The 52,756-nt window shown below is 37.0% G+C and overlaps 1 protein-coding gene and 1 non-coding gene across 2 annotated transcripts; one reads left to right on the plus strand and one right to left on the minus strand.

The window, feature by feature from the left end:
• Positions 1-13,940: 13,940 nt before the first annotated feature.
• On the plus strand, positions 13,941-49,333 carry Csn2 (casein beta). Its single transcript, XM_087909479.1, has 5 exons — positions 13,941-14,042; positions 33,733-33,795; positions 35,480-35,521; positions 36,830-37,345; positions 48,947-49,333. Exons 1-5 carry the CDS (start codon positions 13,941-13,943, stop codon positions 49,331-49,333), a joined length of 1,110 nt encoding a protein of 369 aa, XP_087765605.1.
• Positions 26,716-26,822, minus strand: LOC125406245 (U6 spliceosomal RNA). Its single transcript, XR_007233856.1, has one exon. It is a non-coding gene; the product is annotated as a U6 spliceosomal RNA (small nuclear RNA).
• Positions 49,334-52,756: the final 3,423 nt, after the last annotated feature.

The following is a 52,756-nucleotide window of genomic DNA, read 5'->3' on the forward strand; positions in this document are numbered from 1 at the left end:
ATCAGTGGCACTCCTATACACAAAGGATAAAGAAACGGAGAGGGAAATCAGAGAAACATCACCTTTCACGATAGCCACAAACACCATAAAATATCTTGGGGTTACTCTAACCAAGGATGTGAAAGACCTATTTGACAAGAACTTTAAGCCTTTGAAAAGAGAAATTGAGGAGGATACCAGAAAATGGAAAGACCTCCCCTGCTCTTGGATTGGGAGAATCAACATAGTAAAAATGGCAATTCTACCAAAAGCAATCTACAGATTCAATGCAATCCCCATCAAAATCCCATCAAACTTCTTCACAGACCTTGAGAGAACAATAATTAAGTTTATATGGAAAAACAAAAAACCCAGGATAGCCAAAACAATCTTATACCATAAAGGAACTTCTGGAGGCATTACTATCCCTGACTTCAAACTCTATTACAGAGCTACAGTATTGAAAACAGCTTGATATTGGCATAAGAACAGAGAAGTCGACCTATGGAATCGAATAGAAGACCCAGATACTAACCCTCAAACCTACGAACACCTAATTTTTGACAAGGGAGCTAAAGGTATACAATGGAAGAAGGAAAGCGTCTTTAACAAATGGTGCTGGCATAACTGGATGTCAACCTGTAGAAGAATGAAAATAGATCCATATCTATCACCATGCACAAAACTCAAGTCCAAATGGATTAAAGACATCAACATCAATCTGTCCACTTTGAACCTGATAGAAGAGAAAGTGGGAAGTAGTCTACAAGATATAGGCACAGGAGGCCACTTCCTAAGTAGGACCCCAGCAGCACAGACAATAAGAGAAACAATGAATAAATGGGACCTGCTGAAACTGAGAAGCTTCTGTAAAGCAAAGGACACTGTCAGTAAGACAAAAAGGCTGCCTTCTGACTGGGAGAAGATCTTCACCAACCCCTCATCAGACAAAGGTCTGATCTCCAGAATATACAAAGAACTCAAGAAACTAGACACTAAAACTCTAATTAACCCAATTAAAAAATGGGGTACTGATCTGAACAGAGAATTCACAACAGATGAACTTCGAATGGCCAGAAGACACTTAAGGTCATGCTCAACCTCCTTAGCGATCAGGGAAATGCAAATCAAAACCACTTTGAGATACCATCTTACACCTGTCAGAATAGCTAAAGTTAAAAACACCAATGATAACCTATGCTGGAGGGGATGTGGAATGAGGGGAACACTCATCCATTTTTGGTGGGAATGCAAACTTGTGCAGCCACTTTGGAAATCAGTGTGGAGGTTTCTCAGGAAACTGGGAGTCAACCTCCCTCAGGACCCAGCAATTCCTCTCTTGGGAATATACCCTAGAGATGCCCAAACATACTACAAAAGCGTTTGTTCAACTATGTTCATAGCAGCACTATTTGTAATAGCCAGAACCTGGAAACAGCCTAGGTGCCCCTCAATAGAAGAATGGTTAAAAAAGGTGTGGAACATATACACATTAGAGTTTTACTCAGCGGTAAAAAATAATGACATCTTGAATTTTACATGCAAATGGATGGACATAGAAAACGCTTTACTGAGTGAGGTAAGCCAGACCCAAAAAGAGGAACACGGTATGTATTCACTCATAAGTGAATTCTAACCATAATTAAAGGTCTTTGAGCCTATTATTCGTGATTCTAGAGAAGCTAAATAAGAAGACGAACCTGATGAAGATTATTTACCTATCCGCCAGGAGGTAGGAAATAGTCAAGAGTCCCAGGTAACCTTGGGTGCATGGGGGGGGGTGGGAGGGTTGATGGAAGGGGAGAGGGTTAGAGAGAAGGGAGTAGGGGAGGAATGGAGAAAGCTCGGTTGACCGGGATGGGGGGAAGGGAGGAAGGATGAATGTGGGATCAGGGAAGAATATATTTCAACTAAGGGAGTCATATTAGAGTTTACAGGAAACTTGATTATATATGGGATCCCAGGTCCAAGGAGAGATCCCCAGATTGTTCTCTGGACAGAGGAGGGGGTGCCTGAACCGGCCTTGGCCCGTGACCATACTGATGAATATTTTGCTTATCACCATAGATCCCTCATCTGGCGTTGGATGACGATACAGATGGAGGCCCGCGTTGGAGCACCGAACTGAGCCCCCCAAGATCCAAACGAGGAGCAAAAGGAGGAAGAAAATGACGAAGGACTGCGAGGGATACTATCACCCACTGATACAAGGGGTCGGATCTAATGAGAGTTTACCAAGGCCAGATGGACCGTGACTGAACGAGCATGTGATCCAACCAGATTCTCTGAATGTGGCCGGATTTTCTGAATGTGGCTGGCCTGCAGTCCTTCCGAGAAGCCATTGACAATGACACTGGGACTGGTTTCCTCTGCATATACTGGATTTTTGGGATCCAGTCTGTTTGGATGCTCACCTTCCTGGACCTGGAGTGAGGGGGGAGGAACTTGGACTTCCCACAGGGCAGGAGACCCTGACTTCCCTAGGGGACAAAGAGGGAGGAGGAGTGGGAGGGGGGGAGTGGGAGGGCGTTGGGAGGAGGGGCGTAAATGGAAACTTTTTATAATTTAATAAAATTACAAAAAAAAAAGATAGGATAGAAAGCGGACAAACAAACTGGGCGGTGGTAGTGTACCCCTTTAATTCCAGCACTCAGGAGGCAGAGGCAGGCTAATCTTTGTGAGTTCGCGGCCAGCCTGGTCTACAAGAGCTGGTTCCAGGACAGGCTCCAAAGCTACAGAGAAACCCTGTATCAAAACACCATAAAGAAAAAAAAAAGAAAAAGAAAAAACAGACAGATAAGCAGTCACAAAGAAAGACACATAAACACAAAAAAGTTGATAGCAACACGTACATTAATTGATATATTGCTTGTTAAAATACTTATCAAATAGAAACATAATGTTTTAAATACCAAAATATTTTCTTTTATGAAAAGAAATTAGGCAAATTATGAAAAGTTATTAGGCAAATGGAAATCAGTTAAAGAGAATGAAGAGATGATATAGAAAATTCTGTGCATCATTAATAATGTAAGTCCTGAAGAATGAAAGATGTGTTGTCCATGATTAAAAAGTATTATGGAAAGTTGGTAAAATAACAACAACAAAAAGAAAGTTGATTGTTGAAATAGAATAACTTAGGAAAATTGCTGTTTGTGTAACAATTTCATCCAGATTGAAAACATCTCTCCTGATGGATGGTGAAGCCTGCTTTGCAGATCTTTGAAGCTAATACACCTTAAAACTCTGGAATATCAGAAAGATACAAGGCTCAGAAACTTCCTGAGTGTTCAGAAGCAGCAAGCAAGTTCCAGAGAATATGATGCTCCTAGGAGAGTTCATTGAAATTGGTCAGAGGGCTACAGAAATGCAGATGTGCTGAGTGCTCAGTTATGCAGAGATGATATTTACAGCAGCACAGTTGCCTTTGACCCCTCCATGCTCCTGTGAGAATCCCCACAAAAGTTCCTGTATGCAATTCTAATGGGTTCATTTCAATACCAAAGAGGCAAATGAGGATTCTCTCCTTTTCTCTGTGATCTGTGATTAGTGAACTATCTTGAATGAACAGACATTTGTTTTTGTGTCTTTCAGAAACATTACTCAATGTCTTCTGTGTTGAACGTATACAAACATAAACCTATTCACAGTGAAATTTGTGCAGTTTACCTATGATATTTAGGTTAACATTTAAGATTAGTCTAAAAATCATTATTGAGAAAGTGAATATTGGCTACTGTAGAGTGAAAATTTGATCAGTTTTAACAAACAACCAATTCAGCCAAGATAGGAGAGGAGACGGCATTCAAACATGTTACCTTTACTCAGGATGAGCCTAAAGTGTCTGAACAGCAGAGGTACAGCCTCCAGATAATGAACTTGCCCAGAAGGCTGGGCATTTAAACATACTGAGATACCAAGCCTACTATTTAAATAGTGTCAATTATAAGATCATGTTAAGGAACTTGAAAAGAATGCCCAAAATCTGTCTCTATGAAATACCAGTAATCAACTGGAAAAGGTGATTTTACAATAGGATTTGTGAAGAGCAGATGACCAGGAAATAGCAGAAAAGGGGCCTCCACTTTTAACCCTTCCAGGCAGTTGTGAATAATCAGGAAACTTCACCCTGAAGTAAAGAGTGCAGAAATAATGGAAACGTTAAAGCTGTGTTTCTGTACAATCACTGCTATTTTCTCTGTGTCAGGAAACAACAGTTGCAAATCAGGGAGATCTTTCTGGAACTTGCTGAGTGATCTAGCAATTTTTATTCCTACTCAGTAAAAATAATGATGTATATGACAGTACTGGAGCCCAGTGCTTATTTCAAATGTGTTTTCTATAAAAAACCATTCAAATTACATTTTTCACAATATTTTAGAGTACATTTCTGCATATGTTGTATACAAAAATTTGCCCAAGTTTGCTGTGGGAGCTCCTTCTGCTCCTTTAGCCAATAGCCTTTAAGATACCAGCCCACTGGAGCGTGGTCTCTTATACTTTAAAAAGCAGCGGAATTGGTGTTCTTTCTCTTGCTTCCAGCAACTAGATTGTCTGTTTCCTGTTTGCAATGAGAGGACTGTTATTTGGGATGGTGATCTGTATGTTTTCCCCCTCAAATAAATAGCCCTTTTTTTTATCCACAATTCTTAACTGGTGTGGGACTGTTTAGTAGCTTCACAAGTTCATCAGTCTTTTGTTGAGTTTAAATAATAAATTTTTCTTTTTCTTTAAAATAAAATGGCTATAGGAGCTTGGTACTATGTATCTCAAAAATAATGTTACCTTAAAGTTGGGGATTTAATGCACATCCTTTGAGTTTTTATACACTCATGCATCTGAATCAAAGCCATATATTTACACAGTAGAGAAAAAGAAAAAAACACTATGTATTATAGTCTTAGTAAGCTTTGAAATCCACTTGCTGGCAACTGATCATATTTCTGTGTATGATAGATACTTTTGCTGTTTCACAGACAGTGCATCTCTACAACTTTCTCAAGATTGGAACTTTCCACAGGATGTAGCAATTATTTAAATATGACTGATTTTTAATAGAAATAATTTTTACGTAATATATTCTGATTCTGGTTCCCACTACACAAACTCCTTCCAGGGCCTCTACATTTTCCCCATACATCCAAATCCACATCCTTTATTATCTTTCTCATTAGAAAGAAAGCAGTCATCAAAAAAAAAGGAAAGAAAGGAAAGAAAAAGAAAGTAATGATGTAATGGTAAAATAAAGATAACCATACACAAAAAGAATAAAACAAATGATTGAACAGAAAATAAAGAGCCAAAGCAAAGCACAATCCATTAGAGAAATGCAAATCAAAACAACTTTGAGATTTCATCCTAAACTTGTAAGAATGTCCAAGATCAAAAACACTGATGATAACTTATGCTGGAGAGGTTGTGGGCTAAAGGGAACATTCCTGCATTGCTGGTGGGAGTGCAAGCTGGTATAACCCCTTTGGATGTCAGTATGGCGATTTTTCAGAAATTAGGAAACAACTGTTTTCAAGACTCAGCTATAACACTTTTGGATATGTATTTAAAGAATGCTCAATTCTACCATAAGGATATGAGCTCAACTATATTCAAGCAGTATTGTTTGTCATAGTCAGGATTTGGAAGCAACCTAAATGCCCTTTGACCAAAGAATGGTTAAGGAAAATATGGGACATTTACAAAATGGAGTACTAAACAGTGAAAAAAAATAATGACATCATGAAATTTACAGGCAAATGGATGGAAGTAGAAAACATTATATTGAGTGATGTAACCAAGACCCAGAAAGACAAATATCATATGTACTCATTCACAAGTGGATTTTAGACATAAAGCAAAGAAAAACCAGGCTACAATTCACAATCCCAGAGAACCTAGACAACAAAGAGGACCCAAAAGAGACAGGAATGGATCTAATGGGAAGTAGAAAAAGGTAAGATCTCCTGAGTTAACTGGGAGCATGAACATCAAATAGAGGGTAGAAGAGAGAGTTACAGAGAAAAATATATAGCCCAATAAAAGCAATAAAAAAGAAATAGGGATGTGAACACACACATTCACAAAGAGAGATACTGATTAACAATGAAAATCAGAAAGCATTAGTATAAGCAAAGCCTTATAAGAGGGAAAATGAGCAGACCTCATTGTAAGACAGAAACAAAATAAAACAAAACAATTTTTAAAATCTTTCAAAAATGCCAGTGAGTTTATTTTGTCTTGACGATCTGAAACAGGGCACTGGGCCTGCTCTTAAGACAGCTTTGTATATTCATTTAGACCCCATGGGAGAAAAATAAGTTTGTGTGTGTGTGTGTGTGTGTGTGTGTGTGTGTGTGAGAGAGAGAGAGAGAGAGAGAGAGAGAGAGAGAGAGAGAGAGAGAGAGAGAGCGTTTATTGATTGTAGATAGATTCTGAGTTAGGGACGGGGTCTTCTGTCTACTTCTCCTCTCAGCAATGAGACCCCCATCTGGCTTAGACCTGGGCTGGCAATATGCAGGTTATCAGCAGTCTCATTTTAAAAACGGAACTCTAGATATTTTGCTTTGTTACATGAAATTTTTCCCTTTTCCCTTTTGCTCTCTACTTATAGTCTTCCTTGTTATTCCTTTCTTTTTCCTGTTTAATTTGTTTTCTTTTTTCTTTGATAGAAATTTTTTTAATACACGCTTTTCTCATTTTACATAGCTATCCCTGATCCCCATATGTCTCCTCCCTCTCTTTGTCCTACCCTCTGTCCCACCCCACCGCCCATCCTCTCCTCAGAAAGGGTAAGGCTTCCCATGTGGAGTCAACAAAGTTTGACACATCACTTCAAACTTTGTGTCCCCCAATATCTACACTGAGAAAAATATCCCTCCAAAGATAATTTGCTCCAAGAAACCAGTTTAAGTACTAGGGACAAATTCTGCCCACTGCCATTTGCCCCATAAACTGCCCAAGTCCCACAACTGTTCCCCACATTTAGTGAGCCTAGTTTGGTCCCATACAGGTTCCTCCACTATCAGTCTTAAGTCGGTGAGCTCTCACTAGCTCAGGTCAGCTGTTCTGTGGGTATCACCAACAGGGTCTTGACCCTTTTGCTCATACTGTCACTCATCCCTCTCTTTGACTGTTCTCCAGAAGCACAGCCTAGTGCTTCTCTGTGGATCTCTGTATCTGCTACCATTAATTGCTGGATGAAGGTTTTATGATGACAATTAAGGTAATAATCAATCTAATTACAGGGGAAGGCCATATTAGACATCTTTTCCACTGTTGCTTACAGTCTTATCTGGTGTCATCCTTTTGGATTCCTGGGAAATACCCAAGTGTTTTATTTCTTTCTAGCTCCTTAAAGGTTTGGTCTATCAAGATATCTCTTTCTTCTCTATCCCTCTCTGTCCTTCCTTTTCTTTCTTTTTTTTTTCCGTTAGACTTGTTTATTCAAGTATCCGAAAACACTCTTTCCACTTCCTCCCCTCCTCCCAATACCCTCCCGCCCCCCCCACTCCCCCCACTCCCTTTCCTCCTCCCTCACCATTCCCAAGAGCAGTCAGGGTTTCCTGCCCTGTGGGAAATCCAAGTTCCTTCCCCCTCCCTCCAGGTCCAGGAAGGTGAACATCCAAACAGGCCAGGATCCCAAAAAGCCAGTCCATGCAGATGAAACAAGACCCAGTGCCATTGTCAATGGCTTCTCAGTCTTCATTTGGACCTTGGGGGCTCAGTCAACCCCCATGTCAACCACATTCAGAGAGTCCGGTTTGATCTCATGCTCGTTCAGTCCCAGTCCAGCTGGGCTATTGGGATTATATTTAGGAAGTGGTCTCCTGTGCCAATGCGTTCAAGTGTACTTCCAACTTTCTCTTCTAAGAGGGTCAGTGTGGCTAGATTTATGTTGAGGTCTTTGATCCATTTGGACCTGAGTTTTGTGCATGGTGATAGATATGGATCTATTTTCATTCTTCTACATGTTGATATCCAGTTATGCCAGCACCATTTGTTAAACATACTGTCTTTTTTCCATTTATTTATTTTTTCTTCTTTGTTAAAAATCAGGTGATCATATGTATGTGGATTGATATCCAGGTCTTCTATTTGGTTCCATTGTTTCTCCCGTCTGCTTTTATGCCAGTACCAGGCTGTTATAGTACTGTAGCTCTGTAGTAGAATTTGAAGTCAGGTATTGTGATGCCTCTAGAAGTTTCTTTATTATAAATGATTGATTTTTTTATCCTGGGCGTTTTGCTTTTCCATATGAAGTTGAGTATCATTCTTTTGAGGTCTGTGAAGAATTTTGCTGGGATTTTGCTGGGCACTGCATTGAATCTGTAGATTTGTTTTGATAAGATTGCCATTTTTACAATGTTAATTCTACCTACTCAAGAGCATGAGAGATCTTTTCACTTTCTGGCGTCCTCTTCAATTTCTTTCTTCAAAGATTCATGTCATACTGGTTTCCACTTGTTTGGTTAGAGTTACCCCAAGATATTTTATGCTATTTGTGGCTATTGTGAAGGGTGATATTTCTTTGATTTCTTTCTCAGCCCATTTATCATCTGTGTAAAGAAGGGCTACTGATTTTTTTGAGTTATCCTTGCATCTTTGCTACATTACTGAAAGTGTTTTTGAGTTGTAGAAGATCCTTGATAGAATTTTGGGGGTTGCTTATGTAAACAGTCATATCATGAGCAAATAGTGAGAGTTTTACTTCTTTTTTTCTGTTTTTTATCCCCTTGATCTCCTTTTTTTTGTCTTTTTGCTCTAGCTAGACCCTCAAGAACTATATTGAATAGATATAGAGAGAGTGAAAAACCTTGCCTTGTTTCTGATTTCAGTGGAATTGCTGTTAGTTTCTCTCCATTTAGTTTGATGCTGGCTGCTGACTTTATGTATATTGCTCTTATTATGTTTAGGTGTGTTCCTTGTATCCCTACTGTCTCCAAAATCTTTATCATGAATTGATGTTGTATTTTATTGAAAGAATTTTCAGTATCTAATGAGATGATCGTGTTGTTTTATTTTTCAGTTTGTTTATATGGTGGATTATGCTGACAGATATGTTTGAACCATCCCTGCATCTCTGGGATGTGTCCGACTTGATCATGTTGCATGATGGTTCTGATGTGTTCTTGGATTCGATTTGCCAGTATTTTATTTAGTATTTTTGCATCAATATTCATGGATGACATTGGTCTATAATTCTCTTTCTTAGTAATGTCTTTATGTGGTTTGTGTATCAGGGTGATTGTTTCCTCATAGGAACAGGTTGGCAATGTTCCTTATGTGTCTATAGTGTGGAACAATTTGATGAGTATTGGTATTAGTTCTTCTTTGAAAATCTTGTAGAATTCTGAGCTTAAACCATCTGGGCCTGGGCTTTTCTTGGTTGGGAGACTTTTGATGACTGTTTTTGCTTTTTTAGCAGTTGTAGGTCTATTTAATTTGCTTACCTGATCTTGATTTAATTTTGGTAAGTGATATTTATCTATAAAGTTGTCTATTTTCTTTAAGTTTTCCAATTTTGTGGAGTACAGGTTTTTAAAATATGACCTGGTGATTCTCTGGATTTCCTTCATGTCTGTTGCTATGTTCCACTTTTCATTTCTGATTTTGTTACTTTGAATATTCTCTCTCTACCTTTTTGTTAGTTTGGATAAAGGTTTGTCTATGTTGTTGATTTTCTCAAAGAACCAACTCTTTATCTCATTGATTATTTGTATTATTTTCTTTGTTTCTATTTTGTTGATTTCAGCTCTCAATTTGATTATTTTCTGCTGTCTAGTTCTCTTGGGTGAGTTTGTTTCTTTTTGCTTTAAAGTTTTCAAGAGTTCTGTTAATTCACTAGTGTGGGGTTTTTCAAACTTTCTTATGTAGGCATTTAGAACTATGAAATTTCCTCTTAACACTGCTTTCATTGTGCCCCATAAATTTGTGTATGTTGTATGGTCATTTTTATTGGATTTTAGGAAGTCTTTAATTTCTCCCTTAATTTCTTCTTTGACCCTTTGATGAGACAGGTGGGCATTGTTTAATTTCCATGTGTTTGTGGGCTTATTGGAATTAGTATTGCTGTTGAATTCTAGTTTTAAGCCATGATGATCCTATAAGAAACATGGGGTTATTTCGATTATTTTTGTATCTGTGGAGGTTTGCTTTGTTACAAGATGAACTCAAAAAAGTCAGTAGCCTTCCTATATACAAATGATAAGGGGCTGAGAAAGAAATCTGAGAACATCACAATTTATAATAGCCACAAATAACATAACATCTTGGGGTAAAACTAACCAATGCCATTATGTCCTTTTTATGCCTTTGAAAAAAGAAATTGAGGAAGATATCAGATCTCCCATGCTTTTGAAAAGGTTGAATCAACACAGTAAAAATGGTAATCCTACCAAAAATAATCTACAGATTCAATTCAATGCCCATTAAATTCCAGCAAAATTCTTCACAGACCTGGAAAGAAAAATATTCAATTTCATATGGAAAAACAAAAATCCCAAAATAGTCTAAACAGTTCTGTACAATAAAGAAACTTCTGGAGGCATAACCATTTCTTACTTAAAACTCTGCAATAGAAATATAGTAATAAAAACAGCTTAGTATTGGCATAAAAATAGACAGTTGGAACAATGGAATCGAATCAAAGACCCTGATATCAATCCACATACTTTTGAACACTTGATTTTTGACAAAGAAGCTAAAATTATGCAATGAAAAAAAGAAAGCATTTTTAACAAATGGTGCCAGCATAACTGGATGTCAACCTGTAAAAGAACACAAATAGATCCATATCTATCCCATGCACAAAATATAAATACAAATGGATCAAAGACCTCAACATAAATCCAGTCACAGTGAATCTCATTGAAGAGAAAGTGGGAAGTCTTGAATGCGTGGACAAGGGGTCTACTTCCTAAATATAACACCAGTAGTTCAGACACTGAAAGAAACAATTAATAAAAGGGACCTAATGAAACTGAGAAGCTTCTGTAAGCCAAAGGACACAGTTACTTCCTTAGTTTTGCATCACCAGTTCTCTTATGTAAAATTTGGAGTCATGGTGTTAACAGACCTGTCCTTACAAAACAATACTCTGAATGATCTATATCAGTATTTCTCAACCTATCTAAATGCTGAAACACTTTAATCCAGTTCTTCATTTTCTGGTGACCACCAGCCATAACATTATTTCACTTTTACTTCACAACTTATTTTGCTACTGTTATGAATCATAAGGGAAATATCTGTGTTTTCTGATGGTCCTAGGTGACCCCTGTGAAAGCATCATTCAACTACCAAAGGGGGTACCAACAAACAGGTTGAGCACCACAATCGTATACTACAAACTAGCTTAGGAAGCACAGAGGAATTGAAATACTTGAAAATTACAATTTGATTTACACTTTATTCACTTAGGTCGGAGCAGTATAATGAAAGCATTGTTTCACTTATTATTGTGCTCGGTCATTGCCAGGTGTGCAAGGATGGGATTCAGTGGCGGAATTGCATGCTACGAACGCAGCAATATCCTCCTGTCATAGTTATAGCCTCACGATCAGGAAGAGTAGCAGATTGCTCTAAAGATTCATGTAACAGAACGTGGCTGATATTTATTTATTTTCTAGAGCCAACACTGTGCCCTTTGGTAAAAGTGTGGTACAGAGGAAGTACCGGTAACTGATTATAAGTATCTGTCAAGGGTGTCATTGTATTGGCACTGAAAGTTGCAATACCAAAATGGATCTTTACAGAAAATATCATGTTGGTATTCGTCCTCCTCTTCTTCCTACTTTCTCACGTTCCTCTCTACCAGTTCTACCTCTGCCCTTCATCACCCATCCCAGCTATTTAGATGGGCACTGAAGATCTTACACAAGTACTCTCACGCTTGTGTGCAAACACTTTACCATCACACCACCTCATGACCTTCCACTAGATTATACCTTAAAATGTCTTCTTAAGTGGGTAAAGAGAGTTTTAGATTAAATCAAATGTAGATTATTTCTCGGGATATTGAAATTGGCAAGTTTAACACTTATACTAACTGATCTAAATGAACTCATTGGTTTGTTTTTACTTATTATTTTAAAATTAATTATTTCCTGACTGATCAGTTTTCCTTTCCTCTTTTCTTCACACCGTTTCCTTTTCCCTTTCCACTTCACTCCCATTCCACCCCTCATCCTTTTGTTTCAGAAAAGAGCAGGCCTCCCATTCATGTAAACAACCAGCCTTTTCTTCAGTAAAACTAGGCACAGTAGGCATATCAAGTTGCAGTGAGACTAGGCACAGTCTCTGCTATGGAGACTGGATGAGATGGAAAAGGCCCCAAAATCAGGTTACAAAGCCAGGGACAACCCCTGACCCAGGCTGGATATCCCAGAGACATGGGATAGAACTAGGCATGACAGGTTAAAAAAAAAAGAGTCAAAAAAGATTTTTTAATGATATTCTGCTATATTCATAGATTGTTGCCTGGCCCAGTTGTCATCACCGGTGTTTCACACAGAAACTGACAAAAACAAACGCAAACCCACAGCCAAACCTTAGGCATACCTTGGAGAATCCTGTAGAAGATGGGAAGGAAGGGTCATGAAAGGCAGCAGGGCCAAGGGCACCACAAGAAAATCACAGAAATGACTAACCTGGGCTCATAGAGGCTCACAGAGACAGAAAAGACAGAGCTTGCTTGGACTGACCTGGGTCCTCTGCATGTATGTTGCAGCTGTGTTGTTATGGCGGTTGGACGCTTAAAAGAAATCCCACACTAGCTCAGAATCGAGAAATAGATAGTCATTTATAGAGGGGTAAACTAACAAATCAGAATTCTCCGCTTGACCGATTGAATCACGTGATCCAAAGGAGCAGCCGGCAGTAATGGAGCAAGGGGAAAGAGAGAGAAGGGCCGCCCACATGTTTGCTTCCCCATAAACAGTGTAAGAGGCCATGCCCCATTAGGCGGGTAAATACAAGCTGTAATACTTCCTACAGCACTGTGTAAATTGAACTCATTAGTTATGTTTAAAATGTATCGTTTGTTTTCTGCAACTGACTGCTGGGCAAGTTGAGTTAACACTGCATATATGTAATTGTGGACGAGACTTGTATACTAGCATTTAATGAGAGTGATATAAGATCAAGTCAAATGAAAAGATTTAGTACTCACTAGTTTAGTTCTGCAATAAAATAAAACCATAAGATTTGCTGAGTGCATTTGGATGTGCATTTAATCTCTGCAAGTGGCAGGCAGAGGTGGGCAGAGCTCTGTGAGTTAGGGACCAGTGTAGTTTATAGAAAGACTTGATTTCCAGGACTGCCAGGACTACTTATGAGACCATGCTTCAAAAAATCCAAATATAGTATAATAAAATTAATTATTCTTGTAGATTAAAATAATGTCTTTGTAGAGGCAACAGAATATGTATGAAACTCTAGTTACTTAACTGAGGTATATATGTAACTATTGATATGAATCATGGATTCAAAGAGAGTTAGATAAATTCTCTAAATCACTGGGCACAAACAAAAGTTTGCAGAGATCTTATGATCATAATGCTGCTATGTGCAATATTCTTCATCTCAACCATTTTCTTTTCTATAGAACACATAGAATCATAATCACGCATGACTTTTTTCAGTTTTTCAAAATATAAAGATGAAATTATTTTCTTGATATGAGTACCTGGCTCAGTATGCCATTCTTAGACACTGAATGCAAAGATAGTGTCCATTTTTTTGGGGGGGGTAAGGTAGATGCGAATGGCTTCGTTTTGTTCTGACGGGTCATAACAAACACGATGGAGACCAGAGATACTGTGAAAAGGAAGAAGGGGACATTTAAAGTACATTGATTAGTAATTTTATTGTCACCTATGGGACCAAATACATGCTGAGGTCTAACTGAATGAAGGAATTATGTTGACTCACACTTTGAGAGCACAGTCTGTCATGTCAACAAAGGCATGATGGCTGCTGACTTCATGCATGGGAGTGCAGTGTTACCTACTCTGCAGATCAGGTATCTGGGAAATGAGAAATCTCGAGCAAAGGTACATGCTCTTATTCAAGTAAGCTCCCAAATATATTGAATGTACCACCTACATTAGTGTAAGTTTTCCTCTCCCATTTAAAACTTTTCAGAAATGCTCTCACAAACACACCCAAAGTTGTACATCATTACTGTCATAGGTGTCTCATAACATAGCCATATCAACATTCAAATTAACCATTACATTGCCAATCCTGGCCTACTTTTTGTCCTTGACTCCTAAAAACTAATGCTCATTTCATAATTAAAATGGATATATTCATACTCTAAGTATCCAAAAATCTTTCTGTAATTGCTCGATTATTCACAGATATAAGTACAGAGTCTCTGCTGAGGTAACTGTTTAAACTGAGCACTTGTAAAATGAAAAAAATTACTAGGTTAATATACAATTACATAGAATAACTATGTCCATTCCAAAATCAGGGAACAGTATGATAGGAAAGATTAAATTCTCAGCTTATTTAGCACATTAAGACAATTATGGTTAAAACAGTGAATGTTAAGTTTCAAAATAATGTTAGGATTAAATTTGAATAATCTCAACACAAAAGAGTAATGTGTGACTAAATTGTTTTTATTTTTAAAGAACTGCCATTTAAACTTATTGTAGTGTTGTTCATATTGAGAGTGTGGTTAAATCAACCAATATGAAAAATATATTAAACTATTATAAACAGAAACAAACAATACAAGAGAGTATATGTTTAAAATGTATTAATTTATTGGGAAAATATGAATTAATAAAACATTAGTTAGGCAGCAACATAAAGTCTAGTGAGAATATACTAGGGTACTTCTTTTCAAACAGATTGTGTTTGGTTTCTCTGTCAAGCATAGTTGTAGATGATGTGGATGAAGAATGAGGCAAACATATAATTTGATTTCTGTTCAAGCCTATACATCAAAGGAAAATGACAAATAATTTCTAGAATTTGTAGACTGGCAACTACACAGATCAAAATGAGTAAAACTGGCTTTCTAAAGTATAAGTTGATTCATGTACTTTTATGTAGAAATTATTTTATTAGTCTAAAAATTACTTTGTCTGTTCAACAAGCCCAGGTTTCTTAAATATATCATTTATAAATCATATATGTTCAAATATAAATTCTTACATCATACATCTGAAAAGATTTTTCAGCTATTAATTTCTCATAAACCTCTCTCCAAAATAATTTCTTCTTCTTCTCCTCCTCCTCCTTCTTTTCCTCCTCTTCTTCTACTTCTCCTTTTCCTCCTCCTCCTCCTTCTACATCTTTTTCTCCTCCTCCTTCTCCTTCTTCTTTTTAAAGACTTGGTATCTCTGTGTAACAGCTCTGCATGTCTAGAACTCTGTAGACCAGGCTGGTCTCAAACTCAGAGATCTGAATGCTGCTGACCCCCAGGTACTGGGATTAAAGAATGCACCACCTCTGTCTAATCAAAAATGATTTCTTAAGATAAAGAGTTTTAAACATTATCAAATGCTGCTAATGTGATTTCAATCTGCAGATATGCTAATGTACAATTCTAATTCAAAATTATTATATGATACCACTTTTAAAAAGATATCAACACATACATACATACATACATACACACACAGAAAGAGAGAGAGTGTGTGTGTGAGAGATAGAGAGGCGGGTTGGGAGACAAAGAGAGTGAGAGAGAATGGAGGGGAGGGAAGAGATGCGCATGCATACACACACACACACACACACACACACACACAGAGAGAGAGAGAGAGAGAGAGAGAGAGAGAGAGAGAGAGAGAGATCCAGAGAGAGAAAGATAGGCAGACAGAGAGACAGCAGGCAGACAGACAGATAGGCTGACAGGCAGGTTGACATACAGAGACAGAGATAGTGCTTCCAAAAGAGTAGCTAAGTTTTCCATAACATTTTAGAGAAGTCTTTAGCGCTATTTCTTCCTCTTTGTAGTCCTTCCTCTACCCTGCCTGCTGTCCCTCGTTTCAGTTTAATGTGTCTGTTTCATTAATACCCTCTGAACCTTTATGTGAATGCTTTCTATCTTTCTTCACATGAGAGCACCCCCACCATGGCCTTTTACCAATTGTCTGACCTTCTTGGGAATTTCAAATGAAACACGTGTATCTGGAGATTTAAAGACAAATAATATCCACTAATGAAATGAAATATTCAGCATTATCTTACTGAGTCTGTGTTACCTCATCAAAATGATTGCTTCCGGTTGCATCCATTTGTCTACGAATTTCATAATTTTATTTTTCTTAATATCTGAACAATATTCACTTAATGGTAAATATGCCAAATTTTACCCAGTAATGAATATAGACAGTTACAATAACAGCCTGTCAACACTCCCACTTCTCCAATTGTCCCATCAACATTATGCGAGTAAATGATCACAATTTACTTGGACTTAAGTCTTGTTATATAGATAAAATCCATCCCTGTTTCCATTATCTGGTCAGGAATCTGGCAGGACAGGTCACAGGCCCAAAGGAAGAAGTTACTACTATTATTCTATCAACTGGTGCTGTAGGAAGGTTTGCAGATTGTGGTTACCGGCTTTCTGGGGCGTGACCTCTTATATTATCTATGCGAATGCAGAGCCTGTGTCTGCCCCCTTTCCCTTCTTTTCGCCTGCTTCTCATTCGGATTGTTAAATTGCTGGATTTGATCTATGTCCACCGTTCAAGCAGAGAATTCTGATTTGTTAGTTTACCCCTAAATAAATATCTGTTTCTCAATTCTGAGCTAGTGTGGGTTTTCTTTGAAGCTTCCGTTCATCACTAGGCGCCCAATGGATTTAAACTCCACACCTACCGGGTGGACGGCCTGGTCATTCATTCCACGGCCCAGACAGGCTTGCTTTTGCCTAAGCAGGGTTTTTTGTTTGTTTGTTTGTTTGTTTGTTTGTTTTTTAGAATCCCCATCACAACGGAGTTTGCTGCATGTGGCAACTTGGAAATTTCCCAAGCTCATGTATACACAACCACTGCATTCCCTGAGGCGATTCCTTGCTGTGTGGCGACATGTGCAGTTTCTGGTTTCTGCTCCCTGCCCCTGGATTCTGGGTTTCTTGCTCCGTGCATGAAATTGATTTAATTGCCTTTAATTTGTCAAGCAACACATATTTCTCAGTATTTAACCAGTACCAAAGTGGACACTAAATCAGCCCAGGACCGTCCCTGTAACCGGTTGCACTGCTTCCATTCACAATTCTGCAACCACACCATCTGCTGGACAATAAAGTTTTCTGTTTTCTGGATCACATAACAGGTAATATGGCAGACTTCGGTACCAATGCAACTTTTAGTACCTGTTTTGTTAATACTATGGACTGTAATATGTGAGGCTTACTCACCTTCAAAAATTCAAGAGACCCTGGATGTTAGAATACTGACAGATGGAAAAATAACAACCAATAAGCATCATCAAGAAAATCAAATATGATTTGTAAGCACAAATCTTAAAAGTTTACATATATATGTATATATATATTTATGAATATATAGAACTGGTTTTGGAGTTGGACAATAGCTCTGTCCTTCTTTAAATCCAAGCATGTTGTTAAAAGAAAAACTCAGAGTTTCTGTCTCATGTCAGGAGCCATGATGTGAGACAGAATGAAAAAAAAATATTTAGAAAAAATTACTTTTCTTCATATCTATTTTTGTCTTTATCATACCTTTCATTGAACATATATGTCTGTATATGTCTATATAAATAATGCTTAAGTTTTCCACAATGAATAATGAGTTTTCCTGCAGTAATCTTTGAAGTTTCCAGGAAAAAGATGGGACCCCATAACAACAACTCCACCTGGAGGATAAGATGTCATTCATGATCCTGATAGTGCTACTACAAGACCTGTTTTAGGTATCAGCTGCTCAAGATGGTTCCAACTTGTCTAGCTGAAATGGTGCACATTTTTTTTTACAACGTTCTAGCCAGACCTCCACCAAATACTCAGAGACTGTTTGTAATTATACCAGGCATTAATCTTGGAACTTAACTATCATTTTACTTTCACAGGATCCTGTAGAATGATCATTGCCCCCATGACAGCTGGAAGTAATTCTAAAAGATGACACACCCTTTCCCAACAAAGTTTGTCCTCAGGGTTAGGGACATCATTTAGGGGTTGATTATAATTGATATACAGTTAGGGGTTGGAGGGGAATTTTATAGACTCGGGGATCTTTTTAAAAAGCAAATAAGGGTGTGAAATTGAATACGATAATAGATTGGTATGAGCTTACACTAATAATAATAGAAATAATGTGAATACTTGTGAGTTATTATTTATAGGCAATTACATTGGTATAGATTCTTGTGTATTGATACAAAGTTAAATTATATTAAATATGATATGCATGCATGCTTCTACCTCTACTTAAAACACTTTTATATATTGATATAAATTTATTATATTGCAATGTACATTTCTACCTCTGATCAAGATATATATTTGGAGGTCATTGTTCTCCTTTATTGCACAGTGGTTTATTGTCTTAGTCTTTAAGTTAGATAGGTATTAAGAATTATAGATCAGTAGTCATCTATGTTTGTCATACTTATAGTTAGACTAATCAGGTTCTTTAGATACACCGAGATTATATTCTGCCTAGATAGATAATCTTCAACCACTTCCAAGTGCTGTAAAAAATGACATTTAAATAACTTAGGGTTCTGTTGAAGTGAGACACAATTGCTCCTGGCAGCACCGATCTATTCCTGAGAGAATGTTGAGCACCGAAGTCACTCCACTTGGAGCTTGTTTTCTTCTTGGCAAAACTGGCCTTTGAGCAAAGAAATGCCGGTACCTCAACCACTCACAAGATACTTAGTATCTGGAAATGGATAAGCAGGACTGTCAAATCTTGCCAAGAGAGGGCAAGATGGTTTTGAAAAATTTCTTGCCTTTGAAAATGGTCTGTCAGTTATTCTAGGCCTTAGCCAAAGTTGGCTGCTTCAACGTTGCAAATGAGACTTTGGGTGATTGCCACTTGTCTCAGTTATTTGTTACACGTTTTGGAAGTTGCTTGATTGCACTTCCTATTTACTCAAGTAATAGTATCTCCCTTCTCAGATCTTCGATGGGGTTGAAAACTAGATAACTGTAGTTACTTTCCCCTCTTGACCTGGCCAAGTTATTTATTATACAAGACTTAAGCTAGTTAGGATAGGATATTTGTTCTTATTGTATATAAATTTATATTAGACTTAGAACCCTTCTATTTAAACAAAAGGGCAAAGTGCTGTAAGAAGGTTTGCAGCTTGTGGTTACCCACCAACTGGACTGTGGCCTCTTATACTATACATGCGGATACAGAACCTGCATCCACCCCTTTTCCCTCCTTTTTGTCGGCTGCTCATTTGGATTGATTTGATCTATGTCCAGCGTTCAAGAAGCAGAGAATTCTGCTTCTGAGTTTGCCCCTAAGAAAATACCTATCTATTTTTCAATTCTGAGCTAGTGTGGGATTTCTTTTAAGCATCCAAACTGGATATAACATTATGCATACACTTTATGAATTATATCCATAAATTAATGCATCTCTCAACTCTAATCAGAGAATCTACTATTGAAGTAGAAGGTAATTAACACAAAAAACCACAACTGGCCAAACTACAGTGAATTAGAGACTGTGGAATTCTAGGACTGCTGCGGGACCACCTTTCACTCCTTCAGCCAATAGCCCCTGAAATACCAGCCCACTGGGACGTGGTCTATTTCTCTTTAAAAAAAGAGCAGCAAGCCTCGGCTAGCTCTCCTGGTTCCGGTTCTGGCTCCTGCTCCAGCGACTAGGCTCCTTTCCTGATGGTTGGTGTTTTGTAATTTTTAGCCCCCCAAATAAATACCCCTTTAAACCCTAACTGGTGTGGTATTGTTTCGCGCATTATAGGACATCTGTATATTAAACATCTTTCTCCCAACGATCAGAGATCATTGTGGAAAAGGACACCTATTAATAGTCTGGTCACGTGTCCCCTATCAGAGGAGTACCTCTTATGTGAAGACTTGGCCACCAGAAGGAAGATTCCTTGGTCCCCTTCTCATTTCCTCAAACATTCATGGTCTCTTTTTCTTTATTATTATGTATCCATCCTTGCATCAACACATACATAGAACTAACTGAGTTCATGTAGTATTCCTTGCTTCTGTGTTTTCCTTGCTGACCATTTGGTGTTGAATTATTCAATTCTTTGACAGGTTTTTGTGGTTGTTTAATTTCCCTAGTTCTCTACATCCTGTATATTCAGAGATCCAGTTGGTTAAGAATTTCTCCTGGTTGGGTGGTGGTGTCACACACCTTTAATTCCAGCACTCAGGAGGCAGAAACAGGTGGATCTCGGTTAGTTTGAGGACAGCTTTACCTGCATAGCAAGTGCCAGGACAGGCTCCAAATCTACAGAGAATTACTGTCTCAAAAAACAAAAACAAAAACAAAAGCATAATTTCTCAAATTACATGCTCTGTGTTTTTCTTTCTGATATTTTTTCTTACATAAAATATTTAGATTCAATATAGTCTCATTTATTGATGTTTAGAACTGTTTCACATTTGATTAGAGTCTTGTCCAGAAACCTCTTGCCTTACAGTGCATTTCATTTATTCCTCCAGAAGTTTCATCATTCCAGATTTTGGGTATTTTATTTGTTTGTTTGTTTTTGAGACAGGATTTATCTGTGTAGCCCTAACTGTGCTGAAACTCACTCAGTAGACCAGGCTAACCCCAAATTTAGAGATCGAACTCCCATTGTGTCTCATATTAAAGGCTAGCACCAACATGATCAGCTGAACATTTCAATTGTTAAAAGAAGACATTTCATCTATTTTAAATCTGTTTCTGAGCAGACCGGAAGATCGAGATCTTATTTTACTCTTTAGGAAGCCAATATTCAGCTTTGTCAACACAATGTATTGACTACGTTTGCTTTCTCCTGGGTATAATTTTGATGACTTTATCAAAAATTAGGTGGCCATAATATGTTGATTCATTTTGAGCTCCTTGTTCCTTATCTCTATGCCTGCTTTTGTGCCACTGTAATTATGTCTTTATCACTACAGCTCTGACTGATAATTTGAGGTAAAGTTTTCTAATTCCAGCAAAGTTCTTTATTAAAATTACTTTGCCTATACCTGTTCTTGGAAGTTTCCAAATGAATTTTGCATTTTTTTTATTTTTAGCTGTGTAAAGAATATAATTGAAAGTTTTAATTAATTGCTTTGTGTGTATTTATGATATCTGTTATATTAATTTAACCCATTTCTATTAATCTGTATATCACCACAAGGTCGTGGCCTACCAGCAAAGTTTTAGCACATCTATCACCAGTGGCGGCTCCTTCCTTCTTCCCAGCATTCTTCCTAGTTTTCCCTGCCTACCTAAGTTCTACCTTTCTATTGGTCCAAATCAGCTTCTTTATCATTAATGGTAATCACAGCACACAGAGGGAACTCCCACATCACCTCCCCTTTTCTGTTTAAATAAAAAGGAAGGTCTCTGTCAAATCTAGATTTTTGGAAGTTGCTTACAATTAATTTATTGTTTACTTAGGTAATATATCCTTCTGTGGTCTTTGATGGACAGTAGAAGAATTTAGAGTTATAATTATACTTTTCCTTAGTTATGATGAAAGATAAAGTAAATATAAATATTGTAGCCAAAATTCTTGCTTGATAACTGATTTGTTATATGTAATTTTACTATGTTAAAGATAAAGCTTCCTCTTTGTTTAAACAGAAAAGGGGAAATTGTTTGGGAAGTCCTTCTATCTATGTGTGGTTGTTATTGGTTAATGAATAAAGAAACTGCCTTGGCCTCTTGATAGGGCAGAATTTAGGTAGGTGCAATAAATTGGACTGCGTGTTGGGAGAAGAAAAGCAGAGTCAGAGAGATGCCATGGATCTGCTCTCAGAGATAGAGGTACTGAAACTTTGCTGGTAGGTCATGACCTCGTGGTGATACACATATATTAATGGAGATGGGTTAAATTACTATGTAAGATTTAGTCAATAAGAAGTTAGAGCTAATGAGCCAAGTAATGTTTTAATTAATACAGTTTCTGTGTAATTATTTTAGGTCTAAGCTAGCAGGGTAGGTGGGAAGAACAAATGGCCCTCTCCTCTAACAGAAAAGAAGACCACTTTAAGATAATATACTTTGAATTTATTCCCTTGAGAAATTAAATGCATTTCTACTAGAATCATTAGTGATATTTGGTTTAAAAGTATGAGATAGAAGATCTAAAATCATACAAAATTTTAATGAAAGGTCTTTTTTTCATTTGCTGTAGTTTTTCTTATCATTATAAGAAAGTATTGAAGAAGCATGAATAATCATGAATGATGGGAAAGCCAAAGAAGTAACTGGAAAGAATCCTGAAAAAGAAAAGAGTTATCTCAAAAACTTAAAATACTGTAGATATATTTTTGGTAAAGAAAAGCTTCATGCAGATAATATTAATGAATGTGACTAAGTAAAAATCTACAACATAGAATTCTTTCAAATTTATCTATGATTAGTTTGCTGAGTCTAACCTGTCTTTTCGTTCTCATGTGTTACTTTCAAATAATATTTCAATATATTTTGTATTAAAAGGGATCTTTCTTGTACTTCAATGCTTAAAATAGATTGCTTGAGACTTTTACTTCCCTATGATAACCTGATAATTAATTTTAATGAAATGCCCAAATGTGTTTTAAAAAGTAAATTAGTAGTACTTAGTAGTAAATTAGTTCATAGTTCTTATTGATACAAGGGCAACTCCTCTCTTACCTTCACGATAAACTAGTGTTTCATAGTATATATAGTATATAGTATTATATAGTTTATAAATATTTCATATTTTATAAAATGTACAATATTTAATGTTGTGCCTTAAGACTTGACTCTCTAAAATTTAATTTGTTAATATTTATGTATCCATATGCTGCAATTATATTACTCATTTGAATTCATATTGTCCATGTAATTTGTTGTGATCAGATATCTCAACTTCATTGTCTTACAAATCACATTGAAATGTTACTAAAATGCATTTCCAGAAACCATGGTTTGCATATAACGACATTCTCTCATCTTCTCCCTCTTCTTCAGAAGGGGTGTGCTCAACCTCTAGAAGATTGTGTCTGGCAAAAGAACTTTCAACTGGACTCTAGGCAGGTCCTGTGTCTGTGGAGTCTTCAGTAATAAACTTTCACACTTTGAGCCCTCTGACACCCTGAAAAATGCTTAAGGAATATAATATAAGCTTAGAACATAGTATTGTTCGTGTAATGAATGATACTACAGAGTTGAGATTAGCTGAATATCAGGAATAATGGTTGTCAGGCCAGGAGAGAAATCTTCTAAATAATGTGTAAAGTTACATAGATTGATTCAAGAAAACTGAACACATAAAAACATTCAAAGTAGTAACATTACTCAGAGTGTTTGGAACCAGAGCAAGTTGTTGGCAAAAATTGCTAAAAACCCATTCCTTACACTTTCTGGATTTACTTACAAGCATGGAGACCATGAGAGCCATGATCAAGGCAAAGACAAGGAACCTTAAGCTTACTGAACCCTGTAAAAGCACACAGAATTTGATAAGCATCTTCTTTTCAGCTTCCACACAAAGTCATTGATGACCATGCTGTGCTCTTAGTCAATTGGTCTAAGGTAATGCCTTATTGTTCATAATAACTCAATGGGAAATAGAGCAATTAAAAGTGAACTGAGAAGAGAACACTCAGTTAAGTGTAGACAACTGGGTGATAACATAATGAATTATTTTGGAATGTTTAAAAATTAAAATAAGAATATTGGATGTAGTTTTATAATTAATGAAAATGATTCAAGGGTCTTTACTTAGAATTTTGATATTGATAATTTATAATAAAAGCTTGGAAATAAGTGAGAAGAAAATACATTCATAGTTATACAGAGACATTACTGTGTGTAATATCTTTTAATAATTTATTTACATAAATTATGTGAGTCTCATTTCATAATTTATTTACATAAATTTATTTACATTACATTACATAATTTATTTACATAAATTATGAAATGAGACTACCATTGAAGTAAGATAAAATAACAGTTTAGTAAAGACAGCAGCGTAGAAGGCATACAGGCAAGTTACCTTTACCCAGGTTGAGTCTAAAGTGTCTGAGCAACAGAGGTGCAGCCTCCAGATGATGAGCTTGCCCAGAAAGTTGAGCATTTAAATATAACGAGTTATCAAGCCTACTATTCAAATACTGACAATTATAAGGTCATGTTAAGGAACCTGAAAATAATGCCCAAGATTTGTCTCTATAAAACACCTGTAACCAACCTGAAAAGGTGATTTTACAATAGGAGTTTGTGAAGAGCAGGTGACCAGGAAATAGCAGATAAGGGGCTATCACTGTTAACCCTTCCAGACTCTGGAAATAACCAGGAAACTTAACACTGAAGTAAACAGTCACAGAAATAATGGAAATATTAATGCTGTGTTTCTGTACAATCACTGCTACTTTCCCTGTGTCGGGAAACACAGTTCCAAATCAGGGAGATCGTTCCAGAAGTTTAGTTGAATAATTTAGTAGTTTTTATTACTCCTCAGTAATAATAATGATGCATACGACAATACTGGAGCCTATGCTTATTTCAAATGTGTTTCCTGCAGAAAATCATTCAAACACTACTTTTACAATATTTTAGAGTATTTTTTGGCATAGGTGAGTCACAAAAATTTGCCAAAATTGATTATTCTTTTGTTGAATTTAAAAAACAGGGAGGCACACACCTTTAATCCTAACACTTAGAAGGCAAAGGTGGGTTTATCTTGTGAGTTTGAGGCCAGTCTGGTCTATAGTGTGATTTGGATCCAGGAAAGGCTCTACACAGAGAACCCTGATTCTGAAAAAACAAACAAACAAAATGCAAAACAAAACAAAACATAACACATTAAAATTATCTTCTTCTTTAAAATAAAATGGCTCTAGGAGCTTGATACTATGTATGTCAAAAATAATAGTACCTTATAATTGTGGATTTAATGCATTGCCTTTGAGTTTTTACGCACTCATGTGTCTAAACTGAAACCATATATTTACATAGTAGAGAAAAAGAAGGAAAACCCTGTGTACTGTACTCTTCAGAAATTTTCAAAATTACTTGCTGAGTATCAAAATTACATGTCTGAGTATCATAGACACTTTTGCTTTTCCACAGGCAACACATCTCTAGAACTTTCTCTAGACATTATTTAAATGTGTCTGATTTTTTAATGCGAATAATTTTTATAAAATATATTCTGATTATTGTTCTCCTCCCAGACTCCTTCCAGAGCCTCTCCATTTTTCCCACACATTAAAAGCCACACCATTTTTTATCTTTTTCATTAAAAAAAATAAACATCAAAAAAAGGAAATAAAGAAAAGAAAAAGAAAAAAGTAATGGTAAAATAGAAACAACCATACGTGAAAAGAACAAAAAAAAATGAACAGAAAAGAAGAGCACAAGAAATACATATAGATGCTAAGACACACAGATTTACTAACAGATATATTGATTAATGACACAAAAATCAGAAAGCATAACATATAAGCAAGGGCATGTAAGTGAAACAGGCCCCGAAACATTATAAGAAAACAAACAAACAAACAATTTATCAAACATGCCCCTGAGATCATTTTGTGTTGGCCATTTAAAACTTGCCATTGGGCCTGTTCTTAAGACTGCTTTGTATATTCAGTGAGACTCCATGGGAGATAAATAGGCTTTCCTTTGTGAGGAGAGAGCTTCTGGGTTAGGGGCAGGGTCTTCTGTCTGCTTCTCCTCTTAGTACCAAGACCCCCATCTGGCTTAGACCTGTGATGGCAATGTGCATGCTACCAGCAGTCTGATTTTAGAAAAAGAACTCCAGTTATTTTGAATTGTTACATGGTATTTTTCCCTTTCACTTTTGCTCCCTGTGTACTTTCTTCCCTAGTTCTTCCACCACCAATTCACTTACCTAAAATTTGGAGTCATGGTGCTTAAAGATCTGACCCTGTGAAACAATACTCCAAATGCTCTATACCAACATTATTAACCTTCATAATGCTGAAACACTTTAATACAATTTCCTGTTTTCAGGTGGCCACCAATCATAAAATTATTTCACTTCTACTTCATAACTTACTTTGCTACTGTTATGAATCATAAGGGAAATATCTGTGTTTTTTGATAGTCCTAGGTGACCCCCGTGAAAGCATCATTCAACCCCCAAAGGGGTCCCAACACACCAGTTAAGAACTACTACTGTATACTCCAACCTAGCTAAGGAAGCACAGAGGGACTGAAATATTTGACAATTACAATTAAATTTGCACTTTATTCACTTAGGTCGGAGCAGTATAATGAAAGCATTGTTTCACCTATTATTGTGCTCGGTCACTGCCAGGTGTGCAAGGATGAGATTCAGGGGCGGAATAGCATGCTATGAACACAGCAATATCCTCCTGTCATAGTTATAGCCTCATGATCAGGAAGAGTAGCAGAATGCTCTAAAGATTCATGTAACAGAACATGGCTGATATTTCCTTATTATCTAGAAGCCAACACTGTGCCCTTTGGTAAAAGTGTGGCATTGACTTAAAGAGGAAACACCAGTAACTGATTATAGGTATCTGCCAAGGGTGTCTTTTTTTTTTGTACTGAAAAACCATTTACAGTGTAGGTCTTTTATTTCTTTTTGTACAAAAATATGGAATGCTTCACAAATTTGCTTGTCATTCCTGCACAGGGGCCATGCTAATCTTCTCTGTATCGTTCCAATTTTAGTATATGTGCTGCCGAAGCGAGCACATTATTGACACTTAAAGTTGCAACGTCAAAATGGAAATCTACAGAAAACATCATATTTACATACCTCCCCTTCTTCTTCCTGTTTTTCTCTTTATTCTTTGCCAACTCTGCCTCTATACTTCATCACTCTTAACTAGCTATTTAATGGGTGCTGAGGATCTTACATAAGTTCTCACAGTTGTGTGCAAACACTTTACCATCAAACTATCTCATCAACTTTTGCTTGATTATACCTTAAAATTTCTGCTTAAGTAAAAATATGCAAATTTACTTCTCTACCATTGAACCCTGTCCTGTTTATAGTTGTAATAATCTTCACTGACAAAGCAAACATTAATAACAGTCACAGGTGTAACACCAGTGATTTACTAAATTAGTGGCTTAAGTTACCCCACAAAATGATACTAATGAACACTAATGTTAACCAAGTCTTGCTCCCTCCTTTCTCCTCTTGTTCTCTGTTATTCAAACCATGTGTTAAACCAAAATAAAAATACCAGCTTACCTAACTCAAACACATGATTCTCCCACTAGACTATATGAAAGACTAAGATGAGCACATAGTATTTTATGACTTCTTTATATTACAGAACCTCTTTGACTAAGAAGGTAAAGGATAACCATTTACAAAGAAATTATGGGGTTCAGAGAATAAAGTTCAGACTGGAGGTGAAATTTTAGGCTTTTGAGATTATTGATTATACTAACTTGCAAATAGTGATTATATTTGGATCCTAGGTAGAGTCAGGAGACAGACCCCACACATAACTCAAGTGCCAGAGAAAATTGAACAACCCGTATAATATTGTACAAATCAAGTGGAATAAATCTCGAGAAAGAAAGCTTAATTATCTTAAGTAATTACTTCAGTGAACTAGATGATTGCTGAAGGCCATGAACATGCTTTCTCAATGGGAAGTGAAATACTGTTATTATCATATTTCCATCTGGCTTAAAGTAGAATAAGTACAAATAACATTTCAAATAGAAATGTCTCAAATATAATGATTTGATATCATACTTTGTATTGTGCAAACTTTATTATAATACACATATTTAAAAATATTCTCTATGAATGATGTAAGAAATCAGAAACAAAGCAGTGTGAGAAAATACCTTCTGTCAATATGCTAGGTTATTTCTGCCGTTGAGTCTGGAGGGTGTAAATGGAGACTGCTCGTTCATTTTCTGGATGCTCAGACCCCAGTAAGCACACAGAAACTATATTAATTACAACAATGCTTGCCCAATGACTCAGGCATAACTTTTTAGCCTATCTCTTACATCTTAAATTAACCCATTTCTATCAATCTGTGTATCACCACGAGGCTGTGGTGTACTGGTAATTTCCTGTATCTATGTCCTTCAACAGCTACACGGTGTCTCCCTGACTAGGCCTACTCTCTTTCTATATTTCTATTTAGATTTTCTGCCTGGCATTATTCTGTCTTGCCATAGGCTAAAGAAGCTTCTTTATTAACCAATGATAATAAAATACATTCGCAGCATACAGAGGGGAATTCCACACCACATTGTCTCACATTCTTTAGGCAAGTTCAGCATTCAATTTTTTTGAGTCCTGAATGTTCACTTTATATAGCCTACAGTCAAGCAAGACTAATTTCTTGCCAAAATGTGTAGCATTGTCACATTGAAGGCAAATTCCATAATGAGTTTCTTCAATGCCCATCAGCCTCACTGAAGTAATAGGTGCTGCCAGAAGCACACATGTCTCACTGTTAAGAAAAGCCTAAGTTCTTAAAACATTTTAAATTCCATCTTATGTAGGTATTTGAGGTGCTGAAGATTGTCTATCTAATTAAAATATATCTCTGTATGTCTAGAAAACATAACTAAGGTGACTACAAGTTTGACTATTATAAGAGACTATTAATCCATAATTTTTAACTATACATTGCATTTTAAACTGAGCTGCACAAGCACAAAACCTTAAACAAGAGCAGAAATGCCTATACACAGTGTTACTTGAGGAAGTGTCATATTGCACACGATGTAAAGCACTTTGCTGAGAAAAGTAGAAGGAAATGTTGCGAGACTAGAGCATGCTCACTTTTGTATTAGTTTTCTTGGAAATCATACGTTGTCGCCTGTGGTATTAGCAGTCCAGGAAGCTGGCACAAGGACACACAGGGCAGCCAAGGTGTTTCCTAAAGTGGCTTAAGACATTGGAATAATTTCAACTTTTTATTTCCTAGATTCTCCTTGGCTTAGAATACTCAAAGACTTAGAGTCAATATCGACATGAAAACTACAAGCGAACAAACAAGAAACAACAAAATAGTAATCATTGTCTTTGCTTTCTCAATTATTATAAAACAGGTTTGACTAAAAGGAGTGTTACTCTCTATCATAAATTTAGTGTGATGTCAATGTAATATCTGCTCAGGAAAAATGATGGCTTAGACACACGGTAAACTTTTTACTTAAAAAAAGAAATATCTTTTACAGATAGAGAATAATAGAAATATTATCTTTTACAGAAAGAGAAATAATAGAAAAAACTAAATACTAAAAATGACTAGAATCAAATACAAGCAGCTAAATATCAGATATTAAGTTGATAATAAAATTTGGGAGCTGCCATTTGTATGTCTTGGCAAAACAAATGCCACGAGGCATCCTCTGTCTTCTGACCATGCATCTTTGTAGTTTTGGTTCACTTTTCTCCTTGTTTCTGCCTCCTTGAAAACCTTTCTATTACTGCAAAGTAGAAAAAGAGAGATAAAGAGAAAAGAAAAAGAAAAACATGGTTCTGCTTTACTTAATCAATGCTAAGATAAACAATTATGATCCAAACGCCCCTCTCCTAAGAACCTCCCATGCACCCCCACTGTCTGTAGAACACAAGGCGTGTTCTAAGATTACAACATTCTTTGCTCTTCACTGTCTATCCAGGTCTAATTTTCGGGTCTAGATGAACTGCTTGACCTAGTTTGTTCCTTACACCTGACTTGTTCCTTACACCCAAAACTCTGCTCTTTCCATATTTACCCTTGAATTCTCATACATGAAGGTCAGCCCAGTTCTGCCTAGAACTCATGACTTTGTGCAGTCCTTTTCCTCTTTCTTAACCATCTTCTGGAATTAACCACCTGTCTCATATCTGTTTCCTGCACTGTATCACATATTTGTTAAAATACTCATTACTCTTCCTCCCTACTTTCCTATGGAGAGTATGTCTGACCTTCAGTATTTATTACTGCATAAGTGCTACTATGTAAAGACTTCGAAAAACATATTTCATCCAGAATGTCCCTCGTTCCCTTGACAACTGTTATGCTCCATGCAGTGTTAATGCACGATTATCTTTAGGGTCTAATCATTATCCCGTTATTGTCTTCTTTATAATGTTGAAATTCTTAAGCTTTTGTTGATTCAAGCTTGTTCAAAGAGTAATGAAAAATCACCACATAACCTTATGTTCTAAACCTTATATCCTTATATTCTTATTGTATTCTTTGATAGTCTCTTCCCTTCCTCTCTTAAGAAATCTGATATGTTTTATATAGATTTTAGCCTTATGATTGTGACTTTGAGCCAATGAAAATTCAGAATTTATCCTCTGGAGTGTCTCTACAGCTGGTCCTCCACTGGCCTCTTTCTTTTGACCAACAGTTCTTTCCTTTGTCCAACACTTTGGTATGATTCTCATTGTCCTAAGTACACTAAACTCATTAAAAATAGTATCTGCATGCATTTTTTAGAGAAAATGATGGGGTTTAAATGACATTAGCATTCAGTTACATCATGTATTATGATCATATTGACTTTCTATATCTCTTTCCATTTTTCCTTTCCAATTTCACAATTCACTCACCATTCCCTATCTGATTTCTGCTTTTTACATATCTTGATTTGTAACATAGCTGACATTTCAATTACTATATAGGTATAGCCTATTCACTTATTTCTGTAATTTCTTCTACTTGCCATTTTAATGACACCTTCTTTTTCATCATCCAATTTCCTTAGCACCATCTCCCTACTCAGAGTGATTTAATAATCTGTCTTAGACTATGATTATAACTTTGTATAATTATATCCTTTAACTTGTCACTGGGTTTATGTTTTCATAAGGTTTTGAAATCAATTAAACTTCTTTACTTAAATCTTTAATATCATCTCATATTTCTAGTGAATCATGTCAATAAAATATCTGAAATTCATAAGCATTCATGACCTGGTTCTATCAAATATCTGCCACATTTCCTTATACAGTCTGCACTTTATGGATCCTCAGAGTAGTCATAGAGTACCACTTATTGATATTTAACAATTCTGCTTATTCTTTATGATCTAGCTAAAGTAACAAACTCATCTTTTTACCATCATCAAATGTGTACTATTTCTCTATTTGACAAATTAAATTCTATACATTGAAACAAAAATGCTACATTTAAAACTGAGGTTTTTTTCCCCACAACGAAATCTTAGAAGAGTTAAAATATGGTCTGTGGGACTTCCATGTGACCAAATAAAATCACTTGTGAGACAGATGAGGAATATGATAACTCTGCTATTAAATATAGCCAGACTGACCAAGTTACTTGAGCATTTGCTATCTCAATTTCATAAATGTCAAATGAGAGAAAAGAGCAACTTAAAATTGCTTTGTTAAAGAAGATAATAATTATAACGTATTTAGTGGCTGATATATGCACAACAAGTAAAAACAATCTGTAATCTCTTTTATGGTTATTATAACTGAAGTAGAAAAAGTAACAGTTTATTAATTAAATAAATAAATCTCTATGATCTCTATGTCTATATTCAAGAAAAGGCAGAGTGGAAGGAAGGAAAAGAGAAAGAGAGAGAGAGAGAGAGAAGTGAAAGAGAGCGAGGAGGAGAAGGAGGAGGAGAAAGCAGAGTAGGTAACACTGGCGTTGGTTGTAGAAACCTGAGACTGTTTTAGCCAAGAATTAGGCTGTTTGTTGTACCTTTTTGCAAACTTTTTGCTACAGTTTCATAGTTTTATTTCCATACAAATTTTACAGATCCCTTCTCTGATTTATTTTATTACTATATGAAATGCATCCCTTTGTGTGGTAAATACTGGTTTAAGTATTTATTTTACCCAAGCCAGGCAAATGTGAGTGACAAAGAGTTTGTTGCACATGACTAGCCTCTCGTGTTATTGCTGAGTTCTCAGTGCTCATGTGAAGATGAAGTCCTGACCTATGTAAAGCTCTGGCTGTCTCCGATTCCAATGTTGACGTATGACTGCCCCACAACTGAGGTTAAAGCCCCCACTAAGATGCAAAGAGAACTGAGTCTACAGCAACTGGTACCAGATTGGCGGGTCAGCCAGGTTTTTTTTTTTGTTTGTTTGTTTTGTTTTTTGTTTTTTTTTTTTAAGTATTTGGACAATTGCATTTCCTGGATGCATTTGCTCCACCAGCTTCTGAATTGCTGCCTTGTTTAATGTACCCCAGACTTTCTTAGGACAGACAATAGAAAGAAACCGTTTTCCAATCATGTGAATTTCTTGGAATTGAAGGGACTTCTTGAACGTCTTACGAGCCACAAAATTAGCATATCATTAAATACAGTATATATACAGTTGCAGAAGCAGATAGACCATCATCTTCCCAGCTTCACCTTGACTCTTGTCCTCCACTAAAGGTAAGAATTTCAGAGGTGACATTTACATACTATTTTCATGATTTATTTGAAACTAGACTAGGTTATGGAAGTAATATAATTACTTAAAATAAAGTTTTTGGAAATTAGATTTTAAAAGAAGTGGTGAGATTATTTTAAAAATTAGGCTTAAAAATGTAGAAATGCCTAGAAAGATTTTATACAAATTACAATGACTATTGGCTTCATGAAAATGAGAATATGTAATAATAAATAAATATAAGGACAGTAAATATATTAAGAGGAGATTAGAAATTGATTTCTTAAATACATATCTCATTTGATTTGATGCATTTTAATTTAAAAAGGCACCCAAATTATATCACGGAAAGATATTTACTAGGCAACAATTATAAGCTGCAAATTCCAAGTTCTTAAACAAGAAGATTGTAGCCATAAAACTTGTCCATGGTCTTAGATCCTTGATCTAGTTTATAATATTTCAGAAAACATTATGTCATGTGGAAAATAGAAACAAAGTCTTCTTCTTGTGAAAGAATTTTAGAAAGGTCAGATATTACTTAGAAGCAATGATCATGAAAATATGATTGGGTGAAAGAAAAGGAACTTATAGCATACCAGATAACAATGAAATTCCAGTATAAAAATGGGCATATAAAATGATAAGAATAAAATATAAGAAATGCAGTGGAATTCTCCCCACATGCATAATCTACAACGGTACAACTTTCTTTTAAACTAGGACAATTAAATTAGATGGAACAGGTTTTAGACAAAGAAAGGTTAGTAATAAATTATGAAATACCCATCAGAAGAAACAAAAACATATTTTCACAGAGAGAATAATTTTCAACCATCAAGTATTGAAAAGAATACTTTTTAAATATCTTTAAAATTTTATATTTCTTGCTGAGACTACCCACAAGCAACAAAACTGTTTAAACACATTGTCTACCAATTCAGTCTAGAAGGGAGGTTCCCTCGTGCTGAGATATTCTCATTTTGTTCACGGACTGGCCACCTGTAAGTGATAAATAGTTTTAAATAAATGATTATTAAATGCTTCCAAAGTTATGACTTCTTTGTAGAGTTTGTAAAGCATCCATATGCTTATCAACAAAGATATCTAATAAAAATGAAGGGAAGAGAACTGTGAACTGAGAATCCTCGTGGTGCTGCTGAAGTTCAAGTTTAATGTTTAGCAATAGGAGTGCTTAGGAGCCAGAGAAGAATTTGACTTTAATTGACTGACTTATCTCTTACAACTTCTTCATCTTTTCATTCCCAGGACTTGACAACCATGAAGGTCTTCATCCTCGCCTGCCTAGTGACACTTGCTTTCGCAAGTGAGGTATGTAAAGAAACTTCCTAACTTATTAAGACGTAGGGAATGGTTTGCTCACTAATAGACAATAACAGTGGTGGCCACTTAGTACAGAATTAATGGAGAGTTTCAGATGTTTATTTGATCACTGCTTCTTTGAGGGTCATGTAGTATCTCAAGATTCCTGTAAGGTCTCAAAGCTGGAACAAATGCTTACTGCATTATTGTATCACCAATTCCCTAACAAACAGGAAAAAAGACCAAAAAAAAAACCAAACAACAAAACAAGGCAATAGGACTTCTTTTTGTCACTCATCAAAAACAATGCACAAGTTTATCTAATGTAAGAATGAACCAATAAAAGTTTACTAAATTATCAGAGAAATAGTAAATGTAATTTTTCAAGATTCTAAAAGGCATATAACAACTTTTTTGCTTTTTAAGTTTCTGAAAGATGTACATGACATAAAAGTCAAATAGGAAGCATGTTTAGTAGCAGGGTATATATAGTCATTAATAATGTTTTTTTTTGTTTATTTTTTTCAAAAGGAAACATTCAGCGTTTCCTCTGAGGTAAGAGGTTTCCCCTAAACAAACTACATTTTTAATGATCTGGAAGTTCTAATTAGTTCTATAAATTAAAATATATGTATTATTATTGTTTTATATTCTGAGAGCATTTCTAGCAGTGAGGTAAGATGATTGTCACTCAGAGCCAGTTTCTGAACTTAGAACAGTGAAGTGCTATCCTTCTGCTGAGTTAGATTGTCCTAGGTCACTATAACATATGCCTCAGGTAAATATGCTTTACATCATATTAGGGCAGAAAAATATCTAGATTTCTGCATATTCTATAATGTACTAAGTTAGTTTATTATTTGAAATTTTTTCATTGCACTTTTTTATTTGAGAAGCAAAACATCAAATTCTCTGCCAAGAGCTCAGTTTGATCAATGTTTTAATATTTACTGTGTGCCTTTTGTGGATCACTCAATGCCTAGGAACTACACCCCGAACTAAAGACAAATGCCAATAGAAATAAGATACTTGCTCTATAGTGTGTAGGCCTGCTTACAGAAGGATCCATTTGGTTATTAAGCAGTCATTTAGGTAAATAAAAATAAGTGAGATGTAATATAGTCCTCAATCTACCTGAGAGCAGCACATAGATGTCTTTACCTTGAACTACTTATTCACATGTGGTGCCATTTGTTTTTTTAGAAAAAAGTATATACTTTTCAGAGTTCTACAAATGCCTCAGAGGAAGTATTTAGCTTTCATAGTTTATTTGGAGGCTAATATATTAGCAAGTGAACTAACAGTAGCTACTACAATATATAGGCATTAGGCTGTGTTTTCAAACATTGTTCATATGTGTCTTTATATACTATACTCACAAATTCACTTTTCTCTCTTGACTGCACTCATCATTCTTGTATAGAATAAGTTCATACAGAATGTCAAAATAGTTTAAATACAAGTTTCCTCAATTTTCCCATCAGTAATGCATTAAAACAGCCTACCAAGTACCTCAATTTTAAATATACATTGAAAATACTATTTACTCAGTAAAAGCTAATGATTCTTTTTTCAATTATTTGAAGGAATCTACTGAAAATATCAATGAGGTAAACCCATCATATTTAATATCCATGCTTTATTTGGGGAGATTAAAATTTGGGATTTTTAATGTACTCTTTGTTTCTAACAGAAACTTCAGATGGTAGAGCAAATGGAACAACTGCAAGCCAAGGTAAATTGCTCATGGGAAATGTATGTCTTGGTTTTGTGACGTGTAATACCAGAAAATAATTATACCATGTCTGTTTATAGTAAACAAAGGTCATACACCAGTTCTATGAAAGCATACCACTTAGGTGTCAACACATTTTCTAAATCATGATTGCAGTTAATAGTGGTATTATCTGTTCTTAATAATTAGCATAAGCATTTCTCCTGCAGAAACCATTTTCCTTTTGTTATCTAAATGAATATGTTGATGAAAGGACACGTTGACATTGGTTTTAGTTCACAATTTGATTTATGATAATATTTGTACTTTGTGTTTGCCTAGTCTTAAGGGCATTTCTAGTCCAAAGATAAAAGGAGTGAGATGCAGAACAGCTGAATGAACCACTGGTTAAGCTCTCATAAAAAGTAGAAGAGGTTGCCTTCAAATCAGTGGTTTTCTGAATAGCATCTAGTTGCACTATTGAATCATACTTATGACCATACATTCAATTCAGCTAACAGTTTAACTTTGATAGTTCATTTTCTTCAGTAAATTACTTGATGTTCACATCATATTTTCTAAATAAAATTAAAATTTTAGAGATCGACTCCTCTTGAAAAGATTAAAAAAAATTGTATTTTGCCAAAAGAAGTCTTTCTACTAGTTGACCAATATTAAGTGACTCACAAAATTTAGTCACAAATTGAGGCTGATTTTCCCCCTTAAAACCAAATAAAATAAACTTTAGCATTGTCCCATTAATCCTTTTAAAATTAATTTGCCTTCAACTATAAAAATATTTTTTTCTATTATCAGTCTACAAAGGTTGAGGAATCAATGCTCTTGCATACTTATGAATATATAACTACACATGTAGACATGACTTGGGAAAAAGAAAAGATTCTAAAAAATCGTGAACATCAATTTCATTTTGCGCTATAATTCCTTTACAACTAGAATAGGCTAGGGCAAAATCCTTTAAGAACACTGTACTTATTTTCTTAATATGACCCAACAGAATGTCTTCCTATTTTGTTCATCTTTCAAAAAAAAAAAAAACAAAACTGCCGAGATTGCTTATTACTCTGTACCCAGACTTGCCTAGAATGCACCATTTACCTCAGGTGGTCTCAAAGTTATAACAATCCTCCTGCTTCAAGCTCCCAGCTGGAAGATCTAGAGGCATTAGACACCATACCCAGCGAGGGCCAAGATAGTTTCTTAAGCAAAAACATTTGCTCAATTATCATTGGTTAAAAGATTATTTATTAATTAATTAAGAAGGATGATGTTGCTGAATTGTGTACTGAAAGGTTCTTTTCTTTCTAGGAAGTGCTCCAGGATAAAGTCCACCCCTTCATTCAGTCACAACCTCAGGCCTTTCCCTACAACCAGCCCATCTCCTGCACTCCCTTTGCACAAAACATCCAGCCTATTGCTCAACCCTCTGTAGTGCCTTCTCTTGGGCCTGTCCTTTCTCCTGAACTGGAAGCTTTCCTTAAAGCTAAAGCCACCATCCTTCCCAAGCACAAATCCGCATCCTCTCTTAACTCTGAAACTCTGCTCCACCTCATTAACCCTCAAGTCCTCAGTCTTGCTAATCTTGCAAACCAGCACATTTCTCAGGCTCAGGTCCAGGCCCTGGCACAGGCCCTGCAAGCTTTTCTTCAGACTCCCCTGGTTTCTTCTCAGACCCAGCTGACTATTCCTCAATCCAAAATTCTGTACCTCCTCCAGCAAGTAGCACCCTTCCTTCAAACAGATATGCCTGCTCAAGCCCTTCTTCAGTACCTAGATGTTCTGCTTAGCCCCACCTTTCAGTTTCAGCCACCTCAACCCACCACTGTAAGTCTAAATTTACTTCCTTTTAAATTCCCCTCAAAATGTGCATGTGATAACACTAATAGAAGAAATGGAGGCTGTAGAATGGAAGAATAGATGTATAATGCATCCATCCATAAAAAATCCTTGATGTGGGCTATAAAATAGAGCCACCTGGAGATATTCACTTCCACCTAATTCCCAGTGCCTAGCATCTTAAAGACTCTGATATAACTGTTATGATTGTCAAAACAAAAGTCATAGTCTGTTGGAAGTAGACAATTTGTCAGGTTGACTGAAAATTCTGATTTCAAGAGAATTAAGGCTGACTAAACCACAGGTAAACAAGGCGATTTATTAGATTTGAGTAGCGAAGTTTCTTCAATAGAGTTCTCAAATTTCCTTGTGCATATTTATTATCCACATATTGCAGTTTATTTGCCATTGGAGTATATGTGCATGGGGTCAAAAGATTGAGCTGTTTCATTTGTTATATAGATACACTTTAGGCAGGTGTTACATTAAAAGGGAAAATTTATACTTATTTATTTGTGTTTGTTTGAATTTAGGTCTAAGAGGATTTCCAAGTTAATATCTCCTCCTCATTTTTGGTAAGTTTCTGGAAATTGAAGACCAAAGTGAATATTTTTGTAATTGACATCTTTTTATATTTCATTATTTTATATACACACATCAGAGTAGCAAATTTAATCACAGTATTATTTATCAATGGTTGACAGCTTCTTACCAATGTGACGCGAGGCACAGCTTAAATTTCAAGAAACTTTTAATTTTATTTTTTGTCACTAATATAGATCTGGCTCATTCAAAGATCTTTTATCTTTACATCTTATATAATTAAGTTAATAGAAACTCAGAAATGAACTTTTCTTGTATTTTATGTGAATACATTATAGCTTTCATTACAGGACAGTTTTCATTTCAGTGAATACATTATGTTTCATAAATTTTATGTTTATTGAATTTAAAATAGTTTTTAAATTCATAATTCAAAAGCAAATTACTCAGTCCAAATATTAAAAAGGTACAATAGGGCAGATAATATTGATTTGAAGATCTAAACTACAAAGCTATTTAGGACTGAAGAAAGACTAGGCATTTTGCAACAATTTCTTGTGATCCTAATCATTGAATACGAGTTTTATGCCTCTAAGGAGAGAAACATATACATTTACAAAGCAATTACTTTTTGTGTACTGCAACTGGTGAAAAGTGAATGAATATAAAACCATGATTCTCAACCTGTGGTTAAAGATCCCATTGGGAATGACAGGTCCTTTCATAAGAGTCACATATTGGATAGCCTGCATATCAGATATTTACATTATGATTTAAAACAGTAGCAAAATTACAGTTATGAAATAGCAATGAATTAAATTTATGTTTGGGGTCACCAACGCATGATGAACTGTACTAAAGATTCAATACTAAAGGTTGAGAACTACATTCTTGAAAAACAGAACTGATTCTATTGTTTTTCACAGAATTGACTGAGACTGGAAATGCAACAACTTTTTCATCTTCGGATCGTGCTACAAAAATGTTATACTTTTGAATGAATCTACATGGAAAAAAATTCTGTTATTTATTCTATGTATTATACGGCATTCATTTCATCTGAATTTGACTCATTAATTTTTTATGCTTTTGAATTGTACTTCATATAATATCATAAAAGTTACATACTGAAGTAAAAATGCATGTCAATAATGTATGCAAAATAGTTTGTGAAATTGAGAACCCATTTCCTTTCCAGTCATTTCAATAAACAATCCTTTAGGCATATTTAAATAGTCTTGTCTTTATTGCAGTTTTCAAACTTTCTAAGTATTGTTCAGTTTTAATGCCAACTGTTCATGGATGTTAAAAATTATCATATAACTAACTGCCTTGGGAATGCACACCAGTATTGCTTGAATTTGAAGGTTGAGGCTTGATAGCCAAGAGTCCAAGGCCAGGCTGCCCAACAGATGAGATTGAAGTTTGCTAGGCTACCAGGTGATACCTTGTCTAAAAGAAAACAAAATAAAGTAGAAATAAATTTAAAATTCTAAAGGAGGAATGTAGATATACCAATGATAAATATGTAAGAACATTAAGAAATCAAAAGCAATATTTAAAATGATGACTAAACAAAAATCAAGGTACAGAGAAAATTTTAGATTGATGTGTACCCTTTTTTCTTCCTCAAATCTTGGTTCGTACTTATCTTCCTGTGCAATTATTGCATCTGTGACTTCCACTCAAATAGATCCTATACTAGGTAGTAAGTTTTGTAGTCATTCTAGAAAGATTATTGCAAATTTGAAATCTGTGGCACACCTCTGTCTTATGGCAGCTAAGTGGTACTCAGGGAGATGTTTATTCTCTCATTACTTCAAATTCCACATCTATAAAGTATTAGACAAAATCTCACTAAAGTCTTGCTAGTGCATTAGCAATATTCGTAGGAACCACAGAGAACATGTTAGAATCTCACGGAGGCTCTGCTCTTCCACCTTTTCACCAACATATCAGTAGTCTACCACAAGATGAACTTTATTAGCCACAATTGCCCATCACCAGCAAATCAGTAATCTATCACAAGCCGAACTGTATCAACCACTATTGTCCACCAGTAACATATCAGTAGGCTACCACAACAGAACTGTATCAACCACAATTGCCCATCACTAACATATCAGTAATCTACCACAAGCGTAACTGTATCAGCCACAATAGCCCAGTAAAGAAAGTTGTATGTGATGTTCTGATCACTATAATCTATGGTTATGCAGTGATTGTTACACTGTGATGGGTGCTCTCTCTTTATAGCAACTTTTTTCATTTATACATTTTTTCATTTATACTTTTTATTATATATTCAATCTCCTGAATTTATGCAATGGCTGGTATTTAACAATTAATACTTCTCATATCTTCAATGTTTTCCTTTCCTTATTATACTGTAATTGTAATGAAAAAATTTATGTGCTGAAGTGTGCATCTTAAAAGAAAAATCTCTTTAATGTAGTAATTTTAAATTGTTCTCACTTCTTTGGTCCACTCCAGATAGTGCTTTTAACTTTAAACTCACTCCAGGCACATTTTTGCTCATCACACACACACACACACACACACACACACACACACACACACACTGTTGTTTTTGAAGGCATTCAATAGCTGTCATCTCATTCACCATCTGTCATTTGTCCAGTGTCCCTGTAATATTTGATAAATTTGTCTATCCTTATTATTTAAAAATACTTCTCTTCATTTGAAATCCCCAACCATTTCAACTTTGATTTACTGTAACTCTCCTGCCATTCTCATTCATTCTTGTGTAAGTTCTGTTGCTGCACAGTACTCTAAGTATGGGTCTGACCCTGAGTGACCACTATCAGTTTGGCAAGTCCCAGTATAACCTGTGTCAAGTTTCAGGTTATGTAAGTATGCTTGCCAGGTTTACTTAAGCATAGCCTTTCTGAATTACTTTATCTTTCTGTCTCTGTTGCCTAATCTTTGAAATACAATTAACATTTTATTTTTAAAGTTTTGTGGTATTCATTAAATATCAGTACATGAAAAACTATTAAAATGCTTATTGAGAGACATGTGATGTACAGTTGTCAACTATTACTCACAAAATACTGAAACTCTGATGAAAAATATCTATTATATTACTCATTAAATACTACAGCCATTGTAAAGAAATTGATTTTTTAATTAAAATTTCCCCAAAGACATTTCATCTCACATTTCATCTAACACCATAGGAACATTTTTCTGATTTTATTTTGTATTAGTTTTTTTAGAATTTACTATGAAGTATTTTGGTCGTTTTCACCCCTGTTCGCCCTACACAGATCTGCCTCTATTTCCCAGCCCACTCAATGGTATTCTGCTATTTTATTTTAACCTATCAAATCCAGTTTGTGCTGCTCATATAGTCTTGGATCTTGGACCACCACTGGAGGGTAGTCAAACCACCCGTGACTGCACACTTAATTAAAGTAATTCTCCTCCCAGCGACTATTAGTTGCCAAGATCTGCTTAGCTAGAGATAAGGATTCCAGCAGCAACCCCACTTGTTCCTAGGAGTTTTGTCTGATTGTCTGGCTTGAGATTTCATAGGTCTTTCATGCTGTCTCAAACACTGAGAATTAAGAGGTGCAACTGCCTTGAATTTAGTATAATCTTTGGGGCTTCCTTGTCTAATAATGTTGCGTCAGGGCTCTTCTTTGATGTTTTTAATATCTGATTGTCTGAATGTGTATATATATATATATACATATACTTACCCTACAGGTTCTTCCTTTATATATATTATGTCTTCCAGTTTAGTATTTTAATGAGATTTCTGATGTGTGAATGAGTGTGTCTCTGTTTATTGTGCCTTTTCTTGGGCCCTGTTCCTTCTGTTTGCTAAATTTTTTTCAATTGTGAAATGTTAGCTTTGGTTTTTTTATTATTTTCTTTTTTATTATAGAAGCCTGATTTTTTATATAAATTGAGAGATACAAAGGAGATGAGAGTTCAGGAAATAAGAAACTATGAGGAGTGGAGGAAGGAAATTATAATCAGGATAGAGTATGTGAGAAAAAAATATTTTCAATAAAAAGTATACATTAAAAGCTTCATATATCATACAGGCAAAAGTTGAAAGCTTGGAGGAGGGGGGTAGAGGAAATTGGAGAGGGGGAGAGAGAGGTGAGAAGGGGAGGGTTGGGGAGAGCTTGGGGAGTGGGATCTTTGAGATGAAGAAGGATGGATTTGGGAACAAAGAAGGAGATACTTTAATTGAGGTAGCCATTTTGGGGTTGGCAAGAGGCTTGACACTGGAGGGGTTCCAGGAGTCCAGCTGTCTGATCTTGTCCAGTAGTCAGAATGATGACTATCTTGAATATCACCATAGAACCTTCATCCAGAGGCAAATGGAGACAGAGAAAGAGATCCACATGGGAGCACTGGACTGAGCTCCCAAGGTCCAGTTGAAGAGCAGAAGGAGGGAGAATATGAGCAAGGAAGTCAGGACCACGAGGGGTTGGTTCATCCACTAGGACAGTGTGCTCCTAACGGGAGCTCACCAACTCCAACAGGACTGGGAATGAATGAGCATGGGATCAAACTGGACCCTCTGAATGTGGTTGACAATTGGGGCAGTCTGAGGAGCCAATGATAATGGCACTGGGATTTGTCTCTACTGCATGTACTGGCTTTTTGGGATCCTATTCTCTTTGGATGCATACCTTCCTAAACCTGGATGTAGGGGGAGGGCCTTGGAATTACCACAGGGCAGGGTGCCTTTGCCTCTCTTAGGACTGGAATGGGGAGGGTGAGAAGTAAAGCAGGAGGGAAGTGTGTGGGGGGGAAGCAGGAATTTTGATTGGTATTATTTATAAAGTAATAAAAAAGAGAAAAAACAAGATAATCATCAGCGTGATAGTGGGCAAGGCCAGTTCAGGCACACTCTCCTCTGCTGTCCAAGGATCCTGTGGACACCTGGGATCCCCTCTAGAGCCAAGTCTCTTGCCAACCCTAAAATGGATCCCTTAATGTTGGTATCTTCTTCTCTGCTCCTATATCTGCCCTTCCTCCATCTCCACCCTCCCACTACCCCAAGCTCTTGCCAGTTCTTCCCTTCTCCCTTCCCTCCCCTCTCTCCTTCCCCCAACCTCACCTCCACCCCTGCCCCCAACCCCATGCTCACAACTTTTGCCCTGCAATCTTGTTTGCTTCTAATTTCCAGGAGGCAATATATGTTTTTCTTTTGGTTCACCTTGTTATTTGGCTTCTCTGGGCTTGTGAACTATAGGCTTAATGACATTGGTTTATGGCTAGAGTCCACAAATGAGTGAGTATATAACATATTCATCTTTTTGGGTCTGGGTTACCTCACTCAGGATAGTGTTTTCTATTTCCATCCATTTTCATGCAAAATTCAAGATGCCATTGTTTTTTTTTCCTGCTGAGTAGTACTCTAATGTGTATATATTCCACACTTTCTTTATGTGTTCTTCCATTGAGGGACATCTAGGTTGTTTCCAGGTTCTGGCTATTACAAATAATGCTGCTATGAACTTAGTTGAACAAATGCTTTTGTAGTATGATTAGGCATCTCTTGGGTATATTCCCAAGAGTGTTATTGCTGGATCCTGAGGTAGGTTGATGAGGCAGTGTGCCTATTCTAATGGGAGCTCACCAAATCCAGCTGACAGGGTCTGAATGAGCATGTGATCAAACCGGACTCTCTGATTGTGGCTGACAATGGGGGCTGACTGAAAAGTCATTGATAAATGCGCTGGGACTTATTTTTACAGCATGTTCTGGCTTTTTGGGACCCTAGTCTATATGGATGCGCAGCTCCCTAGGCCTGAAAGTAGAGGGGAGGGCCTTGGACTTCCCACAGGGCAAGGTTCCCTACCCTCTCTCAAGCAGAGTGGGAGAGGGAGGAGAGGATGTGAGGGAGCAGGAGGGGATTGGGAGGAGGGAAGGAAGTGTAAATAATTGAGTGGAAAAATAAAAATTTAAAAAAAGAGAGAAAAAAATTTAAAAAATGAGGCAGGAGTAACATTTATTATCATACTTCTAGTACAAGAGCACTAATTTAATTATGAGAAAAATCAACGAATAGAAATAGAAGGTACATAGATTGTGCATTTTCAGACTATGTGACTATTCAAGTATAATAACTCAGAGAATCTAAACAACGCTCTTGAAGTAAGAAGTGAGATTTGTAAGTTTTCTAGAAAAAAATCAACAAAGAATATAATAGCAAAAATATAACAATCTATAGAATAACAAAGGTAAAATAGAAGATACAAGATAAGATACATGTAATAAATGTAAATGCTAATAGAGTAAATCATAGATCTTTAAATAACTAGTCAGCAAAGATGAGTCTAAGAGAGACACATATGGATCTAATCTACATGTGAACAGTGAAAAATTTTCAAGGGTTTTATTGAGCATTAAAGAAATTTACTGTAAGAATAAATTTCATGTGAACATAGATCATCTTCATTAAAGGCAACATTGGATTATAATTGTTCATTTTTGCTTCTTATCATATTTTTATTATTTAAAACTTTTAAAAAAGTTTTTATTGAAAATAGATTCTTCTCTAACACAACATATCCTGACCACAGTTTTCCTTCTAACCATTCCTCCCTGCACCCTACTTGCCCTCTTCCTCAGAATCACTCCTCCCCTGTTTCTTCTTCAGAGAATAACAGATCTCCAAAAGACTGCCAAAAATGACAAAATAAGATACAATAAGACAAAGTAAAAGATTTCAAATTGAGTCTAGGCAAAGGCCACCCAACAAAAGAAAAGAGTCCCAAGAGTAGACGAAAGAGTCGGAGATACACCTCACATACTCTTTTAGGAGTTCCGCACAAAACAGCAAGCTAACAGCTATAACATATGAAGAACCTGGTATAGATCCTGTAAGTTTCCATGGTAGATTCTTCAGTCTTTGAGACCATGAGAACCATGTTTAGCTGATTTAGTGGGCCGTGTTCATCTGGTGTTATTCATCCCCTCTGACTCCTACAATCTTTATTTCCCCTATTCTGTTAGATTCCCCAACCTCTGACTGAAAGGACCCAAGAGAGACCTCCAATTTAGACTCTTTTTTCTACATGCAATTGCCCACTGCTGATGGGATTGAAAACTTGTACAGTCACTATGGAAAACAGTATGGTGGTTCCTCAGAAAATTGGGAATCAATATACCTCAAGACCTAGATATGTCACTCTAAGGCTTAGACCCGAAGAACACTCTATTCTAACACAAAGACACTTGCTCAGTTATGTTCACTGTGGCTTTATTTGTAATATCCAGAAACTTGAAACAACCTAGCTGCTCCTTAACTGAAGAATCTATAAAGAAAATGTGGTTTGTTTGGATAGCACATTCAAGCTGGTCCTGAAGAAGTAGGTGTGGGAGATCCAACCCTGAGGACATGAATGTAGGGGTACTTGCTCATGCCTTGCTCTTTGCTGCAAAGCCTGAACTCTCCAAGGCATTGTAGGAGAGCTCACCATGGTGGTGAGGGCAGAGGAGGGCTGGTGGACAGACCAACCCTGCAACTTATCAGGCACACAACCAGGGTTAGGGATCAGCCCACCCCAATATCCGCCTAATCTGTGATCTTCTGGAGCACATGAAGGGACCAGTCCTGCAGATCCAAAGTTTCAAAATTTTCACAACACAGAGCAAAAGCAGGATAACCAAGGGGAGCTTCAGTGAGGGCCCAGCATTGATAGTGTAGCAGTAACCAGAGGCCTTGAACCAAAGTAATGACTTTTTGCCAGGAACATTTGCAAGTATAGATATATGAACAAAATAATTTACTGTGTAACTCACTATGTCATATGACAGCTTCTATGACAAGATTTTTTATGCTTTCTTTTTATTTATTTATTAAAAATTTCCACCTCCTCCCCACCTCCCTTTTCCCTCCCCCTCCCCACCTCCCCTCCCTCTCTAGTCCTAAGAGCAGTCAGGGTTCCCTGCCCCCTGTGAAGTCCAAGGTCCTCCCCCCTCCATCCAGGTCTATAAAGGTGAGCATCCAAACAAACCAGGCTCCCACAAAGTCAGTCCATGCAGCAGAATCAAAACCCAGTGCCATTGTCCTTGGCTTCTCACTCAGCCTTCATTACCAGCCCCATTCAGAGTGTCCAGTTTGATCACATGCTCCATCATTCCCAGTCCAGCTGGCCTTGGTGAGCTCCCATTAGATCAGTCCCACCGTCTCAGTGGGTGGACACAATCCTAGTGGTCCTGACTTCCTTGCTCATGTTTTTCCTCCTTCTGCTCCTCATTTGGACCTTGGGAGCTAAGTCCAGTGCTCTAATGTGGGTCTCTGCCTCTATCTCCATCCATTGCCAGATGAAGGTTCTATGGTGATATGCAAGATATTCATCAGTGTGGCTATGGGACAAGGCCAGTCCAGGCACCCTTTTCTCTGCTGCCCAAGGAACAATCTGGGGACCTCTTCTTGGATCTGGGAACCCCTCTAGAGTCAAGTCTCTTGCAAACCCTAAAATGGCTCCCTTAATGGGGTGGGGTGTAGGCAGAGGGCTGATACTCAGGAATGGGAAATGAATGAGTTTGAGAATCATGATATGAAGTCACAAAGCATAAATAATAAGAAAATTTAAAAAAGAAAATGTGTTACATTTAAAAACAATGTTTAAATTTAATATATTCTGGCCATATTCTTCCCTTCTGCCAGTTCCTTCCAGATCCTCTCCTACTCTCTACCTACCAAATTTTAAATCCATGGAGGGTGGGGGAAAATGGAGGGTGGAAGAAGAAGAGGAGGGGAGATGGGGAGAAATGGTGAAAACTTGAGGGAACTGAATAGTCAAGATGGAGGAAGGACAGAGAGTAAGAAAAGAGATACCTTGATGGAGGGAGCCATTATGGGGCTAGAAAGAAACCTGGCTCTGGAGAAATTCCCAGAAATCCACAAGAATGACCCCAGATAAGATGCTAAACAATAGAGGAGAGGGTGCCTGAACTGGCCATGCTCTGTAGTCAAACTGAAGAATATCTTACATATATCATCATAGAACCTTCATTCAGCAACTGATGGAAACAGAGGCAGAGACCCACACCAGAGCACTGGGCTGAGCTCCCAAAATCCAGTTGAAGAATGAAAGGATTGAGAATATGATCTAAGAGTTAAAGACCATGATGGGAATATCCACTAAACAGTCTGTCTGTGCTAATGAAGCTCACCAACTCCAGTCTGACAGGGAAGGAAGAAGCATAGGTCCAAACTAGTCCCTCTGAATGTGGTTGACAGTTGTATGGTTGGGGCAGACTGAGGGGCTACTGGCAGTGGCACCAGAACTTATTGCTACTGCTTGTACTGGCTTTTAGGGAACCTATTCTCTTTGGATGGATACCTTGTTCAGCATAGATATAGTAGGGAGAGCCTTGAACCTTTCCCAAAATAACGTGCCTTACCCTATATGTGAAGTGGATGGGGGTAGGGTAGTAAAGAAGGGTGTTTCAAAGAAATCCTACACTGCCTCAGAATTGAGAAGCAGATGGTTGGCCAGCGCTTATCTGAGAAACCTCACTCCCCGGTACAGGGCGCGCTTCCCATACCAGATCGCAGGTGAAATTATCATAGCAAAGACAGAGACAAGGCTTTGAACTAATTCTTTCTGGCTGGCAGAATGAGCAGGGGAAGCCAAGCTGGTTAGTGTAAACAATTCTTGCATCCTGTGCTTTGGCCTCGAGGAACAGGGAAGACAGGGCCCTACAATTTATTTAGGGGTAGACTCGCAAAGCAGAATCCTTTGCTTGAACAGAGATCAGAAACCAATCCCACAGCCAGAAAGAAGAGGTTGGATGCATGCTCTACATCAGCTTCTATAGTATAAGAGGACATGTACCAGTGGACGGGTAACCACTGGCTGTCAGTGTTCCTATAGCAGGATGGAGTGGGATAAGTTGAGAGAATGAGGAGGGGACGGAGTGGGGACTTTAATTGGTATAAATAATGAAAAAAGACAGTTTGTTTTGGCGCTCCAGTCTGTTTGGACTCTCACCTTTCCTGGACCTGGAGGGAGGGGGGGAGGAACTTGAACTTCCCACAGGGCAGGAAACCCTGACTGCTCTAGGGGATGGAGAGGGAGGAGGAGAGGGAGTGGGGGGAGTGGGAGGGTGTTGGGAGGCGGGGCTGAAATGGAAACTTTTATAATTTAATAAAAAAAAAATTAGAAAAGAACAAAAACCCAGTATAACAACCCCCAAAACAAAAAAACAAAATAAAAACCATCCCCAAAAGAATGAAACAAACACCAAACTTGGAAAAACAAAAATAAAATCTTGTGAAGTCCATTATATTTTGGTTTTTGTTGTTGTTTTGTTTTGTTAGTCATTAAAAAACTTTATTTGAATATTTCAAAAATCTGCATAGGTGTTAAGACATAGTAAAAATTATATTTTAATAGTTCATAAAATTTGATTTAGAAGTTAATTTTCAAGACCTGTAGTTTTAGTTAACTTATTTTAAATGCTACTGGGTTATCACTGATATTCAAATATTAGGTGGTTTTCCAGTTCAAAATCATATTTGTGTAGTGTTCAGCTTATGTATTCTAAAAATATTTACATGGCATACTTTGTGTTTAGTATTGAAATAGAATAAGTAGCATACTTTTACACAAACTGATAATCAGAACTCTCTCTTTAAAAAAAAAAACCCACCCTTTTAGGTCATGTGCAAGCAGTCTTATGCAGAAATGGAAAAGGGTTTTGCCTGACAAAAGAACACTCCACAGGAAACACCAAGGAGAGAAGCAGAGTCCTTCAGAGAGGAGCAGTCATCAGTTCAAACGGCCTCCTGGAAGGACACATGAAAACCTCCAGAGGTCTTGGATTCCATCGAAACCTCACATCGAAGAAGTTCATTATTCCAGCACCGCAAACAATTTCTGTCCCTCTAGATGATCTATGTCAGTTTCTCACTGTAGCCACTAATGGGCTTTGGGAAGTTCTAGACAAGCAGGAAGCCACTGCACTGGTAATAACCTTGTTTCGTGCATATAAAGAAATATATGTTTCTGGCCCTAAAAGCAATTCCTGCCATCTAACTAGCCTCTTTCCCCATCAGAGAGTAACATCCGAGTGCTGTTCCAGTACAAACCTGAATATGAAATAGGTATGTCAACTACTAATCTAATGAAAAGGTCGTCTGATTCAATACATTCTGAAGCTTGCATTCATCAGGCTAAAAATGCAGAAACATTTTCTCCAGAAGAGAGTAATTCTGACCCTTGCAGCAATAAAGAAGCTAACAGTTTACCCAATAGAGACAGTAAGAAAGGAAGCAAGAAAGAACTAGATGCTAAGAATTTCTATGAAGATGCAGCTGAGTACGTTGGCTGTGAACTTGTAAGTGCTGCTTTAGAAGGTGGTTCCAGAGACAGCATCACTGTTATGGTAATGTTTCTCAATGGGAGTGAGTATCAGCTGCTATCATAACAACATTCCAAAGACCCAGAGCAGCAAACAGTACCACAAAGACTACAGTGCTCTAGACTCTAGGACAGATCATGACTGTGAGATCCATCCTTAAGAATGGGAAGAAAATACAAAAGCTTCCAGCTACATACCATGTGTGTTATGCTCACTTCTTTATGTAAAGAGAAAAAAAAAAACCTCAGTGTTGCTTTTTTATACCACTTTATTCCAACATGAGCACCTCAATATAAAACTAAACACTGGTGAACTGTTTTCCTTACTAATTTTGAGTTACTGTAAAATGTACAAGTTCTGCTAGCAGATCAACACTTAAATAGATTAAATCATGTGACACATGGTAGATTTCATATAATGAAAATACCTAAAAAAATTAGTGCAATATACTGATCAAAATTAAATGGACTTTGAAAAACAAGGCTTCAAGATTATTACAAAGAACATTGTAATACTTATGTTGCAAATTGCAGGTGCAGTGTTTTATTATGGTTCTAGCCATGAGAGAACAGCAAAGCCCCTTCCTTTTATAGGGGGACAAAGAAATAATTAGTTGTTTTAGTAACTGCATATTTTGTATATGCTTAGGTAATTCTTAAATATTACAGAAAATAATAAACATGGAAATTACAATGCAGTACTCTATTTACAGTACAGCTGAAGATCATATTTAAAATCAAGTTTGACCCTCTCCCCTTCCAACCACCCTCCCCCCCCCCCCCCATGCACCCGAGGTTACCTGGGACTCTTGTCTATTTCCAATCTCCAGGAGGATAACTACATGATTTTCTTCAGGTTCACCTTCTTATTTAGCTTCTCTAGGATCATGGGTAATAGGCTCAAAGACCTTTAGTTATGGATAGAATCCACTTATGAGTGAATACATACCATATTCCTCTTTTTGGGTCTGGCTTACCTCACTCAGTAAGGCGTTTTCTGTTTCCATCCATTTGCATGCAAAATTCAAGATGTCATTGTTTTTTACCGCTGAGTAAAACTCTAATGTATATATGTTCCACACTTTCTTTAACCATTCTTCTCTTGAGGGGCACCTAGGTTGTTTCCGGGTTCTGGCTATTACATAGTGCTGCTATGAACATAGTTGAACAAATGCTTTTGTGGTATGATAGGGCATCTCTTGAGTATATTCCCAAGAGTGGAATTGCTGGGTCTTGAGGGAGGTTGACTCCCAGTTTCCTGAGAAACCGCCACACTGATTTCCACAGTGGCTGCTCAAGTTTGCATTCCCACCAACAATGGATGAGTGTTTTGAATTTTGCATGCAAATGGATGGAAAAAGAAAACGCTTTACTGAGTGAGGTAAGCCAGACCCAAAAAGAGGAACACGGTATGTATTCACTCATAAGTGGATTCTAACCATAATTAAAGGTCTTTGAGCCTATTATTCGTGATCCTAGAGAAGCTAAATAAGAAGATGAACCTGATGAAGATTATTTAGCTATCCACCAGGAGGTAGGAAATAGACAAGAGTCCCAGGTAACCTCGGGTGCATGGGGGTGGGGGTGGGAGGGTTGTTGGAAGGGGAGAGGGTTAGAGAGAAGGGAGTAGGGGAGGAATGGGTAAAGCTCGGTGGACCGGGATGGGGGGGAGGGAGTAAGGATGAATATGGGATCAGGGAAGAATAGATTTCAACTAAGGGAGTCATTTTAGGGTTTACAGGAGACTTGATTATATATGGGATCCCAGGTCCAAGGAGAGATCCCCAGATTGTTCTCTGGACAGAGGAGAGGGTGCCTGAACCGGCCTTGGCCCATAACCATACTGATGAATATTTTGCTTATCACCATAGAACCTTCATCTGGCGATGGATGGAGATAGAGACAGAGACCCACATTGGAACACTGGACTTAACTCCCTAGGTCCAAACGAGAAACAGAAGGAAAGAGAACGTGAGTAAAGAAGACAAGACCAAAGGGAACCTTCATCCGACGATGGATGGCGATACAGACAGAGACCCACATTGGAGCACCGGACTGAGCCCCCCAAGGTACAAATGAGGATGAGAAGGAGGAAGAACATGAAAAAGGAAAGCAAGACTGCGAGGGGTGCGATCACCCACTGATACAAGGGGACTGATCTAATGAGAGTTCACCAAGGTCAGTTGGACTGGGACTGAGCGAGCACGTGATCCAACCAGATTCTCTGAATGTGGCTGGCATGGGGTCTTTCTGAAAAGCCATTGACAATGACTCTGGGACTTGTTTCCTCTGCATATACTGGATTTTTGGGATCCAGTCTGTTTGGATACTCACCTTCCTGGACCTGGAGGGAGGGGGGAGGAACTTGAACTTCCCACAGGGCAGGAAACCCTGACTGCTCTTCGGGATGTAGAGGGAGGAGGAGAGGGAGTGGGGGGAGTGGTAGGGTGCTGGGAGGAGGGACGGAAATGGAAACTTTTATAATTTAATAAACTTTGAAAAAAAATAAAAAAAAATAAAATCAAGTTTGAACGTACATAATTTGTTCTGATTTAATACTGCATTTCTGGACTTTGATTCTTTTCATTTTCACCTGTCTGACTATTATATACTGTCTTGAATTTGTATTTTCACTGAGAAATAGAGATGTGAACACCTTCCATATTTTATTGCTCATCCAAATTTCTTTGTTCTGTCTATTCAAGTATCTAAGGCTTGAATAGAATAAATTATTTTAGGAAACTCTAAGAAAGACCATGTGTCTTAGGGTTTTTATTGCTATAAAGAAGACACCATGATTGTGGCAACTCTTATAAGGAAATCATTTAATTGAGGAGGTTTGCTTACAGTTCAAAGGTTCAGTACATTATTATTATGGTGGGGAATATGGCAGCATGTAGGCAGATATGGTGTTGGAGCTGAGAGCCCTACATCTTGCAGGCAACAGGAAACTGACTGACAGTTGCTCTGAGGAAAAATTGAGCAAGAGACCTCAAAACCTGCCCCAATAGTGACACACTTCCTCCAACAAGGCCATACCTTGTTGTTAATAGTTCTACTCTCTTTGGAGGCTATTTTCCTTCAACTCACATATCATTCAGCTGATGAATATTTTAAATATCCCCCATATAACCTTCATCCAACAACTGATGAAAACAGAGGCATAGACCTGCATCTAAGCACTGGGCTGAACTCCCAAAATTCAGTTGAAGAGTGGGAGGATTGAGAATATGAACAAAGAGGTCAAGAACATGATGACGATACCCACTGAAACAGTCTACCTGTTTTATTTAAGACTGACCCATTCTGTTGCCTAGGATGTACACTACAGCAATGGTTGTGTTACAAATCTGAATTTGGCTCTTTATACAGTTCATATGTAAGCCATTACAAATACTGTAGATTCTTTTCTCCTTCTCTTATTTGCCATTCCATGTGTTTAATGACTTCTTGTAATGAAATTTAAGTTCTTGGAGGAAATCAAATAAAA

The sequence above is a fragment of the Myodes glareolus genome, chromosome 8 (assembly GCF_982192425.1).
Source record: "Myodes glareolus chromosome 8, mMyoGla1.1, whole genome shotgun sequence".
Taxonomy (NCBI): domain Eukaryota; kingdom Metazoa; phylum Chordata; class Mammalia; order Rodentia; family Cricetidae; genus Myodes; species Myodes glareolus.

What these genes read in the sequence shown, in the direction of transcription:
- Csn2 (XM_087909479.1), top strand. Translation starts at nt 13,941, where the DNA reads ATGGCTGCTGACTTCATGCATGGGAGTGCAGTGTTACCTACTCTGCAG. An exon ending in AGGTACATGCTCTTATTCAA is followed by an intron (nt 14,043 to 33,732) that starts GTAAGCTCCCAA and finishes TTTCATTCCCAG; the next exon opens with GACTTGACAACCATGAAGGT. An exon ending in TGGAACAACTGCAAGCCAAG is followed by an intron (nt 35,522 to 36,829) that starts GTAAATTGCTCA and finishes TTTTCTTTCTAG; the next exon opens with GAAGTGCTCCAGGATAAAGT.